This window comes from Leucopleurus acutus (genome assembly GCF_964270905.1).
Source record: "Leucopleurus acutus genome assembly, chromosome: 12".
NCBI classification, from domain to species: domain Eukaryota; kingdom Metazoa; phylum Chordata; class Mammalia; order Artiodactyla; family Delphinidae; genus Leucopleurus; species Leucopleurus acutus.
In genome coordinates this window covers 90,564,989-90,633,989 of record NC_139154.1, presented here as the reverse complement: position 1 = coordinate 90,633,989, position 69,001 = coordinate 90,564,989, and the positions used below count along the sequence as shown (strand labels likewise).

Genomic DNA, 69,001 nt, shown 5'->3' with positions numbered 1-69,001 from the left:
ATTCAAAGAGGATAAGCTCTGTGGAACTGCTTATCAAACCTCTGCCTGCATCAGGCTTTAATGTCCCATTGCCCAAAGTCACACAGCCAAGCTCTGAGTCTGTGGGAGAGGACCGCATAAGGGCAAGAATACTGGGAGGGATGGCTCATTGGGTGCCACCAAAGCGACAGTTTGTTAAGTCACTTACTGGCCTTGGACCAGTGATTTGGCCACTCTGAGCCTCAATTTCCTTATCCTAAAATGGAGGTGATACTACGTACTTGGCAGCACTGTCATGAGAACTAAGTGAAAAGCATGTTGTCTCACCAGAATAACTAGTAGGTCAATGTTTCCTGCTTTGATTATTAGACTGCAAGCACCTTGAGAGCATTACTGTCTTAGTCATCTTTGTGTCCTCAGTGCCTGGCATGGGCCTTTGTGTTTAACATCTTTTTGTTGGGTGGATAAAATAGAATGAAGCAGACAAGTCCTAAGCCTTGGAGCTCTGCTAGAGCGACAGTGTTGAAAAGACACAGCAAGTTCTGACATCCCAGTGGGTGACTTGCAGAGTTGCAGAAGCAAATGTTATTCAAGGTGATTCTCGGATTGATTTAATTGTAACCAAATTCACCCAGTTCCATGACAATGAGTGGTGGAAATCACCTTGGTTACATAAATCAATCAGTTCATCCTCCATTATTCATTGTGATTCCTCTAAGAATATACTGAGGTCTGCTGTGTGTGTGGAAGGTGTGAGGATGAGTCAGTTGCATTGCCCCTGCCCTCCAATGTATGTGAAGGGTAGGATCTGATGTGCAAACAGGTCCATGACCATCCAGTATGTGATACTTGTTACCATGTGTGAAGAGCTATGGTGAGGAGTGATTCATGTTGTGATGTGACTTGAGCTGGAGGAGCGGGTAGAAGGCTGCATGGAAAGGGTAGCATCTGAGCTGGGCCTGCAGAATTCACCTATTAGAGGAGGTAGTCCCAGGAAGAGGGACCAGCATGGGCCAAGACTCAAGGATATGACATCACATGGCACTTCTCAGTGAAGCTAAGCCCCATAGGGCTCACTAAGGATGCACGTGGGAAGCATAAGCTAGGGCTGACAAGGCTGAGTGGTGGTCAGATTCCAGCCAGCCTTGAGGGCAGGCAAGGCAGGGTGGCCTTTACTTCTTAGAAGATGGCCTGCCTTCAGAGATGTTTTATAAGAATTAGAGTGACATGACTGGATCTGTTTTTGAGGAAACCATGAGAATTCAAAGCTGGAGGAGTTAGAGACTCCAGTTAGAAACAGTATCGATATCCAGATAGAAGAGGATAATAGGAAAAGGGCTATAGGAAAAGCAACAAATAGAGTCAAATATTTAGAAGATAGTATTGACAAAAATCAGCAACTGATGAGATCTGAGGGGGACTTTGAGAATTCAGAGATGCGTTGGGGGTTGCACGCAGGGTGCCAAGGAGACAATGAGCATGTTAGTCAAGATGGAAAACAGGAGGAAGAAGCAGGTTTCAAGGGGAGCATTGTGGTATCATGAGTTCACTATTGGTCATATTAAGCTCTCAGCCGCCTACATTAAAATATCATCCATTTCGTCTTCCCTACTTGCTGCTTCTAAGAAACACTTTTAAAAAAAGAATTGCTATAAATTACAGGTCTGAGGCATTGAGTTATCCATGCCTCAGGCTAGCGGAAGTGATGGTATAGATTAAAATTAGGTTATCTCTAAGAAGCATTTGAATATGTTCAGGTGTCTTTCATTTTCAATACTGTCTCTGATTCTCCCATGCAACCCCCTTCCCTTCACGGCTGAGCTTCCTGCGTCTACTCACTGTCTACTCACATCCTCACCTCACTCTCTTCTTAACCTTCAGCAGCCGGGCTCATCAAAGTGGCCCTCTCTAAAGTCACTAGTGGACCTTTTCCACCTCTGCTCTGACCGAGTTGTCAACTCCTGTTGTTTACACTGTTTTCTCTACTCCTTCCCACTCCTTCCATCCATGACGTCCTCTCTTCCTGAAGGTTTCCTGCCAGAATTCCCATTTCTGCTGCTGGTTCTTAGGAACTTCTTGGTTCTTCTCCCTCCTCTGCCTCTCTGAGGGTCCACCTTTCCACCCCTGCTCTCCTCTCTCTGCACCCTCTCCGTGGTCCTGTTCATCCACTTTTGTTTTTAGGCTTAAATTGCCAAAATTGTATTTTCAGCTCCATATTGCATATTGCAAACTATGTACCAAATATCTCTATTTCCAAGGCCCACTGGAACCTCAAACTCATGGAATCTACAACCAAACTCACTCTCTCTCCCCCAAACCTGCCCTCATTCATTTTCCCTCCTTACTGAACCTCATCCCCATCTACATAGATGCTCAAAACTCCAAACCTGAGCCTGACCCTTGACTCCTCCCTTTCGTACCCACCGCAGTCATTCTGTCACCAAGCCTTCTCCCTTCTCCTTTCTTAATTGTTCCCAGATCCATCCTTCTCCCAATTTGCACCCCTGCTACCTTGGCTAACAATTTCCGTGTGTGTTCCTGTAGCCTTCTTCCTGACGTTGGCCCTCTGTAGTCCATTCTCTAAACTACATCTGATTAAGTCCTTGCCATCCCTTCATTCCACAAACATTTACTGAGCACTTAGCGGGCATTGTTGTTAAGTGCTGGAGAAATAGCAGTGATCGAGAAAGATAACGTCTCTACCCTCATGGAGTTTACGTTTTCCTTCCCTGTGAGAGGTATACTCTTTCTCAGTTCCTTGCCTTTGTACGTGCTCTTTCTGCTGCTCAGGATTGTTTCTTCCCCTCCCCAACCTTATAATTGCCCTTCCTCACCTGACAACTCTATTTTGCTCTTCAAGAGTCAGCCTGCAGTGGAGGCTAACACAACATTGTAAAGCAACCATACTCCAATAAAAATTAATAATAAAGAAAGAGTCGGCCTAGATGCTACTACATCTGGGGGTTCCCCAGCCACCCCCCCCAGTTCCTCAAGCTAAGTGTAGAATTCTGTGCCAGTCTCTTGCATAACATTTATCTCATGACTACACCATCCAATCCCTTAGTCTGTCCCAGATCACAGGCTGCTTGAAGGCAAGGATTGGATCTTGTAGGTCTGTGTGTCCTCAACATCCCTAGCACAGCACCTGGTATAGTTCATGGCACAGAGCAGGTACTCAGTAAATGTACGTTGAATGAATTCATGTTGGAATAGTGTTTAGGAGAGAATTCTAGGTTTGAAATACAGATTTATAAGGCTTTAGACTTTTGATGGCAAATGACAGAAATCCAACCCAACCCAAATTATTTTAAACAAAAAAGGATATGTACCAATTCATATAACTGGAAAAAAGAGGGATGAGTGGATCTTGGGCATAACTGTACACAGGTTCTCAAAGGTGGGTGAAGGACTTCCCTGGTGGTGCAGTGGTTAAGAGTCTACCTGCCAATGCAGGGGACATGGGTTCAAGCTCTGGTCCGGGAAGATCCCACATGCCACGGAGCAGCTAAGCCCGTGCGCCACAACTACTGAGCCTGTGCTCTAGAGCCTGAGGGCCACAATTACTGAGCCCGCGTGCCACAACTACTGAAAACCTGCATGCCTAGAGCCCGTGCTCCGCAACAAGAGAAGCCACCTCAGTGAGAAGCCCACGCATTACAACAAAGAGTAGCCCCTGCTCACTGCAACTAGAGAAAGCCCATGTGCCGCAACGAAGACCCAACGTAGCCAAATAAATAAATAAGAAAAATATTTTTTAAAAAAGTGGGTGAAGACTCTCTAACTCTTGACTAGGCTTCACTCTGAGTGTTGCCACATTTTCTCCCCACCAGTCATGCGTTTTCTCCATGTCATGGGTGGAGGTTGCAAAAGGCCATAGACAGCTTTATCATCCCTAGCATGTGATCCCAGAGAGTCAAGAGGACTCCTCAGTCTTTCATATAAATTCTCAGTGAAGGATTCAGTTGGCTCAGCCTGAGGAATCATTATGGCCAAGAAGATGGGGGTACAGTGATTGGTCAGGTCTGGGTCCACCCTACTAGGATTGGCAGCCCTGTCAGAACCACATGGAGTGAGGAGGGGCAGCTCACCAAAGAGAAGATGAGATGTTTCTATTACCAGAAGGTGAAGAAGACTTGCTGAGCAGATAAAAATAATAATGTTCACTGCAGGAACTCTTAGTGACTACGTGGTAGTGGAGGCCATGAAAATGCAAGACTATCTGTGTTTCTGGCAGAGTCAACATGTGAAAATGTGACAGTAGACAGGAGCCAGAGAAGGCACACATCTGGACATGGTTGGTCTTATTTGAGAGGAGATGAAACTCACACACTGGAAAGCCTTAAAAAAAAAAAAAAAAAGCTAATGCTTCTGATTGAGTCTTCTACCCAAAGAAAACAACCTTGGGCTGGACTTAAAAAAAAGTAGACTTGGACTTCGCTGGTGGCTCAGTGGTTAAGAATCCCCCTGCCAATGCAGGGGACACAGGTTCGAGCCCTGGTCTGGGAAGATCCCACATGCTGCGGAGCAGCTAAGCCCGTGTGCCACAACTACTGAGGCCGCGTGCCACAACAACTGAAGCCTGTGTGCCTAGAGCCCGTGCTCCACAACAAGAGAAGCCACCACAATGAGAAGCCCGCACACCCCAACGAAGAATGGCTCCCACTCGCTGCAACTAGAGAAAGCCCGCGCATAGCGACAAAGACCCAACACAGCCAAAAACAAATAAATTAATAAATTAAAAAAAATGAGGTATTAATAGTATTGACTGGGGACTGGAGTCCCTGGAATCCCCCTAGATTTAAAAAAAAAAAAAGTAGACTTGAGATAGACATCTGAGATGGGGGAAGGAGATAACAGGTCCTGAGGATGGCAGGGAGGCAGGGCCAGGCTGAAAAAGAGGCAGGTCTTCGGTCTGCAGAGGTTGCTGATTTGGGGAGACTAGAATGCAAAGGAAAATCTCTGACTGTTCTGTCAAGGTGATCACAGTACAGGATTGTGATGGAATTTGAATAGACAACACTTCTATTTTGCCCTTTCCTTCTCTCCCTTCCTCCCTCCATCACCTTCTTGCTTGCGTTCAGGCAAAGCTTCATGCTCATGCTGAGAAGGTGGGTAGATCTAGGCAGAAATATTCCTAAGAATGATTCGTAGTCATTCCTCAGCTCCAGCAGATGGAGGGAAACTGTGGGGTGGGCTGGCCTCAGGTGAAGAGCCACCTGGATCCCAGAAGCCCCTTCCTTCCTCTAGCTCGCACATCCACACTTAGGCCTATACCCCCAGGCCTCCTCCTTCCCCTGCTCTTCTAGAAGCCTGGCTAGCAAGGTGTAGGCAAGATTCCCCCACAGGAAGGACCAGCGTTTAGCTGAGATGGACAGGCATACACAGGTGCTCAGAAACCCGGCTGAACGTGCATGAAGAATAACCCTGTTCCTGAACAGTTGTGTGTGTGTGAACCAAGTTCTCCTTACAATATATACCTGATCACTTTGCCAACTTCCTCAGTTTTATCTATAGCCATTAGTCTATTCAGGTTTTTTATTTCTTCTTGAGTCAATTTTGATAATTTATATTTTCCTAGAAAAGCATTCAGTTCATCCAGATTTTCAAAAATTTGGGCCAGGAGTTGTAACTGGTAGCATTTCAGTAATTAAAAAAAAATCTCTGTGTCAGTGGTTATATCCGTCTTTTCATTATAGTGTTATGTATTTGTTTTCTTTCTTTTTCTCTTTGAATAGATTTGCCAGAGGGCTATTTATTTTGTTGGTCTTTTCAGAGAACCATCTTTTGGATTTACCCCTCAAGGCTACTGTTTGAGGGGGTTTTTTTCCTCTCTCTTTTTTTTAATTTTTATTGGAGTATAGTTGCTTTACAATATTGTGTTTCTACCGTACAGCAAAGTAAATCGACTATACGTATACATGTATCCCCTCTTTTTTTTGGATTTCCTTCCCATTTAGGTCACCACAGAGCATTGAGTAGAGTTCCCTGAGCTATACAGTAGGTTCTCATTAGTTATCTATTTTATACATAGTATCAATAGTGTATATATGTCAATTCCAATCTCCCAATTCATCCCACCCTCCCTTTCCCCCTTGGTATCCATACGTTTGTTGTGTATGTCTTGTCTCTATTTCTGCTTTGTAAATAAGATCGTCTATACCAATTTTTTCAGATTCTTGAGTGTTAATATACCTAAAAGATGGTGATGTTAGAACAGTGACTAATATTTAGTTTTTTAAAAGAAATTTAAGTCCCTATCTCACACATACTAATGTACTTTTAGATGAAATGATACAATAACTTGGATTTGCTCAAAATTATCCAGTGACGGAGGAGGTGTGAGCCGGAGAACAGTGTACAGATGAAAAAAACTGACCACGAGTTGATAATTTCTGAAGCTAGATGATGGGTACATAGGAGTTCATCATCATTTTCTCTCTATTTTGGAATATGTGTAAAAATCTCCATAACAAAAAGTTGGTTTTTTTAAAATCCTTGTTTCACCATGCATACCAAAAATTTCTAGATGGATGAAAACTCCAGTGTATAAAGGAAACCACACAGCCTGAAATATTTGCCTGCTACCAGTCATTGCCAGTTATAATATTATGGTTATTTGTTTAAAGCCCTTAATTTAAAAAGCGTTCTGGACTTTTTAAAAAAGGAGATCACAAAGTACTAAAAGTTTATATAATCCTTGGATAGGGATGGACTTCCTAAGCATGACAACAAAATGAGAAATCCTAAAGATTTTACTGAAGGAAACTTTAAAGCTTTAGTATAGCAATAAAGACTGTAAACAAAAGTAAAAGCTAATCAACACACTCGAGAAAAATATTTGTAGTATATAAATGACAAAATATCAATATTATAAAAAGTCTTCAAAAATCAACAAGAGGGCTTCCCTGGTGGCGCAGTGGTTGAGAGTCCGCCTGCCGATGCAGGGGACACGGGTTCTTGCCCCGGTCCGGGAAGATCCCACATGCCGCGGAGCGGCTGGGCCCGTGGGCCATGGCCGCTGAGCCTGCGCATCCGGAGCCTGTGCTCCGCAACGGGAGAGGCCGCAACAGTGAGAGGCCCGCGTACCGCAAAAAAAAAAAAAAAAAAAAAAAATCAACAAGAAAAGATGAATGTTCAGTATAAAAATGGGCAAAGTAGTACATAGTCAAGGCACCAAAAAGATATAAATGACTGATAAGTTGTGAAAAAATGTCCAGCCATTAGTAATCAAAAAAATGCAAGTGACACAGCCAGGCCATTTTTCAAATTGGCAAGAGTACATCAAGGCCAAAGCATGAAGCTGTGGAGTTTGGCTGCAGCCGACAGATGATCGGCATCATGGAAGGATCGTAAGCAGGAGCTGTGTCTAGTCAGAGGCATCTGGTGCCTGATACAGGGTGGTAGAGAGCTGTGAGACCAAAGGCTGGACTAGCAGTCCAGGGGTCGGGGGAGCACAAAGCATGAGAAGAGAACAGTTGTGTTGAGAGAATTCAAAGGAGAAATCAGCTGGTCTTGATGGCCAGCAGACAGCCAGGTCAAGATGGCCAGGGCTGTGGGGTGCCTGGGAGGACAGTGGCACTGCTGAGGGGAACAGGGATGCTGGGGACTGGGTCAGGGAAGTCCAAGGTTTGTTTTTTGGTGCTGTGGGTCTTTGTGGTCGTTTAGAGCCTCATTACTGGCTACCAATTCAAATGATTTCATCTACAAAAAAATTTGCTGCCTCACACAATTGGCAAGTCCTGGGTTAAAGTGGTGGGCACATCTGGATCTGGGTGCTCAAGGGATGTCATGAGGAGTCTTTTTCTTCTTCTCACCCAGAGAGAGGACAGAAAGGGCCACCAGCAGCTCCAGCCTCACACTCTGCCGGCTGAGCACAGGTCTAGAGTGGCTGTATTGGCCTGGCCTAGGAAACTCACCCAGTACAGAGGGATAACTGTGACTGATGAACAGGCCAGGGTCACATGAGCTCCCCTGGAGCCTGGGGGTGGGGTCAGCCCTACCCAAACAACATCGACTCAGAGTGGGGGGGGAAACGGTTCTCCAAGGGAAAACTGGGGTGTCTACCTACAAAGGGGGACTGGAGTTGAACAGCAAAACCAATAAATGTCCACTACCTTCCACCTCTGTCCAAGATCTAGACAGATCCCCCTTCTCGTATAATTTAAAAACTTTCTCTGTTTCTCATAATGCAATTGTCCCTCACAAAACTTAAAACACACTTGTCCCACCTCCGGAAGGAGACGTTCCAAGTTCTCACCACTTACCATGCCCAGCCCCAATTCAAGATCTTATCTGTCGTGGTACTGAGCTAGCCCCTCATGGTCTTTCAGTTTATGGCCAAACTACAATGATGGAAGAAAAATTGGATAACTGAAAGAACAAAACCCTCCCAGTTGAAGAGGGGAGGTGAGGGAGAACACTCAGGGGTCATAAGTCCATAGCCCAGTCCACATGCTTGACCAGTCGGCGTGGATGAGGTTCCCTGGCCCACCTATCGGCTGCTCTGGTTCTGCTGTCTCGGAGAGCATCCCTTATCCTTCATGCTCTGTGGCCATGTGCAAAAGGGGCTTTGAGGGGTCACCTCCCATTGGTGCAGGTTTGGGGGTGGGAAACTTTAGGGGCTGAGTAATCCCTGGCCTTTGTTTTCCAGGTTTGTGGGTTTTTCCTGGCAATACGATCCCTTTAATGATTAGAAAGCTCTCAGTCAGTTCGTATTCAGCCATCCCCAGAGCTATTAACCAAACTAGAGACCTATTGAAAGTTATAATTCTTTATTTTTATTTATTTTTATTTTTATTTTTTTTTGCGGTACGCAGGCCTCTCACTGTTGTGGCCTCTCCCGTTGCGGAGCACAGGCTCTGGACACGCAGGCTCAGCGGCCATGGCTCACGGGCCTAGTCGCTCCGCGGCATGTGGAATCTTCCCGGACCGGGGCATGAACCCGTGTCCCCTGCATCGGCAGGCGGACTCTCAACCACTGCGCCACCAGGGAAACCCGAAAGTTATAATTCTTGAATCAAGTCCCTGGTGATGCTGTTGGGGGAGGAGGAGGAGTTGTCTCTTAGCAACAGGGCTTGATGCTCTGCCTGTCCCAGGAGCCCATGATTCTGTGGCTCTAGCTAGGCCTCTGCCGCAGGGCAATTCAAACTCCTAGTCTGTGATGAGAGGCAGAGTTTCGTTTGCCCCTTCTCCCTCAAGCTGCATCCCACTGGAAGGCTACTTGTATTGGAAGCAACGGTTGCCTCTGTTGAGCTGGGAGGGCACAGCAGGAGGGGTTCAAGAAGGCATGAGGAGTGAAGAACCTCTCAGGCCCCAGATTTGTCTCCCTCTGCGTTTCCAGCCTGCCTGTCTTTGCTTGAGCTGACTTTAGCTAGAAGCAGAGAACTGGCTCTTAATTATCTGACTCTCAGCCATATTGAATTACTGGCCTCAGGCAGAAAGGGCCTCTCTGGGCAAAGGAGCATTTTCTTCCTCTCTGCTTTCAGATGGGCCCCTTTTAGCCAGAGCGTGTCTCTTTCTTGTTGGACATTTTTCTACAAGTCCCCTAAAGTTCCAGCCTTGGTAGGAACATCTGAGCTCTAGAGGCCGTGGGAGAGTTTCATCAGCTGCTTTGCTGCTGTGTAGCAGGCTTCACCGACTTCTGAGCAGGGGAAGCATTACGGTCCCTCTTCAGCTAATTCCTTCTAAAATTTTTTCCCAAAAAATTTGACTTATGATTCTAATTGCTGAGTTTGGAATTTTTTCTGGTGCAGATAACACAGACCCAACTCCAACTGGCTAAAGCAAAAGGAATTGATTGGCTCACACAATTGAACAGACCAGGATCTCAAACAGTGTGAGGAATCTCTCTCCATCTCACTTCTACCTGTCTGTGTTGGCTTCATTCCCAGGCTTCATTCCCAAAGGAGGCAAAGATGGCCCTCACAGCTCTGGCCCTCCCCATCAGCTTTGAAACCTGAGCCCAAAGAGGATGCTTTCCCCAGTAATGCCAGAGAAGTCCCGGAGAAATGACTCACTTACTCAAGTTGGGTGATCTGTGCCCATCTCAGGACTCTGATTGGCCAGGCCTATATCACATTCTTACCCCTGGAGCAAGGGTGAACCATCAACCCCCACCCAGACCACATGGACTGAGAAAGTGGGGAAGGAAGGATGGTTCCCCAAGGTCAAAGCAGGGTGCTGTTGCCAGGGGGATGACTGGGTGCTGGGCTGGCAAAGGGAACAGGCATCCACCCATACATCCATGTGGAAAGCCAGAAGGCAAATGGAACTCAAGAGTAGGTCAGGATGGAGAGGTAGAGCTGAGAGTCAAGGCTTAAAGGTGTGAGTAAACCAGACTGTGGGAGTGAACCAGAGAGAGGCAAAGTGGGCTTGAAGGCAGACCTCCCATCAGGAGATAGGAAGATTAGGAAGACAGCAAGAAGAAAAGGTCAGAGAACCCAAACGGGGCAGCTTCATGGCAGCCTATGAACATGGAGCGGTCAGTAGTATTATCCAAGGGACGAAGTAGGTGAAGACCCTTGATGACAACAACTACATTGTCTGATTAGCAGGTGGTCTGTGACTTGAAGAGCACAGTGATAGCAGAGGTGGTTGAAGCCTGGTAGCAGGCAGTTAGGAAGAGGAGGGCAGTGAAGAATAGGGTAGGGATCCCACAAGGCAGGGGAAGGGTGACCGGAAGCCAGAGATGAGGGGGGATGGGCAGCAGGCATTCAGGGTGACCAGGAGTGGGATGCCAGGAAGGGTGGTGACTTGTGCCGGAAGGAACCTGGAGAAGACAAGTATCATGGCCCTTGAGGCAAAGGGCAGAGCAGGGATGGGAGGGAGTGGGACAGAAGCAGGAACGGGAACAGTGACATACATAGGTATCATCAGGTGAGGTGACATCTTGGTCACTGCAACATGGTACCAGTAGTCCAGCTGGTCTAATGAGTGTGGTTTGCAAGACACGAAATAAGCATTTTTTTTGAGATGTAATAAGCTAGTACATATAGTACACTAATCGTAAGTGTACATATGTGTAAACTGTATAACCTTACATATACACCTGTATAACCACCACTCATATCAAGATAGAGAGCATTTTCAGCATTCCATAAAGTTCCCTCCTGCCCCTGCCCAGTCTGTGTAGGCCCCAGGGGTAAACTCTATTCTGACTTCGGTCATCATCAATTTAGTCTGTTCTTGAACTCCATATGTGTGGAATCCAGCAGTATGCAACCTAGTCTGGCTTCTTTCATGCCCCATAATATTAAATGGATTCACCCACGTTGTTGCATGTACCAGCAGTTCCTTTTCTTATTGCTGGGTAACATCCCATTATGAATATAACACGATTTATCCATTCTACTAGTGATGGGCACTTCGGTTGTGTCCAGGTTGTAACTATTATAAATAAAACTAATGCTTTTTTTTTTCTTTCTTTCTTAGAGAATTCTCATTCTTTCTCACTCTCATACATGCACAGCCCTCACACAGGTACTGGAGCAGGCCAGTCCCTTCTGGGAGGTCTGGCCATTGGTCTCCCCTCGCCTCTCTCTTCTGGGCACGTGTTTTCTGGGGACGTCAATTTTGTCATGGGTGGAGGATACGGGTTGGAGGTGGGGAGGGATACCAACCTCCTAAGGCTTGCTCCCTCTCTTCTAGCCTCCTTGCCCCTGGCCGCCAGCGCCCTGAGTCTGCCTGACCCCTCAGGGGGGCTCGCCCGCAGCCCCCCATGAGCGCGCCCGGCTGACCCTCAGGGCGGCCGCGGTGGAGCCCGGGAGCCGCGGGTACGGCGGGACCATGGCCTCGCTGGACCTGCCCTACCGCTGCCCCCGCTGCGGGGAGCACAAGCGCTTCCGGAGCCTGTCGTCGCTGCGCGCGCACCTGGAGTACAGCCACACGTACGAGACGCTCTACATCCTCTCCAAGACCAACAGCATTTGCGACGGCGCCGCGGCGACCGCGGCTGCCGCCGCCGCCGCCGCCGCCTCCGGCTTCCCTCTGGCGCCTGAGCCTGCCGCCCTGCTGGCCGTGCCAGGCGCCCGGCGCGAGGTCTTCGAGAGCACGTCCTTCCAGGGCAAGGAGCAGGCGGCCGGGCCGTCCCCCGCGACGCCACACCTGCTGCACCACCATCACCACCACGCACCCCTCGCCCACTTCCCTGGCGACCTGGTGCCCGCCAGCCTGCCCTGCGAGGAGCTGGCTGAGCCGGGCCTCGTGCCCGCCGCCGCTGCCGCCGCGCGCTACGCGCTCCGCGAGATCGAGATCCCTCTAGGGGAGCTATTCGCCCGCAAGTCCGTGGCCTCCTCGGCGTGCTCGACGCCGCCGCCCGGGCCTGGCCCCGGGCCCGCCTCTGCCTCGCCCGCGTCTCCCTCGCCCGCCGATGTGGCTTACGAAGAGGGCCTGGCTCGCCTTAAGATCCGCGCGCTGGAGAAGCTGGAGGTGGACCGACGGCTGGAGCGGCTGAGCGAGGAGGTGGAGCAGAAAATCGCGGGCCAGGTGGGCCGGCTTCAGGCCGAGCTGGAGCGCAAGGCGGCGGAGCTGGAGACTGCGCGGCAGGAGAGCGCGCGGCTGGGGCGCGAGAAGGAGGAGCTGGAGGAACGCGCTTCCGAGCTCTCGCGCCAGGTGGACGTGAGTGTGGAGCTGCTGGCCTCGCTCAAGCAGGACCTGGTGCACAAGGAACAGGAGCTGAGCCGCAAGCAGCAGTGAGTGGCCCGAAGGGCCTTGTGGGTGGGTGTGTCCGCGAATGTTCCTGAGTAGGTGACCACGCGTGTCACTGTGCCGCCGCCACCACCGTGAGTGTGGCTATGTATGTGCCCAAATTATATGGGATCTGTGGCCACTAGCATGTAATGGTGGTGCGCGTGTGGCCAAGAGTGTCATGAAGGTGTGTGTTTAGGACTCTGAGTCCATGGCAGTGTGACCGCGTGTGTAAAGACGGTTTCTCTTCCTTATCTGACCTCCTACCAAGGCCAGTTCCTGATTGTGACACCAGATCGTTTTCCCTTTTGCCTACTCAAAGACATGGCTCAATTCTCCCTTCTCCCTTTGCCCCCCATCAGGTTTTCCCTATCTACTGTATCATTACTGAAAACATACAGACATACGGTCCTTTCTCCACTCTGCCTAACCCTATCTCCCCCTTAAGCTACCACCCCTTCTCTCCTCCTTACAGAAAAACTCCTTGAAAATATTGTTTCTACTCCTCATCTTCAATTTCTTTCCCCATTTTCTCTCTTGAACCCACTCTGATCAGTTGTCCACCTCCATCACTATCCTCCATGTCATAAATGACCTTCATGTTACGGAGGCCAAGTCATCATCTTACTTGCCCCATTGGCAGCATTTGACACAGCTGATCCTCGAAACGCCTCTTTAACTTGTGTCTTAACTTCTAAGACACTCTCTTTGGAATTACCGTCTCCCTTACTATTGGCTTCTTTTCAGTCTTCTTTGCTGGCTTCTCCTCATTCCTCTGGTCTTTCAGTGTAGAATTATGAAGTACACAGATGTTATTTATTTGTCCCCATTGTGATATAAGCTCCATGGGGGGCAGAATTTTTCTCTGCTTTGTTCACTGATGGGACACCCCAACACCTAGAATGGTGCCTGGCACCTAGAAGGTGCCTGTAAATGGTGAATGGATGCATGAACAACTGTGAATGCACTCGAGAGTAAATACTCACATGACTGTTAAGTGTACTGTGTGTCCGTGCAACTCCTGGAGGTTGGTGCAACTATAAGTGTGCTTTTCTGAATCTGAGAATGTTTCTGAAAATGTGTGTGTTTGAACGTGTTGGTAGGACTGTGCCTCAGACTGTGTGCCTGTGAATGAATGGGATACGAGTACATGTACATGGGCGTGGGGGGCTGTCTGCTGGGCTATGTGGACTGTAAGCGTGTGCCCGTGAGCGTTTCTGGAGAGGGGAGGTGGCTGTGTGTGACCGAGCACGCCTGTGAGTATTTCTGTGGGGAGCAGCGGTGTCTGGTTGTGTGTTTGGGCCTGGGTTGGTGGGGTGTGCGTGTATGACGCGGAGCATGCGCTTGCATTTTTGTGTGTGCCGTGGTGTTGTGTGGGGCAGTGTTCCTGGTGTGTTCTGTGTGTACCCACGTGACCGCGAGCGGACCCTGCGGCCAGCTGTGCCCCTGTCTCTCCCTACCGCTCAGGGTCTCCTCCGGAGGGTGGGTGGGCAGCCAGGCCAAGGCACTGGGGTAAAGAGACTGCTCCGGGCCCAGGGAGGTGGTGCAGATTGACCAGTTCCTGAAGGAGACAGCGGCGCGGGAGGCCAGCGCCAAGCTGCGGCTGCAGCAGTTCATCGAGGAGCTCCTCGAGCGGGCCGACCGCGCTGAGCGGCAGCTGCAGGTCATCAGCAGCAGCTGTGGCAGTACTCCCAGTGCCAGCCTGGGCCGCGGAGGTGGGGGAAGTGGTGCTGGGCCCAGTACCCGGGGTCCAGGCAGGACGGTGAGTGCCCACCTGCCTTCCCTCCTCCACCTGCACACCTGACCCCCTACAACCATGCCTCACACATGGCCTGACAACCCCCCGCCCCATGATGCTCCGTGCTTCCTTCTTTGGCTCTTCCCCATAAGCAGATTCCAGGCCTGAAGTTGGGGTCCAGGAATAGGGGAGACCCTCTGACAGCAGACGTGCCAGCCCTGAGGCTGTAGTGAGATACCATCCAGCAACCCCAGTCCTCAGGCAGGGGTTTGCCTCTGCCCATCCCTGCAAATGAGAGCCCAGGAGCCACAAGCCGGGGTCTGGGGTGCTTGGTGGGTGTGGGGAGGGGGCTGGGGAGCCTGCCTCTCTGGGCTGTCTATCTGTCTACTTGTCCATCTTTCCCAACTGTTCTCCTTCTCTCTTCTCCACCCCCCCTTCTCTCCATCTTGTACCCTGTTTCTCCTGTTCCTTCTCATCCTCTGGCCTCCTCTGCCCCCTGCCCTTCCCTCCCACTCTGGGGGCCCACAGCGAGAACACCACGCGGGCCTGGCCATGCCTAGCACGTATGCAGTGTCACGGCATGGCTCCTCTCCCAGCACAGGGTAAGCCGCGGGCCTGGCCCGCCCCACACAGCCCACCCTCCCCCTGGAAAGATCCACTGGCTCGCTGGCTGGCTGGCCCATCTGGGCCGTGGCTTCCCCTTCTCCCCCCGTCCTCCTCGGGTCACCTCTGTCTGGCTTTCCACACTCAGAGGGGACTCTTGGAAAGTAAGGTGGGTGGGTTGCCCTTGGCCAGTGGTGGGGTGGCATGGGGAGTTCAGGCAGGCCTAGGACCCCTTGCTCCTCACCACCTGGTCCACCCTACCCCAGGGCCTGCAGTCGCATCCCAGCTGCATCCCAGAGCTCAGGCTGCTATGACAGTGACAGTCTGGAGCTGCCCCGGCCAGAAGAGGGGGCCCCTGAGGACAGTGGCCCCGGGGGCTTGGGCACACGGGTCCAGGCTGCCAACGGCGGCTTGGAACGGGCCCAGCCCCCTCGCAGCTCAGGCCTGCGGCGCCAGGCCATCCAGAACTGGCAGCGCAGACCTCGCCAACACAGCACGGAGGGGGAGGAAGGTGACGTCTCGGATGTGGGCTCCCGAACCACCGAGTCGGAGGCTGAGGGCCCCTCGGATGCCCCCCGCCCTGGGCCTGCTATGGCTGGGCCGTTGAGCAGCTGCCGGCTCTCTGGTGAGTCTCAGGAGGGGGACTGAGAGGCCAGTCTTTCCATGGTGCTGGGCGCTCTCGGGACACGGGGCTGAGGCAGTAAATCTCCTGGGCCTCTGCACCGCCTTTCGCCTTGCCCCAGACTTCCCACAATGAGAATGACAAACTCGCTCCCGCACAGGGCCCAGCAAGTTTGGAGCAGGAGCTGCTGGGACAGGGCGGTGCTGTAGCACAGGGGCACTCAGGTTGGGTATTGCACAAGGATGCCACAGCTAAGGGGGCCCCTTCACATGACATTCACAGGAGAGGAGTTGAGTGTTCAAACTGAAGCCTGGGGACAGCAGGGCGAACCCTCTCCTGTATCCACACAAAGCCATGTGCATATGTGAGTGGGTCAGGACCAAGAGGCTGGAGAGTTCAGGTCAGGGTGCATGGCTGTGCCTTGGTGACTGCTCTGGGCAACCTCTCGCCGGCATTCTGTTCACAGATGCAGGGTTTCTGTCCAAGCCCCTTCCTTCTCCAACCTTGACTCAGTCACCTCATCTGGGGGATGACTTTGGACTATGTGATGATATACGACCTTAAAAAGAAAGTTCCCTTGAGGAAGGGCCACCTTTTTCTCATTTGCAAAATTAGGAATGAGGGTGATGCAGAGGAGGGGGAAGCAGAGGCCCTTTGTCCCTCCTCCCAAGTTGCTGGTCCCCTGGGATGGTTCTGTCATGCCCATTCCTCCTGCAGCTCCTACCCTACCCCAGCTCCCCACCCATACCCCACACTGACCTTTGACCACGTGATATTGTGCAGCCCGCCCAGAGGGAGGCAGTGGGCGGGGTCGGCGAGCTGAGAGGGGCAGCCCCTCACGCTCCAATGAGGTCATCAGCCCGGAGATCCTCAAGATGCGAGCCGCCCTGTTCTGCATCTTCACCTACCTGGACACGCGCACACTGCTACATGCCGCCGAGGTCTGCCGGGACTGGCGCTTCGTGGCCCGCCACCCTGCCGTCTGGACACGGGTGCTGCTTGAGAATGCCCGCGTCTGTTCCAAGGTGCCTGTCCCTGCCTGCCGCCCTGCCCTCCCAATCACCCTTGCCGTGAACCCACCTTTTTCCTGGCAGAGTCTGGCCCCGCAAGGTCTGGTCCTTGCAACCTTTTCAGCACCCCGGCTCCAACCTGACTCCCCGAAATGCTCTTGTGAGGCCTCCTATCCTGAGGCTGGTCCACTTCCAGCCAACCAAACTCAAATCCCCTCATCCCCAGGTAACCCCTCTCTCCCTGCAGTTCTTGGCAATGCTGGCTCAGTGGTGCACCCAGGCGCACTCGCTGACACTGCAGAACCTGAAGCCCCGGCAGCGGGGCAAGAAGGAGAGCAAAGAGGAGTATGCCCGGAGTACCCGGTGAGGCCACGGTGGGTGGGTGGGGGCTGCTTCTGGGCTGCAGACCCGGAGTGATGTTGGGATGCTTCCCAGAGGAGGAGCTGGCCACAAACAGTGCCCTGACCTCTTGGCTATCCCCAGGGGCTGTCTGGAAGCAGGGCTAGAGTCTCTGCTGAAGGCAGCTGGGGGGAATCTGCTGATCTTGCGCATCTCCCACTGTCCCAACGTCCTCACCGACCGTTCGCTCTGGCTGGCCAGCTGCTACTGCCGCGCCCTGCAGGCTGTCACCTACAGGTGGGTCCGCACTGCAAGAAGCAAGGCCTCGGGCCCCAGGGATCCCTGGACTCTGCATACCCTTCCCCCAGGGCTCTTGGGCAAAGGGACCCAAGAGCTCTGTGGCCCAAGGGAAGGGAGCAGAGGCCCTCAGAGTTGGTGGCCCCAGCTTTGTCTTTTCAACAGAAGCGCCACGGACCCGGTGGGCCATGAGGTCATTTGGGCCCTGGGCGCAGGCTGCAGAGAGATTGTCTCCCTCCAGGTGGCGCCACTTCACCCCTGGTGAGCCCAGGCACGGGCGGGGAAGGGCAGGGTTGGGGCTGGGTGTGGGGCTGAGGACTGAGCAGATCTGGGCCCATTCCATATGCAGTTTGGGGTGACAGATTCACATTCATCAGTCTGTGTCTTTAGGCGACAGGAGCAGGGCTTCAGAATCAGACTTGGGATCATGTCCTGGCCGGCTAGCAGTGTGACTTTGGGCTACCCAGTCGTGCCTTAGTTTCTCAACTGTAAAAAGAAGGTGGTATTAGATCTGTCGATCTTATTAGGACTATAGCTGGCTCAAATGAGATGTGTGCATAAAGGCTGCAGAGCCCACAGTGGGCTATTTCCCACACTAGCCGGCAGTAGCCAGGTTTGTTTGGCACATGAAAGGCAGTTCAGGGAGGTCATTGTATAATGTACAAAAGAGCTGGTTTTCTGAGAATCCGGGGTGTGAGATCATTCATCGCTTTACTTGGAATTCCTCAAACATGCCAGGCTTTTTCACTCCCTGTGCCTGCCCTTCAAGCCTCTCTCCACGTGACACCTCCTTCCGGGTTCCCCCAGTGTCCTGTTACTAACACCCTGGTAGAATTTGTCACTGCTCCCCTGTATCCATTCCTCTGAGAGGAATGGCCCCTGCTGTAGTCCATTTTACAATAATTTCTCTATATTTCAGTCTACACCAGACTCATGTTTCTAAGGGCAGAGGCTGTGAATGTCCATTTCTGTACTGAGCACGTGGCAGATGGTGGGCGATTGTTAAGTGATGAAGTGTTCAGGGAAGGAGCAAGTGTGGTGTGAGTGGTGGGCAGGGCCCAGCGAGCAATGAGTGTGGAAAGGAAGGTTTGGGCCAAGGTCAGAAGGCCTTGCCTAAGGGGTTTTAGATGTTTGCATTTTGTCTAGAAAGCACTGGGAAGCCACTGGGGGATTCTAGATCTTAAAAAACGGGATGACGTCAGACTAGGAATGTTCTGTGTCATCCCCCCCACTGCCCACCTCTTGGAGGCAGGGGCCATGTCTCTGTGTCACCACTGTGTCCCCAGGGCCCAGCTCAATTGTTCTTGGTCATGACAGGCACTTGCGAAGCTTCTGTTGAATGACTGAGTGAAAGGATATGGGAGTGGGTGGCTGGCTGTCAGCAGCCTCTGGATGAAATGACAGGGAGACTAGTTGTAAACTCAGATGAATATGGATGGTGGTCTGAACTGTGGGTTGAAGAGTTATTCAGGAATCCGAATCTGCAGGTCTTGCCAGGAGGTGAGGGGGAGGAGTCAGGGAAGATCCCAGGTTTCTGACTTGAACAGCCGGGTGGTTGGTGGGGCCTCGCCTTTGAGGGGCAGGTCCTGACAGAGGAGCAGGCTCAGGGTATCATGCAGCCAGGGCTTCCCTGACAGCCCTCCCTCCACCCTATTCTCCAGCCAGCAGCCCACGCGCTTCAGTAACCGCTGCCTACAGATGATCGGTCGCTGTTGGCCCCACCTCCGGGCCCTGGGGGTCGGGGGTGCTGGCTGTGGGGTGCAGGGCCTGGCATCACTCGGTGAGTCTTTCCTTGGGACTGGGGTAGGGGGTGATGGGAAGCAGGCGTGGATGCAACACTGAAATCCCAGAGGGACTCGGGGCTGCAGCCTGGGTGGTAGCAGGAGGTGACCTGGGGTTGTTTGTCAGCAGGACCTTGCCTCTTCTTCCCTCTTCCTAGTGAGAAACTGCATGCGACTGCAGGTCCTGGAGCTGGACCACGTGTCGGAGATCACCCAAGAGGTGGCGGCTGAGGTCTGCCGGGAAGGCCTGAAGGGACTGGAGATGTTGGTGCTCACGGCCACCCCTGTCACCCCCAAGGCCCTGCTGCATTTCAACAGTGAGTGATGGGTAGCGTGGGGTGGGGTCCCAGTGTTGCCTCTTACCATGTCTTGTCAGCAAGTAGCATAACCGACTCCCTCTCGCTCCTAGTCAGCAAACACCAGCACTGGGGTCAGATTGACCAGGGTTCTAGTCCTGGCTTTGCCACCAGTGCCTTCTGAGGCCAGTGTGGCATTTAAGGCCTGCCAGCATCTGACCCAAATGGTTCAGTTCAGTGGATATGTATTGCCCTGTGCTCTGTCCACGTTGGAGGCATGAGCTGTTCAGCACCATCTACCATCTACCCCCACACGAGCCTCCAGCCAAGGGCAAAGGCAGAACAGATGGGTTCTCTGGAACTGGCTGACCTAGGTCTCAGTTCTGGCTCTACTGATTATTAGCTGTGTGACTTTGGACAAATTACTGTACTTCTCTTGGGTTCTGTATCCGCATCTTTTTTTTTTTTTTTTTTTTTTGCGGTACGCGGGCCTCTCACTGTTGTGGCCTCTCTCGTTGCGGAGCACAGGCTCCAGACGCGCAGGCTCTGCGGCCATGGCTCACGGGCCCAGCCGCTCCGCAGCATGTGGGATCCTCCTGGACCAGGGCACGAACCCGTGTCCCCTGCTTCGGCAGGCGGCCTCTCAACCACTGCCCCACCAGGGAAGCCCTGTATCCCCATCTTTTAAGCTGACTTCTAAACCGAATGAGTGGGAGAATTAATGAGATAATGTGTGTGAGCCCCCTAGAACCGTTCTCAGGGGACTCACACACACACCTCCGCTGGCCCCTGCCTCCCTCCAGCCCCCACTCCCCTCCCAGTCATTCCTCCACCTTCATTAAGGACACAGGTACCCAGCTGGGGCTGCACACGCCCAAGGGTAGACCATCATCTGGGACCATTTGGCCCCTGGCAGGACCTCACGTCCTGAGCACTGAAGGTTCCTCGACCTTCTTATCATCTCCAGGATCCTCTTCTTCCCCCAATTCAGCCTCAGGGCCCCGCCCTGGACTAACCACCAGAACTAACTGCTTGGCCTCCAAAATCATGACCTTTAGAATCCTCTCAGCCTCTTGACCTTCTTGCTTCTCCTCCCCTGACTTCATGGCAACATCCAGTCTCTTAAGCCCTCTCATCCCCGCTTATTTGTTCCCTGCCTCCCCCCTTCCAGTGCTCCAGCTGAGATCCATCAGCCTAACCTCAGCCACTCCGTCCGTGTAATTCATTTCCACATGCCCAGACCAGAGCACAGCGGTCTCCTCTGCCAGGGAAGTTGCTAGAGCCCCTGCACAACTGGCTGTTGTCCACTCGTCCTCCCAGAGTCCACCACAGCCTCTGCTCTTTGACCTCACCCTCCACCTTCTCCCCTTGCCCAGTTGAGTCCGGGGCAGCATGGATCTGCTCCCAGTGCCTGGCACACGATTGTCTCTCAGAGGGTTCTGATTCTGTTAATTAGTAAACAGATCAGGCATGGGCCCCCATCTTACCTTTTCCCAGGCATCTGCCGGAACCTCAAGTCCATTGTGGTCCAGATTGGGATTGCCGATTATTTCAAAGAGCCCAGCAGCCCTGAGGCCCAGAAGCTGTTTGAGGACATGGTGACAAAACTCCAGGTGAGCAGCTGTCTCTGAGGCTGCCCAAGACCCCCAGTGGCATCCCTAGGTTGGGGTTGGTGACCTGGGTGTTTGAAGGGAGGGCTCCACCTGTCTGCCCTGAGGGGAACTAACGCAGGTTTGGTCCGCAGGCCCTACGGCGGAGGCCCGGCTTCTCTAAGATCCTGCACATCAAGGTGGAAGGCGGCTGCTAACCCGGGCGGGGGGCGGCAGGGCCCCTGCCAGCCCCACACCAGGGCACTCTCTTTGGACCTCCAGAGGGACCCTGATTTGTACTAGACCTTTGGAGGCCTAGTGTTATCCCTGGCTTCCGGGGAGGGGTTGTCAGTCTCCTGTCCTGCTGGGACAGTGGAGCAAGAGGCCTGACCCTGAGCACTGCCTCTCCAGGGCAGGGGCTTGGACAGCTGTCCCCCGACTCCCACCCCAACCCCAGCTGAAGCAGCTTTCTGGGCCCAGTCAGCGAAGAGCTGAGTCCCACCAGCACTTGGTGTCGTCGCCCTGAAGATCTGCAATAACCACCAGTGGCGCCTCGGCCGCTCGGGCTGCTGGGGCAGGCCTCCCCTTTGTGAGGCCCAGCCTCCTGGTCGGGAGCCTCTGTTAAGCTCCAGGCCAGAGGGTTGCTCCACAAGGCAGCTCGGACTTGGCAAGGAGGGCTCTTCTCTTCCCCCTGCCGTGTCCCAGCCTTCTGTGGGGCACCCCCTCCAGGCAGCCCGCTGGGGCTCTGGGTCCGTATTTTCCAGGGATAACCCTAGGGGTCTGGGGATGCGGCCAGCCGAAGGTGAGAGGTAGGGGTGCAGCGAGGTAGTGGGGTGGGCGTGGAAGGGCAAGACGTTCGTCCAGAACTTCTCCCCGGGACATCGAGACCACCCCTACCAAGGTAGAGAAAACTTCGAGTTTTTATTGCTGTAGAAAAGACAAGATCCCTCCCAGCCACCACATACCCACGACACACCAGAACTGAATTCAGAGCTAAAAGGTGCATGTTTCTGTAACTTCCACCAATCCCGAGTCTCTGGGAAACGGTGTCAGCAGTTCCTGTCCTCCAGGAATGTACTTCTAATCCGGGTGCTTGGGCAGGAATCTGATGGTCTTTGGGTCCCCAAGGCTGTGTGAGAGGGAATCACTAGGCTGCCCTCTGTGCTAGGGCCTGGAGGAGTCCAGAAGGAGGGTGGTTTAGTTTGCTTCCTCGTCTGGCTAGCTTGCTTAAAGATGTGGCTTTGGTAGGGAGCCAGACCCATGGGGCCAAGAATGAGGGAGAGCCCCCGCCTCACTGGACTTGCCTCCCTCCTCAATCTCCACTGGCCTCACAGGCTGAGGGCTGTGTTGGGGGTCTTCTGCCAGGGGCAGTGCTGGGACCTGAGCCAGAACCACTGACTTAAAATGCAAATGGGGGCTTTCACCGACCCTTGCATGGTTCCCAGAGGGCTAGGTCCTGGCACTATGGCTCTAAAGACTCAGGTCTCCCCAGTTCCGCCTCTCAGGACTCCCACAGTGGCGCAAAGGCCGTGGGTCCTGCCAACCTTCATTTGGAAAGTTCTTCAAACATTGATCTAGGTCCATCTTAGAGTTTCCTTCTCTCCTGTTACAGGGTGGGCTCTCAGCCCTAATCATTAGGCCACTGGTCCTGGCTGGGGCTGGGCTCCTCTAGTTTCTCAGTCCTTTCCAGAAACCCAAGTTTCTGCCGCAACCTGGCATGGACATCAGCCCTGCTCTGGGTTACCCTGCAACGAGGCGTCCAGAGCTGGGACCCCACAGGATCAGAAGTGTACCCGGCTCTCCTGGCTCCCCACTCAGCTGTGTCCTGGCTGTTTTCATTGTTGATGATTTTCCTCCCGTGGCTTGTTCGGGCCCTGCCCTTTGAAGACGCCAAATACGAAGGGTGGCATGTTGGCAGCTCCTTGTCCAGTCCTGCACGAAGCCTTGTCTGTGTGGCATCCCCACCCCAGAGCAGCTAGTTCCATTGGCTCTTACCTCCCCAGCCCTGTCCCCAGGAGTCACGAAGGAGAAGCACAACTTTCCTCTGTTCTGGGGCCTGGAACGGAGGTGGAGGTCCACTCGGCCTGGTTGCCCTGGGTGTGTCTGTTCTGCTTTGCCAACTGCATCCTCCCTCCATAGCCCCTGCCCCCTGTGACCCCAGGATGTCTCCCGGACAAAGCACAAAGGGATGCCCTGCTTGGCCTGAGCCTGTCCTACTGAGGGGCTTTTTCTGCCCTAGGTAGCCTCCATCCCTGAATACAAGGCTTTGGGCAATTTCTCCCTGGGAAGATGCCTGCTGGAATGCCTGGCATCAGTTCTGGGAGAGGTCAGGGTGCACAGGCAGCAGGCTTGAGTGGGAGAAAGGTGGTGCTGAAAGGCCTGACGGTTGTCGTAGGTTCCTTCTGTGCAGTAGCGCCGAGCACCACCGGCACTGAGGCGGCAGAGTGAACGAGACTCCCCTCTCCTGCTGGTGGGGAGTTTGCCTCTCAACAAGTATGGCTGTTTCCAGGAAACCCACCAAGCCCCCCGCCCTGTATTTTCTAGCTGAGTGTGTGAGGGCTGTGTGGGGAGCATATTGCACAGGTCCATGGGAACGATGGGTCACAGCCTGTACCGCTGCACACCTGGGGCTGACAGACTTGCGTGCCCTGGCCTTCATATGTGCCCTGAGAACTGGCGGGTTTGCGGGCTCCCCACCAGCTTGATGCTATTTTTGCCTCTCCTCAGGGGGATGAGCCCTGCTGGTGAGTGGAGAGCTTTTGTTCACTTGGTCACTTCTCTGGCAAGCACACAGCTAGGGCTGAGGGTGGCGAACAGGGATGGGGAGGGCCTGGCCACCCCCTAGGAGCACCTTATCCCTCACTCACCCACAGGAGAGCCCTCTTCCACATCTCACACCTTGATGAGATGCAAAAGAGGAGTATCTGTGAGAGCAAACCAACACAGGCCCTGCTCCAGGGGTCCCAGCATGTGTAGAGGCCCCATGGGTGATGGCCACTTGGTGTCCTTACCACCTCTCCTTGCCAGCCCAGCGCCTGGGAGGCTTGGGGTATTTGGCTTGAGTATATCGTGCTTTATTCAGGCTGCCTCCCCACAGCACTGGCAGAGAACAAAGGAGATGCTGTATCTGCATCCCTGAGGGCGAGAAAGTGGGCTACCCAGAACCATGGCTTTTCACTGGCCAGGAGACCACCTAAGGACCAAGGCAGCTCATGTTTTCCTAGTCCCATGAGAGTGGAGTTTGAGCCAGTCCCTCAGCAATTGCTGGGGGAAAAAAAAAAAAAAAAAAAAAAGCGCCACCTCCTTCCCAAGGCCTGCTGCTCCAAGGTTTGACTCTGTCCTTTGCCTTTGGGTCCCGCCTGTCCCCCTGGTCCTGGTCTCTAGTCCTCTGGGCTGCCGGTGGGGAGCTGCCCATGCCCCAGTCCCTCTTGGGCGCTAAGTTGAAGATCTTTCCAGAGGGACTATTGGTGCCAAAGACCCAGTTCCTGGTGGACTTGGGGTGAAAACAGGAGAGATGGTGACTGGGTGCAGGGCCCAAGTGCCCAGAGGAGTTAACTCATACCAATGGGATCTGTCCCAGCCCATCAGCCCCTGATGAGTGCAACTTCCCTCCCCCAGGGGCCTGGCACTTCTCTTTTTACCCCTGGTGGCTGTGCTTTCTCACCCAGCCTTGTCCCAGGCCCCATTTCTGTATATATTGCTGTGTATTGTGTGTGTATTTATTCCCGGACAAGTGTGTGCATCTACAGCCTTGCCTGAGGATAAGGTTTAGGATTGGGTGAAGATCAGAATACCAGGGCCAACTGAGGCAACCAGCTCCTAGTCTGACCCCAACCCCTTGGGACCCTGGCCAGTCCCAAGACTGCCCCGACAATCAGGCAGGCTTCCCCGCCACAAGTCCGAGCCTTGTCTGCCACTGCTGGCAGGGCCCCAGGCCTCAGCTTTGCCCTGGCAGGGGTCTTGCATGCAGGGGCAGACTCGCCTCATGGCTAGTGCCAGTAGGCCTGGCTCTAGTGAGCCCTGCTGGCGGGGACCTCCACAACTGGCCCCAGACCCTGCCTTCCCTGCACAGCCAGGCTGCAGTGGGCCGGAGCTGGGAGAAGGGAGCTTCCCTCACCCCGAGCACATCAGGCAGAAGGGTGGAGAGCGTTTTTTGGTTTTGTTTCCGAAGTGGCGCCAGTACCTCCAGCCCCCAGGGGGCCTTCCGTGGCCCCACTTTTCTGCCCCACCCACCCAGGCATCACCATCCCAGCACTTTGCCCCACATCATCCGTAGATGCCCTTTGCTGAGTGTACCCGAGCATATGTATTTAAAAGGACTCAGATGGGCATCAGAATTTGTGGCTCTGTAACCAATAAAAGATGGTGAAACTGGAATCGTATCTGCCTCAGGGAAGTAAATGGTAGGTGGCCACATTTCCCAGTCTGTCACCAAACATTCCTTCAGCTGAAATGCACTGAGGTAGGAAGGAGGTGGATGATCTGAATGGCATCAGTGAGGTGAACTGAAGCATTAGGAAGACCTGTATCAGGACAGTAGACATCATTGCTGGAGGAAGGCCATGCAGGTTACTGACCGTGCCATAGCTTTCAGTGTGTGCAGGCAGATAAAGAGCCTCAGGGTGTCCCTTCTGGCTCTCAGCCAGGAGAAGCCATTTTTAAGGGCAACCCCAGCACAAATATAGCAGGAACAGCACACACTTGCCCATCCCCTCACTGGCTTGGTAACCTTAGGATGCTCTGGCCAGCCAATCCGACTTTGGCCTGATGGAGACCAGTTCCCCATCATGGTCTGGCTCAACTTTCCCATTTTACAAAATGGGGCTGCCCCACTGATTTAATTACTCAGGTCTTGAAACATTTAAAATCAGAAAAAAGAACAGGTGTTTAGGCTTAAACTGTGTGTGGCTCTAGCATCAAACAAGTAGAGGAGAACTTATCCCCACAACTCTGAGTCAGCTATTACCGTTATACAGGTAGAAGAGCTGAAAAAAATTTACTTACAGACCATCAAGTTAGGAGGGATGCCAAACTCCGAAGTCTGGACCTGCCACCACCCCCATTCTGCTTTTGAGTTCATCTGGCTTGGCTGGAACTCAAGAGATTTTTTAAAAAATCACTTCCCAGATTTAGGGAGCAGAAGCTTCCTATTAATTACAGGTAGCTGCAGGCCAACTCTCAGAACTAGCAATAAACAAGGAGGCAGTCAGACTGCTGATTTTATCTGTGCTGGCTGTTGTAAACCTCCTCTGGTCAGAAGAAAGCAGAAAGGACCACTGGTGGCTGAACTGAGAAGACCGGGTGGCTCCTTCAGCCTCCTCCTCAATGGACTTACTTCTAAGAAGTCACAAGAGTTTAGAAAGGATCTGTCCTCTCTGAAACATTCCTCCGAAAGCCCTCAACCTCAAGATCTTGAAAAAGAGGGATGAAAAGACTGAGCCAAAAGAATACGGAAGTAGAAGGGGGTAGACAAGGTAATGTAATGCATTTAACTCAAACCCAGAGAAACCCTGGCAGCAGAGCCAGGCGAGGCCAGGGCTAAGTAAGGTGATGTCAGAAGAAGAGGAAGCAACTCCACACCTCCCAGCCACTGCTAAGACTGAGAAAACAACCAAAGCTAAACTTCCAGACAGGGGCTACTCAGGTGGAGCTCCTCCCCTGGCAGAGTGGACCTACACTCTGCTCAACAATGACTAGAGGCTGTGAAGGACTCAGCCCAAGAGGGAAGATGATTTTCTCTTTTCTACCTGTTGGGTGAGTACATATAAAGCTACAATTGTGAGCTGCAGTCCAGACATGTATGAGTATAACTCCTGCGCCCGAATAATCTGCAAAATGAATTCTAAGTCTCTTAAGTTTTATTTAAATAACCTCCAGTGAGAACAGAGTGGGCCAAATACTACCCCTTCCTTGTGATACCATTTCACCAAGACAGAGTGAGCACAGCCTGCAGGCAGCCTGCAGTGAGAGCTGGGGTGCCTCTCAATGGGGGTGGCCACGACCTCGGCCCCGGCCAGCAGCTGGAGGAACATCCACTGTGGAGCGAGGGTTCTTGATGGTTTCATCTATGGACACAATAAGGCACGCAGCCTCAGAGGCTGCAGTCAGGGCATTGATCCGCACCATAGCTGGCTCCCACACGAAGGCCTCAAAGTTGTCAGCAATGTCCTCATTGTTGATGTCCACGCCATACCACATGCCCCCCTGAAAGAGCAGAAAAAGAGGGAAAGTGATATGGAACTGCTCTCAAATTTCTTCTTGCGCACCCTCTGAACGACTCGGATTGTTAGGAATCTTCAGGTTCTCTGAACCCGCTGGCATCTCCCTGAGGAAGGTGGCATTACAACAGGAGCCTGGAAGCCTCTTCCCACCCCTCCCCCACCCCCAACCTGAGAAGTGCTGACCACAGAAGACCTCCGGGCCCTCTCCCAGGCAAGCTGCTGGCTTTTAGGGAGGCCCCATCCTCAGGTCACCTGAGGACTGTGTATGTCAAACCAGGCTTTTCAAGAGGAACACTTTCCAATCCCTTATCTCATTTCATCATCTCACTGCTTCCATTAGTCCCGATTTTACAGACAAGGAAACAGACGCAGAGAGTGACTTACTTAAAGTTCTAACACAAGTCAGAAACTAAGTCACTCACTTAATGCTGCTGTCACCGCACTGAGCATTTAACAGACAGCATTTAAGAAACATCTCTAAATGAGTATTTGCTAAACAGCAGATGAACAAATTAAATTCTCAGAGAGATCACAACTTGGAAGTGGTAGAGCCATGGCTGGACTGCTGTCAGCAGGGCCCTGGAGTGCTTCACCACCAAGGAACCCAGTACACATGGTATGTGCTTCCAGGCAGAAGGCCACAGGGTTCCTTTGGTTCCTCTCACGGCACCGTAAGGAGTGATCAGACTCTTGGAAGAAGCACTGAACAAACCCTGGAACCACCAGTCCCAGCACTGGTCTTTCCTTCTGACCTCAGAGGAGGCAGGCAGTTGGTACTGGGTTTGGTTCCAGCACTATCACCTGGGCTGACCACACAGAGCTTGAGTAAGCACAACACACACTCAGAATCTAGCCCCGTCCACCCAGTCCCTGGACCCGGAGGAGAGGAATAACCCACCTGGGCGTGCCGAGCCCGCAGCTTGTTGAGGATGTTTGTGGCATCAAAGCCAGCGTTGTCACACAGCTGGCGTGGGATAATTTCCAATGCCTTGGCATAGGCCCCAATCAATAGCTGCTGTTTTCCTGGAATGGTCCTTGAGTAATCTCGCAGGTACTTGGAGAGCTCCATCTCAATGGCGCCGCCACCAGCCACCACTGAATCATTCTGCAGAGACCAGACCCACCACTAAATGCAAGGGGTCCCCAGGTCTAACCTCCAGCCCTGGCCAAATTAGGCCGTTCAGTCAATAGGCCCTCTGGCCCAGAAAGAGGGCTGGTTCCACATTCCCTCCCTCAGCCCAAGCCCCAGGAAGCCCAGACATGGACCTTGTCTAGCACATCCCAACTTCAATCTGGTGAACCTTATGGTTTCTGACCATCTTCAAGGTCACCTGTAGCTTGAGGGCACTGGCACAATCCCTGGGATGGCTGACTCTATCAGCTCCACAGCTGCTCACAAGAACAAGTCTTAGCTTTTAAGGCAGCATGACTTATTTTGAGAGACTGAGGCTGTTTCTTTATCATCTGTGAGACGAATCAGGGCCCACATGCCCCACATGGAAGGACACAAGTTATACAGGGAAGGAATCACCACACAAATCCAGGGTCTCATCAGCTCAAGAGGCAGAGTGAGCTGTGCAGGCTGGAAGCTCCCAGCCTAGTACCTTGATGGCCCTTCTGACAATCATGATGGCGTCGTGCAGGGACCGCTCTGTCTCCTCCATAAACTGCTCAGCGCCACCACGGAGAATGATAGTACAAGTCTTGGCCTTGGGGCAGCCTTTGAAGAAATTGTACCTACACCCAGGGTCAAATCATACTTGTGAACTCCTTTCTGCTGCCAACCTGCTGTGTTCTAACCTTACCAAGTCCTCCCAACACTCAGCAGCTGCTCTTCTGTTCCTCACTAAGGTTCTCCAAGCCCACTCTTAAAGACATGTTCTTGGGAAGGTACCACAGGGGCTTGGTTGTACCACAGGGGCATAAAAGATGTGGAATCAGACTTTAGACCCAACTTGATCTTCTTCCCTCCCCAAACACTCTATATATCTGAGCTCTTTATGCCCCATGAGATAGAAGACCTCAGAAGAGAATAGCATGTGCTACATATACACCACACCCCAAAGATGGCAGAAGGCCATCAGGCAAGTCTCGTGCGCTAAGCAAACAGGGAGCCCAGGACTACTGCTCACCTCTCGCCTCCAATCTGGGTCTCTTCAAAGACCTGGCAGCGGCCCAGAACATCTGATGACAGAGCGTTCACACTGGTCTGGATGGAGCCTCCGCAAGCCTGAGGAACACAAGACAACATCATCTAGCAGTGAAGGCTCACACGAGGCCAGAAGTGAGCTTCCTGCCACTTAGTCTTAAAGCCAATTCCCATGTTAGACTGCCATGGTGCCCCGGAGCTCTCCTCACTGGATGACCCACTCTCACCCTTGACCTCCAGGCTCCCTCTGGAAGAGGAGAAAACAAAACAGAACTAAGACACACGAGGGGCAAACAAGCCTGGTTAAAAGGAGATGGTGACCCTTTGTTTCACCCAATACCCCCTCCCCTAAACTAGGGTGCTTTGGGCCCAGCGACTGAAGTCAGGGTCAGTGCTTTAGACCTGAAGTATCTTTGGTGAGATGCTCAAGAAGAAAGGGGGGAAACCTGGCCGGAAGCATCCAGCCTGGAGTTTAGCCAGCTAATCATAGCCCTACTGCTAGGTTTCCTTACAAATCAGCTTCCCTGACTTGTTTGGTTAGATTAACTCTTGTATACCGAGTATATACACACTGGAACTGGAGTGTTTCATGGCAAAAAGAGTTAAGAAGACAGGTCTAGATTCACATACCAACCACTCCAGTACACCAGGGGTAAGTGAAAACCCCCCTGGGGCCACAAAGACCAAGAAGCAGCCTGTGAAAGTTTGGTTACCATCATTGTCCTCTTCAGGTCCTCCTCCGGCACTCGGCCAGCACAGAACATGTCCCTGTCAGCAAAGTATTGGGTGGCCACGTCCCCAATGGGGAGTTTGGACAAGACGACTTTGGCTCCGGAGTGATGGATCCTCTCTAACTTGTCATAAAGAATGTTCCATTCAGCATCAACAATTGCCTGATAATCCTGAAGAGACCCAGAAAAGGATGAGGATGCTTTGGAGTGGAGGTTAGCCTATGTGGTATGTTAAAATATAACATACCCCTGCCAACTAAAATATACTGATTTGTTTGGGAATTAACAGGGATAAACAGAAGAGCCTCCTCTCAGTCCAAATATACAAGGACCCTATAAGGTAACTTAAGAGTCACCTAAAACTTTCAAACACAAAGGCAGAAAGTAACCCCAGGACTAGGAGCTACTCCAGAGGTAGCACTTGCTACGGTGCGAGACCTACTTTAGCCCGGCTAAGTTCTAGCTCCTCTGAGGCACTGCACCCATGGAGTTACCAATGACAAGACCCTTTCCCCCAAAGGCCATTCTGTGTTGGGGATACATTTTCCAAGAATACTTGCTTACAGCTGGGTGACACTGCTACCTCCAGAGACAGCCTTGGTGATATCAATGTTGGGAGCACACCTGTCCCTGCAACACGGGACCCAGTATAGAAAGGGCAGAGTTCACATCTGCCCAAATAAGAGGAATCAAAATACTGGGCTCACTATATAGCTGAGAGGCCCCTGCAAGCCCCTTCCCTGGGGCCAGAGGATAATATTTCAGCATGTTTGCCCTATCCAAACCCCCTCAGGTCCAGGTCACTGAGAGAGAGCATAGAGTGAGAAAAGAAGTGGACCCAGTATTTAGACATTAATATTTAGGGGGATAGGAGGAGAAAGGAGCCCATAAGGTACCTGAGAAACAAAGCTAAGCCCAAGATGGCCACAAAGGCCCAAGGCTATGGCCCAGAATGTTGCCCATTTCCATGCCACTGCCAGCTGGTAGGGCCTACCTCAACTGTGTGGACTCTGATTTCCGCATTATCCTTCTCAGCTTTCAGCTCGAGCTCAACATTTAAAAGGGCAATCATTGGATTATGGTACTTTTTGGGTTGCATTTCAAACCCAGCATAAGAGAAAGTCTTCTTGAATGCAACACCAGCTACAAGCTGGGACTCCTGTTTAAAAAAACAAACAGTTCAACAGTTCAGTACTGGCACGAAATGAAATCAAGTTAGTGGTGTGCTGGGCTAATAATGCATGTCCATTTCTGTGAACCTGAAAGAGTTAACCATGTTTTTATTTCACTGTTGTAACAAAGTTTTTCCATCATCCTAAAAGCTAGGAAAAATACAGAGCATATTTTGGTGTGTCTTCAGTATAAGGAAAACCAGTTTGCTTGCAGAGACTAAGCATGGTAAAGGCCTGTTTGGGCTGTTCTCTAAGACTGACTTCCAAAGCGGGTGCCAAGGGATGCACTTTGATCCCAACTCCCCACCTCCCAGTCTTCTACACATACGTACACATACCCCTCCCTACCTGTACTGCACACGAGCACACACATACCTGTGTGCTGTAGCCTAGGTGCTTCCTCCTTCCAGGAGATGAAAACAAAAGGTCCTAAGGGTCAGAAATTTCCTGCAGTTCCCAAGCTATCATTGTGGCTATTCCCATCTTGATCCCTCAAAATATGAACTACTACCACTTGTTCCATAACAGAGCTTGCTGTGGGGTGGATTTAATAGCAGGGCATAATAGAAAGCATGTTGCACTTGGGAGTGGCTTCAGCAGTATCAGAAGACAGGTTCAAATCTCAGATCTCTTTCTTACTAAAAAACCTAGTCATTTCCCACTCCGTAAAGAAGGGTGTATTCAGTAAGTGAAGTAAGTCAGAAAGAGAAAGACAAATACCATATGATATCACTTACATGTGGAATCTAAAATATGACACAAATGAACTCATCTATGAAACAGAAACACTCACAAACATGGAAAACAGACTTGTGGCTGCCAAGGGGGAGATGGATTGGGAATTTGGGATTAGCAGATGCAAACTATTATATATAGAATGGATAAACAACAAGGCCCTACTATATAGCACAGGAAACTATATCCAGTATCCTGTGGTAAACCATAACAGAAAAGAGTATGAAAAGGAATATATACATATATATGTATAACTGAATCACTTTGTTGTACAGCAGAAATTAACACAACACTGTAAATCAACTATACGTCAAAAAAATAAATTTTTTTAAATAGTGTATTCAGTTCAACGACCTATATGTTCTCTGCTAGTGCTAATCTACAATCCTAGTCTATAATACTGTAGCCTATCGGTGAAACAGATTGCTACATCATTCAAATCCACAGCCTCCTAAAGGGGGTGATGCCTGAGCTGAATCAAGATGGATAAGCAGAAATTAGTCAAACAGAAAAAAGAAAGAGATGTTCCCAAAAGACAGAGGCAGTGTGGTGCAATCAGGGGATGAAAAGCGACCTGCAGTTGCTGGAATACAAAATAAGAGGACAGGGACCAGTTTAGGAGAATCTTAAAGGCTCTGCTAAGGCCTGACTCTTATCCTGTACACACTGTGGAACCCCAAAATGCTTTACACACAGAGTGTAAACTGGGGAACTTCACGCTGCAACAAAAAAATAGAATGGACTTAGGGGATGCAAGACTGGAGGAAGAGTGACCACTACCAGGACAATGGTCTAGTAAAAGAGACAGACTTAGGAAACAACAGATTGGTAGGTAAAATGAAACAACAGTGATCAACAGGTTGGGGGGAATTGGAAATATTTCTAAGGATGACCCTAGACTTCTGGGTTGAGTGACTGAATAATGGTGGTGATAGCAGCTATGTCAAGGAATACAGAAAATATTACAGGTTTGGAGGATGAGATAATGAGTTCAGTAGCAGTGAGATCCAGGAGTGTGAAGCTCAAGAGAGAGGTAAAGGCTGAAGATATATATCAGGAAGTTTTCAGTTAATCCTGAGAACAATAATTACTACCACCATTTACTGAATTGTGTGTCAAGTATTGTGTTAAGGGTTTTACACGCATTTAAGAGATGTGGGACAGTCTGAAGAACATACGTGTGGCTTGGAGCCCCTGGCTTTCTCACCAGATAAGATTATTAGTTCTGATCCCTAGTTTAGTGAATGCCAATCTAATCTCAAGGGTTTACGGGAGTAGGAAGGCCCAGGAGAAAATGGAATATTGCTATCAAAGCAGTGTGTAAAGACAAAGTCGGCAAGCCATGATGCAAAGAATGGGTGGAAACATGAGTGGTAGTGGGGGCTGAAGATGGGGAATGGCTCAGATGACCTCCAGATTCCTCACAGCTTTATTATATAAAGAGAACCTCATCCCACTGACATGTGCCATGACAGGAGGAAGAGGGAGGTGGACAGAATGAAATGCAATTTGGAGGGGTAGAAGTCCCTCCAAAGACTTCAAAGAACATAAAGTAAAGGGCCAGGATATAATATTTCAAGCAGGTCTTGTCCTGTCCAAATCACCTCAGGCTGAGGTCACCAAGGAAGAGTAAAGTAAGAAGTAGAGCAGGCCAAAGACTAGAAAGGTCCAACATGGAGACACCAACATCAAAGAAGGTTTCCAGAAAGATACTTCTGTGTTAAAAAAGAACAAAGTTATAGTTATGCTGTGCAATATAGTGGCCACTAGCCAACATGTCTCTATTTAAATTTAAATAAGTGAAAAAATATGTTGTTAAGTAGACAAAAACAAGTTGCAGAGCACTATGTATTACAAGTGAGCATTTGTTTAAGAAAACAATATTTACATTTGTACTTATAGATGCAGAGTACTTCTGGAAGAAGAGGGACATGGACAGGGACACGGACACACACACACACAGAGAGTTAACTGGTGGCTGTATCTGGGGCAGGAGTGGTGTAGGGGACATTTGTTTTTTCCTTTAGGAATTCTAAACAGTTTGAATTACGTATTATCTAGTCAAAATTAATGAATAAAAGAAGGGAGAGGTTGGCCACATCACTTGGAGAAGAATGGACTGAAATGTACTTCTCATATATTTATTGAGGGTTTTAGATAATTTATCAGAGCTAGCCCTATCCCCCTCCCACATTAACAGTGAGATTCTTAAAATCAGCCAGTTCAATCTTCCATTCTGCTGACAAGTAAATATAGGTCTGCAGAGGTTACAAAATGCACCTACAGGAGAAGCCTGTAGCAGCAGTATGGGGAACAGCTCCAGTCTGCCTTCCAGCCCAACATGCATTCTCTCTGTTCCTGTACCGTGTGCTCTCCTACACCAAGCTGTCTGAAGGGTCAATGTGAAAGCAAGAGCCTCCTAGGGAGGCCACAGCAGGCTCACCTCTAGGGCTCCACCCTGAACCTTCTTGATTCCAATCATTTTAAGCTGCAGCAAGTCATCGAGCATCATCACCGCATCCACCACCATCTTAGCGAAGAAGGCTTTCTGCTGGGAGATCAGCTTGGAGCTCAGAGCAGTCACGGCACATTTCTCGAGCAGCTTCCTCTGCTCCCTGGGACACAAGGGTGGGACCTGCATCAGGCCTTGAAAGTCCCTCTTACCTGACTCTACTGCAATGTGGAGATAGTTTCTGTTCTAGTCTCTAAACTCAGCCCTCAACAATTTCATCTTCTGTATCTTTAGGGCAGATTATCAGTGACAGCGGGTGACTGCAGTCAAAGACCTTATGAGTGATAGCTTTTAAACTACAACCTACAGCCTCTTTTGTAATGCATGGGCTGGGGCACAGCCAGAGGTCTAGCAAGAGCCAAACAGCCCCAGGCCATGCAGGGATTCCACTTGCTTCTGCATTCAATTTGGCCACGGGAAGTCAACGGTCTGACAAAGTTCACTGCAAACTTACACTTTATCTTCCTTCTTCACAGTGACGGCAATCTCTTTGATCTTGTTAACCGCCTGCCAAGAACACAAGCTGGGTGAGTCTCTCACACTCAAGACAAACTGGAGAAGTGCGTCCCAATCGCTCCTGCTAGCCCCTAATCTGTCTGCTCCCAAATCTCAAGCATTTCTACTCCACAGCTGAAACAACATTTCTAAGTCTTGTAGCTGCCCAGAAAAATATAAATCTCTATAGTTTAGAAAATGCCCAAAGTTAGAAATGTAGGGTAGGTATAGTTCTGAAGAATCATCAGGGTACATCAGGATTCAGCTCTGGATCTGCAGGTAACACACTAAAACAAATGAATGGAAACACACTACGACACTAAATTAGGCCAAATTTTCTGGCTTACAAACAGCACCTGTGACAACTTTTAGCACTTTATATATTAATTAGGTATGTTATATATGATACACATATTTGTATGTTAAACATGGTATCTTTTCAAAGCCATCTTTTTCAAAAGATATCCGTTCATACTTACTTCTCATGTATGATTTCGTTTTAATGCCACCACCCCAAAACAGAGATAGTAAAGAGAAAAAGTAACGCATAGAGGAACTGACTTACCCCAGGTTACAGAATGAAAGTCAAAGGTCAATAAAAGCAAGGTCTCAAGATGTGCCATGAAGTACTTGATAAAAACAAAAACAGCTCTCACCAAGAGCTTATTATCATAGTCTATCAGGAAACCTGAGGCTTAAAGAGATTAAGTAATATACCTAGTCAAAAGCTACTGAATGGTAGAACTGAGATTCCTAGGCAGCAGAATTCAGAAAATGTCCAAGGAACCTTGTTCCCAGTCCCTCCACACCCCAATAAAGATAGTATCCTAAGAGAAATACAAAGGTGCCCAAAGCGCCCAAGTTCACCAGCACTCCCATACCAACTGAGTGGCAGTGCGGAAAGCTCGGATGATGATCTGTGGGTGCAAACCTTCCTCCACATAGGGTTTCACCTGCTTCAGAAACTCTGCAGCCAGCAGGGTCACTGAGGTGGTGCCATCACCGACCTGGAAGAGGATGACAGTAAATTCACGTTTTCTCACGTTCAGGGATAAAGCTCCAAAACTCCACTTTTTAAGCAATCTACCCATTTAAACTGGGGACTGTTTAAATGGATATTAAGCCTTTTCTGGGAAGCACAGCTTTTTGCAACAAGTAGAAGAAAGGTGTTGGTGGATAGGTATTCATCCCATCAAATGGTCCTGGGCCACAAAATTAATTCCCCAGCCAGGCCATTCTCCAAAGAGAGCTGATTTGGACAAATTTCCCCAGAATATGAAATCATATATGTATATTAGCCAAGAACTTATTTATTACGGACAAGATACTATGATGAGTAAGACAGTTCCAGAGATGCTTATAATACAATGCTCACATGTCACAAATAACCATAGTAGCAAGAGGTATGAGATAAATATTCTTTAAGGAGCACAAAATACTACAGGAGTTTACAAAACAAACCTCTAAGGACCAGCTAAGGTCCTTTTTATTTTAAACACTATTTGGAATTAGCAGATCACTAGTCTGCTAATCTTTCTTACATAGCTATTTTCTATGATAGGATCTAAACCTTATTTTTAATGAAGGAGGAAAAGAATAAGAGCTTTCTCTCACTCTCTCTCTTTTAAGAATAAGAGCTTTTGAAAAAAACTAGATAACCTCTGATTTAGAGGATACTTATTTTTTATTCACTTATGTCCATTGTATAATATAAGGGACTTCAGGGAGAAAAAATGGTTACTGCGGCGAAGGGTTTAAGCTGCCAAATTCCTGAACAGAAAGGTATTCCTTTGTTGAAAATATTAACCAATCAAATCTGTACTCTTCTCACTTTAATTTTATACAAGCCATACTGTTTTACAGGCTACTGGGTCGTAACAGACCTTTTGATATAACTTCAGGACATATCTGTAATACTCTGAAATGCAAACTTGTCTCTCTCAACATTTATTATCAAGACTACAGTGTCAGAAATGGTTTTTAAAAAGGCAGACGAGTTAATGTCACTGATTTGCACACATTAAGATGGTAAGTTCTAGGCTACGTATATTTTACCACCATAAAAATATTTTCTTTTAAAAAGAAAGGTAAACTGGAAACAGTCTCCAGCCCCATCTTATAAGGCAACCAACAGATTAGAGGTTAAATTATTTACCGAGCAATTCAAATGAATGACAGCACACAGGCCTGATCTTAAGATCTCAGCCACACACAGTGGATCAGCAGGAATTTTAAAAGACTATTAATTCCACCTAAATATTTTCGCAAGCAATTACTTGTGAAATTATAATTTTAGACATAAAATCAAAATTTTTAAAGAAAGGAGAGCAAAGGAGCAAGCAGGCATGTGTTTCACTGAAACACACAGGCTTGATTTTCCTACCTCAGCATCTTGGGATTTGGCAATGTCCACTAAAGTCTTTGCTGCAGGATGGACAACATCAAGGAGTTTCAGAATTGTGGCCCCATCATTAGAAATTGTTGCTTTGCCTTAAAAGGAACAAACACAAAAATGTAAAGACCTCTTCTTAAATTCTGTCTTCTAGTTGGACTTGGAGCCCATATACACATTATTGGGATGGGACAGAGGGGCTCATGGTGGGAATGAACTGATCTTTTTACAGAGTTAGCTCTGTGCAAAAAGGGCCACCTAAAATCACACATTCCAAAGACCATGAACTCCTGATTTTCCTTGAAGAGCAAAGAGCACACCTCTACAGGATGTAGAAAACATTTTAAAAAATAAGAATGAATAATCATTTAGATATTCTTAACAGTTGATACCCTAGTATTTCACTTGTAAATTAATACACTAAAACATAAGGGGGAATTTGTCTTGGCAACATGATCCAATGGGAGTGACCACAGGCAACTCCGGAAGATTCCATAGTGTTTCTAGGCTAAATCTCTCTACAAGGCAACAGGCTCCTGAGCCAGGCTTCTCCCATATATTCCCAGGGGGCTCAGGATTCAGGACAACGTCTGAAAAGAAACTGCTTCACAGTGAGCAATCCTTCAGAGATCTTAAAAGCAGTGAGATTTCTGGGCTTCCCTGGTGGGGCAGTGGTTGGGAGTCCTCCTGCCGATGCAGGGGACACGGGTTCGTGCCCCGGTCTGGGAAGATCCCACATGCCGTGGAGCAGCTGGGCCCATGGGCCATGGCCGCTGAGCCTGTGCGTCCGGAGCCTGTGCTCCGCAATGGTAGAGGCCACAGCAGTGAGAGGCCTGCGTACCGCAAAAAAAAAGGCAGTGAGATTTCTAATGCCAACCTCTGCTAGCCCCAAACACTCTGGGGGAGCCTCCTCTTCTGCAACTGGCCTGAGGAACTCTGCAGACTTACCTCGGCCATCCACAATGAGCTTGTCCATACCACGGGGGCCCAGGGTAGTTCTTACAGCCTCAGCAATCACCTGGCAGGCACTGATGTTACTTACAAGCTGGGGGATGCCTTGGGAGCTATCAGTCCCCTCTTTCAACAGGATAACTGGTGTGGGCTAGAGAAGAAAGAGCAATTGAATGTTTTTTTTAAAAAAATAATCATTCATTACATAAGACTTAAGGAGGGAGAGGAAAAATGCTCTCATCTCCCCAATAACAGAAATATATCTGGAGGCCCTTTTAAACCACATTCCTCCACTGTCCATCCACTATATCAATTCCTTAAACTGCCTCTACCTCCAGAGATGGCATACTTGCAGGTGTGCCAGAAAATGGTTTGAGAAGCACTGATTTAGTCAAAAAGAACAAATCAAATAATGTGTTCTCCAGTGCCCAACTGCATAAGCATAGCCCTTTCAACTTCTGACCTTATTCCCTGTTTTAAGGAATTAGGCCACATCACAGGAGGAAGCAGGCCACGCTCAGTGTTCACCCTCCAGCAAGCATTCATTTATCTGCATTAGAGCTTAATCGTAGAGAAGTAGATGGGGCACTGATGCAAAACATGAGGTGCTAACAGCTTCAGATGTTGTCCTGGAGATGCCCAGGCAGACAGCTTTACCAATGATGTTTAGCTGGAGTGTAGGGAAATGGCTAGGCAGAGAAACAAATGGCACCTTTGTCCGCCTCACAAAATTACAACAAATCTAATTTGTACAGCAATGTTTCCCTCTCTCATGCTGGGTCCATAAAGCCTCCTTGTGACTAATCTCCAACCAGATACCCTAAACAAGTTTTTCTCTATTTTGCATTGGTCTCCAGAACAGTCACTGTTCTCGTAGAGGCTTTATGTGTGGAACTGCTTTAGAAACTCTGGGAAGACAGGGATATCTGCTTATTTTAAAGCGCCTGCTTAGGTACCTTTGCTCCAGTGACCATTAGCAGACAGTAATTCCTTAGCTTAGCACACAAGACTGCTTTCTCTCTGCATCCAAGCCTGTGCCTTCAGAGATGAGCTCATGAACCAGGCCCAGTCTTCCCTGCATTTGTGACTGATTTTATGTGTATAAAACAAATTAAGGATAAATACTGTTGCAACATTTTTGTTATGTTAGTTATGCAAGTGCTATTACGCTATGCTTTGAAATTTATTTTTTCCTGTGGGTTACAATATAAAGTTTGAAAATCACTGCCCATGTCCACCCCTAGGGGGTACTTCAGGTGTCTGAGCAGGGAAGGCATAGGAAAGCACAGGGCTGTTTCAGCCCAACAAAAAGGAGCCAGGAATTCACACACTACAAAGTCGAGCAACCCATGAGGCTGACTCCACATTAACTGAGCAGTTTCTTTAAAAATTCGACTCCTTTGGCCAGTGTAGCTGGAGGGTAGTGAGTAAGTGGAAGACTGGAATGAGGCTGAAGAAGCAGGCAGGAACCAGGTCACTACTCACTTACAGACTATCGTAAGGAGTTTAGATTTTAGTCCTACAAAGAAGGGAAGCCCTGGAAAGGCTTTTAGCAGAGGAATGGCATAGTCTAATTTACACTGGGAAAAAAACAAAAAACAACTATAGAAAATGGGTAAGAAGAGGCAAGATATAATGTGCAAATGCATAAAAACAGGCTGGAAAAATGTACAACAAACTCTAATGAGTAAGAGTGGTAAGTAAAGAAAGTTTTCACACTTGGATATTTTGTTTTGTTTCAACTTTTTCTAACAAACATATCACACATTACTTTTTTTTTTTTTTTAAAGAATCCTGGAAGGAAAATTCCTTCCTTTTCATGGTAGAATCCCAGGTTTGGTGGCAAGAAATGGCTTCTCTATACTCTCAGCTTTCCTTCAGGTTCCTCACAAGGAAAGCTGTGTCCCCCAAAGGCCCCACCTTCTCCCAGTCCTGCTAAATCATTCCTCAGGGCAACCTCAAGTCACCTCTGGTCCAACCCTGCCCCGGATGAAGCCCTACGTTTTAAATCAAAAACCAACTTGAGTCTTAATCCCTTCCTATTTCCTTTGACAGATTCTTTCACCTCTCCAAGGCTAACTTATCCAATGTTTTTATAAACTTTTTCTCCCTCTACCTCCAAATTGTACCCCCACCAACAAGAGCCACACTGCCCCGTTTTACCAAAACCACTTTCTTACCACTAGGCCAGCAATTCCTCAGTCTCCATTCTTCCAAATTTTCTCAACAGCCGTTAACATGAGCATTGGAAACAGGGGATCCCAACACTCTCTGCTCCTTCTTGAGCACAATGTTTATATTGCCATCCATCTTAAAGTACAAGCTTCCCAAAGGTAAGGAGTACACTAATCTCAATGTGTAGAATGCCTAGATTTGGTCACATACGAAACAATATACAGAAGCTTTTGGTGCTGAAAATTCAACTGTTACATATCAACTGACCCTTGAAGAGCATGGGTTTGAACTGTGTGGATCCATTATACCTGGATTATTTTCAATAGTAAATACTACCGTATTACACTATCTGAGGTTGGTTGAATCCTCAGATACAGAGGAACCCCGGATATGGAGGGCTGACTAAATCATATGCAAATTTTCAACTGAGTGGAGTCAGGCCTCCTAACCCCCGAGTTCTTCAAGGGTCAACTACACTTGAAAATGCTTTATACAAGCCATGAAATAAGGTGGCAGTCAGTTATTTTTGGAAAAGCATCGGCATCACGGTGATACTAAATTCACTGAAAATTCTTAAGTACAAAGCAAGGAGGGCTTGGAAGCAGCTCACCACGTTGTCCCCAAGTTCCCTATGCTTTAAAGGCCCTACATAAATGGCAGGCTGGGTACAGAGATCATTTAAGGAGGGAAAGGTAGCAGGGCTGGATTGAGCCAAGCCAGGTCAATCAGGATGGGTCCTCTTCTGTCAGTTTCCCGGGGGCAAGCACTGCTATGGAAAGCCCAGCTTCTGTCCCTAAGTTACTTTCCAACCGCATTTTTACTCAAGTAAAGAAACAACAGCAGAATCCAGTAATCTGCCAAGGGTATCATGGAAGGCTTGGTAATTTCAGCTTAATAGTCTTCTTCTTCATCCTCCTTAAAAACTTTTATTAAGCATTATTAAGCTTGACGCTCTATAAAACAACAGGTGTTCATATGCTAAGTCATGTAGTGCTCAATACCACAAAGGCAAGCATACATTCTGGCTGTACCAAAGACTGAGCTTTCTGGGGAACCCTTTTACCTCTCAATCCCAGAAGGCTTCCAGAATATCAAGTACCAATTCAATAACAGCAAGGAGAATTCTTGGTGACCGAAGTTTCACACACCAAAAGGACAGCTATAATTGGTCAATACAGCAAAGAAACAGAAAAGATGTCAGTTCAGGAAAAACCCAAGGTGGTGGTCTGGAGCCTCTTGGTGAAGGGTTTTATCACCAGTCAGAAGAATCTTGGTTCTGATCCCCAGTTCTTTAAAGGCCAACCAAAACTCTTATGGTAGCCTTGGCAGGAAGGTGGATTACAGGGACGAAAAGGCAAGCAACCACCTAGCAGACTAGCTAACATGCTGAGTGTTACTACCTGATGGGCACTTCATATGTATTCATTCATTTAATCCCCTTTAACAGACTGAGGGCCAGAAATGTAATACCATGCTCAAAGTCACACACCTAGTAAGTGGCAGAGCTAGTTACGAACCTAGGCATTCAGTGTAGCTCCAAAGCCCTTACTCTCCACTGCTCTACTAAGCTGCCTCTGCACACAAGATGAAGATGACTTCAGGAACAGTAACGTTGAAGATGGACTGAAAAAGGCAGTACTAGTGGTATGAAAGGGAGAAGGAATACAGATTAATGCCAGGTTCCTTCTATCTTGGGTACAGGCGGGATTCACAGGGCATTTGGCCACAATGAACACCTCATAAGGGTCAGTTTGACATCTACTAGGTCAGGGATAAACTGAGGAAGCAGGAAAAGAACAGAGAACTGAGTTGGATTGAGAGGCTAAAATGAACGAGTGAACTGCCAAGTGCACAGGGAGCAGTATCTTAGGGGTTCGCTTCAAACACTTAAAAGCTGACCCTGTTCAACAGCAACTCAGGAGACACCACGGAGGTGCTTTGGGACCCACGTAAGGTATCTGCAGCTGAGATGGAAAAACGGACAACGTGGAAGCGGGGAGGGGAGGAGGGCTACAGAGACACTCCAGGATTCACCAACCTCCCTAACTTAAGAAAACGAGAACCAGAGTTAGGTGGCCAACTAGAAAAGCCGCCTAATGTCACATCTGGAGGCGCAGACAGGATCGGAGTCAGAGGCCGGGTCTTCCCACCTCTGATGCAGTGTCCTCATCTGCCCTACCTATTCTCCTGGCTGAGGAGGTGGACCTCCGACAACCAGCAGAGCCCGGTACATTCAGTAGGTAATAAATATGCGTTTGCTTAATGAACGAGTGAGTTAATTAAAGTACGAGCGGAGAGGTCTGTTTCCATTTACGCAGCAGCAGGCGGGGAGCAGTGGGAGACCACAGTTGAGACCTTGGGCTCGGCCCAACATAAGGTCCCCATGCAGGTTCTAGGAAGCACCCGCTTCACATCCGCATTTTCCAAGGCAGCCAGAGCTTCCTAGTCTGGCCCTCGACCGCGTATGCACGCTCAACCCGCAGTCATTTAACCCAGGTCATGATTATGGGGGCTCAGAAAACTGGGTGGCCGATGCGGGTTCGCGGCCCCGAAGCACCCTGGGATTTGCAGTCCCCAGCCGGGCCGACCAGAGCCTCCTCTTGAGCCCCACACAACCCTCATCGAGGGCCCCTGCTCCGTGCCCGGGCCCACCAGACGGCGGCGGGCCGGGATCACCCACAGACAGGGCTCGGGGGAAGGACCGAGGCAGTAGGCTGGCGGGGGCGGGGGAGGGGAGGTCCTACTGGACCGGCCCCGGCCAGGCGACGCCTGCTACTGACCAGATGGCAGCGGATGGAGCCAGATGCGCAAGACACCACTCACCATCATTTTGGAAGCCTATTCAGTGGCCCGCTGCTCCTCTTCTCTGCGCCCGGGCCGCCCAGCAACCCCACAATCCTCCGCGCCAGAGAAACCCCCAGAAGCTTCGCCAAGCCGTTGGAACGGGAGAGGAAGGGGATGGGCCGCTTCCGCCACTCTATGGTTCGCTATCACAGAGTCGGCGTAGCTAGAAGGGCCAGAGGCTGGGCTTCCGCCAGCCGTCTTACGAGAAGCGGTGCTAAAGGAACAGTCAGTCGCTGGTTTTCGGTGGTGCCATTCTTTTTGAGCATGTAGGATCCTTGCTCGGCCCGCGTCGCCTACTAACTCTAATTCCATTTCCCTTCTCCCCTCAAACGCCAGCCCAAGGAATGCAATAAACGCAAATATTTATTGAGCGCTGACTGCGGAACAGGCTTTTGCTAAGTAAGCATTTGACGTAAGTGAGCTCATTTAACCCTCACAACGCTATCGCGATGGCACTGAAATCATGCCCAATTTACAGATGAGAGAACTGAGGTTGAGAGGTTAGGTGTCCAAAATCACAGTTGTACAGTAAATGGTAGATAAACAGGCGCGGGCACCTGGCCCCAATGCTCGTCTTCTGGCTCGGCACTGGCCAGCGCTTCCTCGAGGGTCGTGTACATCAGTCTATGTCCCCAGAGCCTACTGACTATGAGAGCGCAAGCGCCGGTAGAACTAGGCAGGGGCCGCCGGAGACCACCTGGGCGCTAGACGAATGCCTTCCCAAAGAGGGGATGGGAAGGAGGAAAACACAACTAGGGGAAGGTAAATCGTCGTCTTGCGAAGCGGCCACAGGGAGGATCCGGCCGAGACCGCACGAGCTGATTGGCCAGGACTTTCGGCGGCTGAGGCGAGTCCTGCGGGTCTCCCACCTGCTGTTCTCCCCCCTCACCCCCCAGCCAGTGAGGTCCTGCGGAGTCGAATCCAATCAGAGAAATGCTGGGGCGGGGACGGCAGTTGCAGTTAAGAGTTAAAACAAATTAGCCCTCGGCCCCACTTCTCTCCACCAATAGGAAGTGGGCTAGGGCACAGGGGCGACAAATGTGGCTACACGAGCAGGCGTCAAAACCAATCAGCCCTGGGCCTCGTTCCGGTGCGCCAACCGGCGGCGTAAGCGGGTCTGGGGGCGGGAGTCCAGAGCAGCTGTCAGGCCGAAGTCCGGCGAGCTACGCGCAGCAGGGCGGCTGGAGGAAGCGCGGCGCCGGGCCGGGCCCTGGAGATGGTCCCCGGCGCCGCGGGCTGGTGTTGTCTCATGCTCTGGCTCCCCGCGTGCGTCGCGGCCCACGGTGAGCGGCAACGGGCGGGGCTGCGCTTCAGGGCGGGGCTGGCGGTCCAGCTTAAGCCCGGCTCGGGCCGGGGGCCACGGGTCACCTTGGGGACCCCGCGAATTCGGAGCAGGGCAGGTTCAGAGACGGGCGCCTGGAGTGGGTGGGTAGTGGTTCCCGAGGGACATGAACTGTGTGCGGCCTGAGGCTGGGCTGTGAGTCCTCAGCCCCCCCACGTCGAAGTAAGACTCCCTCTAACCCCACTAGCGCTGACTTAGGTGGCGAAGGGGGCGAGGAACAAGGAGCAACTAGCGATACTACAAGCTGGAGATACGTGAGCACTCACATACATAAACGGGGCCACACATTGCTACACGTGGGTTCACAGGCACTAGCACATACGTACACACCCAACTTGTTTGCACCTACACGAGAACATAAACATACACCCATATACGTACGTGAGCACATGTGTATACCTACACTTGATTTACACAGATCAGCAGATGCAAAGGCCAGGCAAAGATGTATGTGGGGAGGAGGGGAAGCTTAGTGCTAATCCAGGAAAGCTTCCTTGGGAGTGTATCTGTACCCGATGGGAAGTCTTCACTCCCAGGATAAAAGGCCATATATGTAGCCCAGTGCCAAGCCAGTGGAGCTCTACCGGGTGGCTAATTTTGGACAGTAGAAAAGGACAGCAAAAGCCACAGTCCATCCCAACGCTGGCACACAGTAGCGACTTGATAGTTTGTTGATTGACTAACAGACCTGTGGCAGCAGCTTCCACCTTTTCACATTCCTCAGTCTCTCTGGGCTAAGGAAACCAGGGACTCAAGTTCAGGTAAATCATTAGACTTTGGTGCTAAAGAGATCCACACCCCAGAAATATCTGGTTATTCTGGCAATTCCCTTCCTCAACACAGTAGAGCTGGAAATAGCCGTTCATTCATTCAACAACCTTTTTGAGCACCAACTGTATCCTAGCCACTATGTTAGATAATGTGGATACAGTATTGAATGAAGTTACAAACTTAGGCCCTTGTCCTAGTGCAGGAGATAGACAATAAACAAAAAATTACAAATACTGTATAATTACAAATGATGTTAGAAGTGTCATTGGAGAAAAAGTACATTTTGAATGGGCATAAGGGGAGGGCAGTCACAGGGCAGGTTTCCCTAAGTGACATTTAAGTTATGACCTAGTAGATGAATAGAAGTGAGCCATATAAAGGGGTAGAGGTGGGGGTAGCGTGAGGGAACTTGCAAGAAGCCTTGGAGATGTGAAGAAACTGAAAGGAGGGCAGTGCAGCTTGAACATAGGAACAGATGAAGTTGGAGGGCCAGATCAAGCAGGGCCTTGCAGACCACAGTTTAGATTTTAAGTGCAAAGGGAAGTTGTTGAAGGGTATTGAAGTGGTAACATGATCATATTTGCTTTAAGATGTTTTAAGAAAATCCCTGGCAGTTATTGGGGGAATGGACCGTAGGGAGCAAACATGGAGGCTAAGATAGACCAGTTAGGGCTTCCCTGGTGGCGCAGTGGTTGAGGGTCTGCCTGCCGATGCAGGGGACACGGGTTCGTGCCCCGGTCCGTGAAGATCCCACATGCCGCAAGGCGCCTTGGCCCGTGAGCCATGGCCGCTGAGCCTGCGCATCCGGAGCCTGTGCTCCGCAACGGGAGAGGCCACAACAGTGAGAGGCCCGCGTACCGCAAAAAAAAAAAAAAAAAAAAAAAAACCAGTTAAAAAGCTGCAACAGCCAGGACAAGAAATGATAGTGGCTGGACTAGGAGGATGGCAGTGGAACCAGAGTCAACTTTTAAGTTTTGGTGAGAGTTGCTTTATACACAGGCTACCACATCTCCATCTTGAAATTCCCAAGTCTGCTTCAGGGCAAAGATGAATGAATTAGCCCTCAGAGAGGTTAACACTGGAGCTATGTCTTCCTGGCTCACCTGTGTAAGCAGCAACAGCAGCAGCTGTAAATCTCTGGGGTTACTAACTCTGTCTGCATCAACTCTATCCTCTCCAGGGCAGAGACCTCTATCTTACCCACCTGCAGGACCCAACTGGCTGAAGCTGGGTCTCTGGGCCCAGACCTTAACCAGCCCCATTGAAGGCATGGGGGTCCATGATCTGAACCTGAACCAGCTTTTTTCCCTTGAGCCTTCTCACCTGTACATTTTACCTTTCAGGCTTACGCATCCATGATTATTTGTACTTTCAAGTGCTGAGTCCTGGGGACATTCGATACATCTTTACTGCCACTCCTGCCAAGGACTTTGGTGGTATCTTTGTAAGTTCAGGGAGGCCCCCTCATCTCTGATCCTGTCTCCACATTCCCCGCACTAAGCCGAGGTGACCCTCATCGCTTCAACCCATACCTGAGTGCTGGGACAGAGAAGGGGGCAGATTCCAGCTGTCTTCCAGGGGCTACAGAGCCAGGAATGGCTTCCAGCTATTCCTCTGGGTATAATACAGACCTGGGCACCACAGAGGGAAAAGCTATCTTCTTAGGGACACGAAGTAGTGAAAAACCAAGGGCTCTGCTAGCTCCACCTCTGAACTACATGACTCAAGGCAAGTTACTTCCCCTCTCTGAGTCCATACCAACTTCCCTTCCTATGTCTGGGAAAGGCAGGGTGGGATAGGAGTAGACAGACCTTTGTGAGAATTAAGTAAAAATGCTCAAGTGTCCAGTACACAGAAATCGTTCCTCATTTCCCTCACACTTTGTGAGAAGCTGATAAGATGGGATGGTCAGCCCAGTCCTAAAGCAGGTGTGTCTCCCCACACTCTCACCTCTCTAAATGTCTTTCAGCACACAAGGTATGAGCAGATTCACCTTGTCCCTGCTGAACCTTCAGAGGCCTGCGGGGAACTCAGCAACGGTTTCTTCATCCAGGACCAGATCGCTCTGGTGGAGAGGGGGTAAGGAGCGGACAGGCATGGGCACAAGGGGAAGGCAGGCATAGGGTAGATTCTGAGATCAATGTTGGTGGTGATGCTTTGAAATAGCTGCTTTTAAATAATTCGTCTTTTTAAGGGTCTTTAAGAAACATCTTAAGATTATCCAAGCCTTTGGCCATTTACTTGTGAGCCTTTATCAAAAAGCCTCCAAGGTCCTCCTTTCATCTTCCCAGGGTGGTGGTCTGGGGAACGGATAGCTAGGACCCTGCCTTTCCTTTGGTCTCATCACCACCTCTTCCAGGGGCTGCTCCTTCCTCTCCAAGACCCGGGTGGTGCAGGAGCACGGTGGGCGGGCAGTGATCATCTCTGACAACGCAGTTGACAATGACAGCTTCTACGTGGAGATGATCCAAGACAGTACCCAGCGCACAGCTGACATCCCCGCCCTCTTCCTGCTTGGCCGAGATGGGTGAGGGCTCTTTGTCTCTGGCTGTATCAGCACCAAGCTGGGTGCCATGACTCGGGGAGGTCAAGGGCAATCACCAGTCCCTACCCACAAGCCTCATCTTGGGATGCCCTGGTTGGAGGGCCAAAAAAGTCCTCAGGCTCTGGAACTCCCAGAGTGATGGGGACAGTGGGGCAGAATGGGGTGTCAGGAAAGTGACCATCACCACCTCTCTTCATGCTCTCCCAGCTACATGATCCGCCGCTCCCTGGAACAGCATGGGCTGCCATGGGCCATCATTTCCATCCCAGTCAATGTCACCAGCATCCCCACCTTTGAGCTGCTGCAACCGCCCTGGACCTTCTGGTAGAAGAGTTGGTCCCACATTCCAGCCATAAGCAACTCTGGGCTGGGAAGGGGAAAATCCAGGAATTCTGCTGTTTGGGACTTGGGGATAGCATTTGGGGACTGGGGGAGCCAGGCAGAGGAAAAGGGCTTGGGCCTTGGCTAAGTTAAAGGAAGACACACCACTGGCCTTCCCTCCCCTGGGCTCCTAAGGTGTCTCATGCTATGGGAAGAGGCAAGACCCAGGCCCCAGGTCTTATGGGCTAGGGTCTGGAACTAAAGGGGCCAACAGCAGGTGGTCTGAGAGCCATCTGAGACCTGTCACATCCCACCTGGCTTCAGCCTCCCCACCCAGGGTCTTTCACAGCAGTTGCTGGAATGGTATAAGGAGCTGGTGTTTGAGGACTACATAATAAACCCTCACTGACTTTTTAGCAATAAAGCCTCTCATCAGGGTTGTAACTGTGTCCTAGAGTGAAAGTACACAGGGGTGGGAGGGGCCTTCAAACACTTATCTGGTCCCATGCTCTTGTTTTGAAGGGAGGAAACTGAGGCCCAGAGAGGATACATGACTTGCCCAAGGTCCTGTAGGACCAGTGCTCAGATTGCTAATCTTGGATCACAACAGCCTCCTGCTCAAAAACTTGGGAAGCTGTAGTTCAGTCCCTGAGCAAAAGCCTCATCTTGTAGCCTGGTACTGAGGATCCACACTGGACCTCAGAAGAGCCCTGCTCTTGGACTTTAGAAACATCTGCACAGCAGAGTATAGGCAAGACCAGGGATGAACCCAAACTGGGGAGCTGCAGCTCCCATCTCCTGCAGTCACCTGCTCTATCCTATGCACTTTTGCGCCACCCATGTGACTGCTGCCTTCCTGGAGCAGCTTGTTAAGCCATTCTCCACAAAGCATTCCTGCAAAGGCCTGTCACCACTCATATTTTATTGAGAACAGTGGGCGGGTGGGGAGGGGGTGCTGGCTACTGCGAAGGATTAAGAACCCAATAGGCCAGACAGGCAGATTCCACCTGGCTCACGATGCAGGAAAGGGCCTGTGGGGCGGCACCTGCCCTCCCTGGGATCCCTCAGCAGGGGCATGTGGCAGCCCCTCAGGAAAGGTAGGCAGAAAGGAATTGCAGGTGATAGGTTATAATTTCCACAGCTTCCAACCCAAGAGTAAGGGGTAGTGCTAATTTGGGGAGGAGAGGGAGAGAGTCAGGGCTAATCTGAGTATCTAGCCTAGCTCTCCTAGGTTTCTGGAAGACTTCAGTGTTCCTAAATGATCCTAAAGATGGAGACTGACACTAGGAGAGCCCCTCACTGACCCATGCTCTAGAAGATTCTAGGACATCCTAAATTACGGAGCACAGGCCTTTCATCCCCCAGAACTCAGCCATGCTGCTAGAGTCCTCAGTGGGAGGAGGGTGGGAGGAAGGGGTCATGATGTCCCTCCCAAGGGAGGCAGAGACCTCTTCCACACCCTGTGAGGCCAGGCACTGTGCCAGGGCCTGAGAGGCAAGGCATAAGGACAGATTCTGGGGTCTGGGGAGATTCTCTACTCCCCGGATGTCTAAATGGTGGGTGTGGGGAGGTGAGCAGAGGGAGGTAATGCCCCCGGTTCAGTGTCCCCCACAGAAAGCCTTAGGAAGGTGCTCTGGAGGCCCAGTTCCTCCCTCTTGCCTCTCCCAGCTGTGCTAGTGGGGAAGAGGGTAAGGGTGTCTAACCCCCTCTCTTCTTCAATGGAGTCAGGCTGTTCGCAGGTTGCCACTTTGTGACCCAACCACCACCCCCCCAACAGTGAGTTGAGAAGGGTGAAGGCTTAGGTGGATGAGTAAGTGGGGCCATGGAGCCAAGGGGAAGAAACACTGTTAGGCCCTGACCTTGGTTCCAGCCACTTACACCCATACCTCAGGGGGAGGCCAGTTCTGAGAGGCTCAGTGACAGCGCAGAGCCTGAGCCGCTCAACAGCAGTGTCCTGGGCATGAGGTCTGGCGGGAGGTGGAGGGCCTAGGGTCCAGCCTGTCTTACCCTCTGGAAGAAACAGAGCTGGCATGGGGGGAAAGCAGGCAACAGGAGTGGGAGTTCCTTCCAAGCCTCTGCTCTGGGGGAAGGCCCCCTCTTCTGGCAGGGTCTAGGGTAGGACCACTTCCAGGCAGGATGGCATCACACATCAGTCATCTCATCCCCCAGCTCAGCATCTTCCGGCTCTCCTTCCTCATCCTCTTCATCGTCCTCCTCCTCAGAGGTCATGTTGGGTTCATCAGCCTCTGCCAGACATTTGGGGCAGGAACAGACAAACAGATAGTTCTCCCTGCAGAGGGTTGGGGGGGGATGATGGTGAGGGTACAAAGTCAGGCAGCCACCAGCACGGAGAAGCCCAGAGCCTGGCTTCCCACCACACCCCCAGCTGGCACCTGAGGATCTTGTGGCGGCTATGGCGGCTGCGCTCCCGCTGACAGCAGTCTAAGTAGCTGATGCAGATTTCCTAACGGGCAGAAGAGAGGTGGGCTCTGACAGTCTGTGCTTCTAACAGATGGGATTAGGGCCTCCCCAACCTCTGCCCTATGTCCATCCATTGCCCCATCCCCAGGAGCCGGAGCTGCCCTTCAGCGAAGGCGCAGGTCACCCTGATCCATTCCCCTGTGCTCACAGCAGAGGCCATATGAGGCTTTCACAATCTGTGTCTGAGACAGGGGGCTATGCTTGGCCTTGGGCCATGGCCAAGGTCTGTGGCTGGGGCAGAGGTTATCTTGGTGTGAAGCTACTTGCCCTGAAAGAAGTTTCAGCCAGGCTCCGTGCACAGCTCTAAGAGCCAGGACCCCACACCCACACTAGTACCCCACAGTCCAAGCCACAAAGGGCCATGTCCTGCTTCCTTAGATGCTGCAGATTCCTTGATCAAAAGATAGCTGGGGACAAGAACTTAGGCACACAGTTGTCTCTGAAACACTGCTCTGACGCTTTCTGGAGTTATTTTTTGAAGTGGGGTGGGGTTAGAGTATACTCATGGGGAAGACTCATGTCCTGGAGCATGTGGGGATTCAACCCAACAGCCTGAACTTGGGACTGTAGCCACTGCTGCTCCCAATTCCTGGAGAGAACCTGCAAGGCCCACTGCCCACCCACCCCGACAGCTACTGGCCCCCTCACCTCTCCTGGCTTAATATCCTCCAGGGCGGTGACATGCAAAAGGAAGTTGTTTTCTGGGAAGGAGGTCTCTGCATTGGGGACACAGCTGTGGTTGCCTGGGTCATGAGAGGCAGGTAATGAGGATTGTTGACTAATAAAAATAACAGCCTTAACTGTGCAGAGCACTGGGTCCCATCTTTCCTTGTTCTCTGATCCCTGCTAGGGCTAGGCAGGTCCTGGGACCCGTTTCCTATATCCCTGTCCAGTGCTCTTTCCTGAAGAGCACAGGCACTAATGCAATCCCGCATCGCTCCCCTCCCCTCCTGCCATGACTGCCCCTTCTCTCCTCACTGGTCAACTTGATCCTCAGATGTGTTCCCAGTGTCTCACAAACGGAGGGACAGGGCTCTGAAAGGGATGCCCGTGCCAGGCCACTTAACTCAGTCCTGTCTGTTATTGGATGTCTGGTAACAGCTGAGCCAGGCCCTCTGAGAGCCCAGTTTGGGAGGAGTAGTGTCCCCAGAGCCTGGGAGGAAGGTTTTGCAGTGAGGAGAGCAGAGGGTAGGAGGCTGGGATCTGGAAAAGACAACAGTCTGAGCTGGCTCTGCCCGCTCCATCAGGTGCTGATGAGACTGCCTTCCAGCCTGAGCTCCTCCCGGGCTATCACAACACTCTCCTACCAAAGCTCACAGGGCAGTGGTGGGGCAAAACCCAGGCTTCCCTTTGCAAGAATCAGAGCTCTGTGCCCTGCCTCAGCACTGGGCCTAGCCCACTGGAAGCTTTTATATCAAGGCACAAGAGTCCAATAAATGAATGAAAAATAATAGAAGGAGAAGGCTGAGGGGAAATCCCCAGGAAGCTCAGCCCTAACCCCACTCCTAGACTCAACTCTACCAGCCCAGAAGGGGCCAAGAGAGATGAACTGCATCTGTGGGGCTACCCCTTCTCAATGCCGGGACTCACAGCAGCTCTGCAGCACAAAGAGGCCAGATCCTTCACAGTTAAGAAACTCACCAGTTGCTGTAAGACAGTAATATGCAGATGTTATTGCATCCACTTCATAGGTGGGAAAAAGAAACTAGGCTAATAAGGACAGGCACTGGCTCCACTGTCTTGCCACCCAATCACTACTATTTTACCTGAAATTGCTTCTCTGAGGCACAAGCCTTGCTTTCCTATAAATGGTACCACCTTACTGTCCAGCCCTCCCCCACCCCCAGCATCAAGCCTCCGCACGGATGGCGGAGCCATTTCTTGTGTATGTCCTGCAAACAGATCTGAAGCTTCCCATAGGCACACAGGAATTACCTTCCCCAACCACGAACTCAGAGCTCCCTGGGGGAAGACTGTGTCCACTGTCTAACTGACGGATGTCTCCAAAGTTGGGTGAGGCCAAGACTCCATCTCACCAACCTGTCTCGATGTCCTTGTACAGCTGGTCAATGAAGGCGTCCAGCTGCTCACGGTCCTGAGGCTTCAGCTCCAGAGCGTCACAGGCATGCACCCACTGGCTCAGGGAGCTGGGGGTCCCAGGCAGCCATGGTTGGAGAGGAGGAGGCCTAGCTCACAGGGCTCCCCCACTCCAAGCAAGTTAAGTCCATTTCTTTCTCCAGGGGGAGGGTGGGGGTGGGTGGGTGTGTCCTTCCCCAACAGACTAAGTGCTCCCAAGACTCAATCTTTCTGACCCCCACCACTGAGTTTAGTCCAGCATTCTGGCCAGAGTCACACCCTGCCCCACCCTAGTCTTGAAAACAGATGTGGCTACCTTCCTCAGTCAATCTCCCACCCCAGCCCTGAGGGACAAGCCCAACAGCTCTGGAACATTCTCTCCTAACCTGGTCCCAATTCCTTGGCCATTGGTCCCAACAAGAGCAAAGAGAGACCGGAATCCATCCGGAGTGAACCACTGTGGGGAAAAAGGGAGAAGAGCATTCAGGTTACAGCCACTAGCTTTTCTTCCTGTTGAGGAAGTTTGCTGTGAGTCAGTCCCATCCCAACTCCAGAAGACCAGGTCTGCTCTGGCTTAGCTGTCCCAGTAGGAGACGCTGACCTGGTTGCTCCTGGAGTGCTGGAGTGACTGGGAGGCCATTGGTCCCACCTTCCCCACACTCACCTGGCTGAGTGCTTCCTCATAAAGGGCCTCTGTGAAGAGTCTCCGCAGAAGCTCCAGCTGGCCCTGGTTTAGGGGAAGCAGGGAGAGACTTGCATCCCTGGGGATTTCCCATTAGCACCCAGGCAGGGCCCATAAGACCACATAAGGGAAGGAAAAGGGTGAGCTCTGCAGACCGAGCTTTCTCTGGGGGCAAAGGAAAGCCACAAAATCCTTATCTCCAAGAGACTTGGCAGTCTACTGGCCTGTTCCAACCCAGGGTAGCAAACCCCAAATTCCTCCCTATTTTCTAGCCCTTGTACCAGCAGGGCGGAGGCAGCCTGGCTTAAAATGTCTGTCCTCACCACCACCCTCCAGGCTCCCTGCCCCAGCCTCCAGACCAGCTTGACCCTCCCCCTCCTTTCCTCAGATTCAGTGCAGGAAGGCCCACCCCAGCGCCCTTTCACACACCTACCTCCACCTTCAGGCAGCTCCTGCATGGAAGTCTGCTATTCTCAGGGAGAATGCATAGCTCTTTGATTTGAAGCAAGTACTCAGTACATTGGCAACTAAAATTGTTTCACACCGCTCCCTGACCCTGTGGAACCCCCAGCCCTTCACTTTCCATTACACTTGATTCGCCCACTGCTATCCTATCATGGGGTCCTGCCTTCCCACATCAGGGCACCCAGCCCTTCTGTCCTCTGTCATCACCCCACTTCCCAATTTTAAGTCCACATTAGGTCATGAAGTTAAATAGCGGCAGAAATACAAGTCTCTGAACAGATTTTTGGACCCAGGCTCTAACTTCTTCCTGTGGCTGGGAAGGCAGCAAATGTGGAGCTTCCCTTAGGTAGCCATGGACATCCCCAGGCTACTGGGGGGGTGGGAGGGTCATGTGGAGAGACCAACCTTGAATTTGTCCCCCAGGAGTTTGTGGACAATTTCCTCCTCCTCATTGGCGGTTTTATTACAGAACTGGGAGAAGAGCCTGATCCAACGATCCTTATCCTTAGCCTGCAGTGAACAAATATACTTCAGGGTCAGGTTCACACATGCTCACGCATGCATGTGCACACATGGACTCACGGACACACTCCTCTTTACTGTCACTCCTGCCCACGTGAGAGGAGTAAGCTGTCATTCTAAAACCCCTGCCCTGAGAAACACCATCACACATGAGCTTCTAAGTAGACCCTTCCTGCCCACCCTGCCCACACCCAACCATCTTCCCAGCTGGTGCCAAGCTAGCCAGTTCACGACACTTGGGAAAATAGGAGGATGAGGCTGACGAGCAACAACACTAAAGGGGTCAGAGTGGCTTCTCTCGCTTTATCTAAGAGACACAATCCTGAAAAGGTGGTGCTTATATATGAATTGCTGCTGCACAGGAAGTCATCCATAGATCACAGACCACAGGCAAGATGAGCCCCCATGTCCCCTGCTAGATTTATGGTTAGCTACTCCTAAGGTTTACACAGCAAGCAGCTCTCCTTTGGGAAGCCCAGAAGGAACTCTGTATCCAAGCCAGAGTGTTAAGGTGAGAAGAAAACTGAGGCCAAGGGTTGAATGAGGCCGGAGTCAGCTTCCCTGAGAAGATCAGGTGGGCTCACCTGTTTCACTGTGGCCACCATCCGGGCCATCAACATGATGCTTGCAGTCTCAGGGGGGTAGTGAACACTCCTGGGGAGAAAGAAAAAGGTTTGGCCTAGAACTTCCCTCCCCAGTAGCTGAATTCAGGGAAGCCCAGTCTGATTACTACAGAGAATCTTTCCTACCAATCTCATTTATAACCAAAGAGAGAAAGTCATTGGCAAGGACTTGGGCAGGATTTTATATCCCTATGGGCTTCATGGGGCTCTTCCTGGGAGTGTGTAAAATACTGAGAATGGTAGGACTGGCGGCTCAGATTTAAGGCAGGGGGAATGGGTGATAGTTTAGCCCTAAGAATGGAGGAAAAATCTAGGGGGTGGTAACTTAACAAAGATGGCTGCATCCACTAAGCGTGGGGAAGGCAGGCAGGGAGGGAAGGATAAAGGAAAGAAGAGAGGAAATGCTACCTACCTCCATGCCTCCTGTAGCTTATTGAGAGGATGCAGGGGGTCATCCTGGGAGGGGCCTGGGCACAGGACCCGATGGTATTGCTCAGCTGCGGCTAGCAGACATTCTGTACTGCAGTACGTCACCTGTTGGGGGAGGTGGAGGTCAGCACCCTAGGATCTGGCAGTGGGGTGAGGCACAGACACCCATGTGGTCTCACCTCCTCTAACTGTACTCCTTCCACAAACAGCCCCTAAGCAGTAGTCAGTGGTATTGTGAGATGAAAAAGCATACAGTGCTCTGGAGACATGTGAGAGGGGCACCTGACCCAGGCTTGTAAAAACGTGGGAAGGAGAGACTGCTTCTCAGGTACAGGGAAGGGCCCCTGCCAGGCTCCTAGGAAGAGGGCAAGCTCCCACCAAGCCTATTTTCTAGACAATGGGACTGGAACAGAGGACGAAACTGGCACAGTAATGTCTTTTTCATGTCTTTCCCTACATTCGGGCTCTCAAGGGCCATGACCAAGTCTGTCCTCACTCCTGTCTCCCCAGAGAGGACTTCAGCTTAGCCCCCAGGGATATTCACCTGGCAGTGGGGACAATTCTGGTGCAGGTCCTTGCGCACAGTGCACAGCTCAGGGTGAGGCAAAACCTGGCCTGGTTTCCCAGTCAGTCTCTGGGCGTTCTCCTCTGCCTTCTCCAGTGCCCGAAGGCAGTGGTCACAGGCTGGGGGAGAGAGCCAGATGTTGACAATTAAGTGTCTTGAGAGCAGGGGCCACATTTGTCCTTTTCACAGCAATATGCCCAGGGTTAATATAGCACCTAGCTCAGAGAAGGTGTTCAATAAAAGTATGAGGAGTGAATGAATATGTTAAATGAATGTATTTCACACACATTATAGATGATGCCTTCTTCCCTCTCCGGAGTCCCCACTCCTCCCGGCAGACTCTCTCTGCTTCTTTTTTTTTTTTTTTGCGGTACGCGGGCCTCTCACTGTTGTGGCCTCTCCCGTTGCGGAGCACAGGCTCCGGACGCGCAGGCTCAGCGGCCATGGCTCACGGGACCAGCCGCTCCGCGGCATGTGGGATCCTCCTGGACCAGGGCACGAACCCACGTCCCCTGCATCAGCAGGCGGACTCTCAACCACTGCACCACCAGGGAAGCCCTCTCTCTGCTTCTTGATGGGACTTAGTCTATGGGGTTCCCCACCCAGCCCCCAAACTGGGCTTTCCCCACACTCTGGAGCCGAGTGACCCTCCTTTCACAGATTTTTCTCTAGCCCAAGAAAAGTGTGAAAAAAGCATGTGACTGGCAAAGCTAAGAGCATCCTATTTGTTTCTGACCCCTAACACAGCCTTTATTGACCAAGGGGCATGGGGTCTCCTCTTGGTAGAGGGCTTCACTTTGGCACAGAGCCCTTCAGCACGACATCTAGTACCTTACAGTATAGGCCACACTGAGTTCCAGCAGTCCTCCCCCAAGGAGCACTTTGGAAGAACCTCTCTGCAGCAGGCTCACAGCCCCAAATGGCCTGAGATTAGACAGAGGCATGGTTCTCAGGTGCAGCTCTCAAAGGGAAGACGCACTTTCCTCCCAACACCTGGAGTCCTAGAGACGGCAGCCGGTAGGGATGTACGTACTCTCTTCCATGCGCAAAGGCTGCTGGGCCCAACAGCCCTCAGGAGTAGGTGAGATGTGCTCACCTCGGTAGCGATAAAGTGCATTCCAGAGAAACTGTGCAGCCACCAGGGGCCGTTCGATGAATATGGTCTCCCCCTTCTGGATCGGCTGTGTGGCAAACAACCCCTTTCCCTAAGAGGGCAGAGAAGAATAGGATGGCCATAAGAAGAGACAGAGGACATAGCTTCAAGGGTCCCTCACCCCCACGTGCTTCCCTCTCATCAGAGGCCTCTGCCTCAGGAGGGTTCACGGAGCATGTTTGGCACCCTCCACAACTGCCTCCTCTGGAAACGCAGCTCTGCCCAGTTTCAGTCGCACTTCTACCAGCCTGTCTAGAGCAGCGGGCCTGGGATGGGAAGAGAGCCACCACATCAGCCATGTCAGACTAATCAGAGAATTTTTAGGATGGCCAGAGCAGGGCCAAGGTTCACAGCAGGCTGGAGCCTCCAGTACCAGGAACTGGTACAGGGCGGCCTTCTCTGAGTCACCCACATGCCCCTCCAGGATCCTGGTCGTGATGCTGCTCCTCAGGGTTGCATAGAAATCCTACACCACGGGAGGGAGAGGCCTATGCAGGAGAATATGCCCTTCTTCCCTGGTCAGCTGGGTACTCACAGCACCTAGCATACATAGTACCTGGTACCCAACAAGTTCTCAGGTGTTACACTGAAAGGAATGACTAATCCTAGCACCAGTCCTAATGCTAACTTGCTGTGAAAATTTGAGCCAGTTGCTTCACTTTTTTGCATCTGTTTACCATGTGAAAAGTGGGTATTATAATAATACCTACCAGGTAGTTTCCAGGATGCAGTGATATAACACAGGTGAAGGAATTTCATGAACTCTAGCTCCTTACTACTCAAAGTGAAGTGATGGACTGGGCAGCATGGGTATTGCCTGGGAGATGTTAGAAATGCAGAATCTCAGGCCCCACTCCACACCTGCTGAATCAGAATCTGCATTGTTAAAATCAGCTGCAGATGCCCAGGCAATTCATATGCACATTAAATGAGAAATACTGGTCTAAAGCACTGTGGATATGTACAGGATGAAGGATGAGAAAACTGCTGAATTGCCATCTCTCAAATGTGCAAAGGGACGCAGGAGACAGCTTCAGAACCTAGGCAGTTACTGGCCCAGCTGGGCACTTTCTCCCACTCTACAGAGGAGTGGTGCCCCTGCCAACAGTGAACTGTCATGAAAAGAGATAGAAAGGAAATGATTGACACAGCAGTGAAATGTCCTGTCACGTTGCCTCCTGGGTAGCTCCCGGTTTCCTTCTAGCACTGGCACTCTGGATAGACAGGGGCACCTCCCAAAATCAGCAGCAGGATGTAAAGACCTGGACAGGCCCTGAGCACCCCGTGAGCCACACATCTCAATCCTGTGAATAACTCTGGGAGCTCTAATATGGTACAGTGGGGCAGCTGGAACAAAACCACTGGCAAAGCCGTGGATGCAGCCTGGTTGTCTTTCTAGAAGCCCACCTCCATGCCTAGTAGCCCCTGGGACCCACCCAGCAAAATGAAAACCTGGCCTTCCTCTGTGGGACAACAAGATATGGACAGCTATCCACATTACTTCTGACAATCTCAAATCTCAATATTGAATAAATACTGATCTCTTTCTCCCTCCTTCTGGAGGACCAAATGTAGGAAATATTTAGTAAAGCAAAGGGAAGAATCAGAGCTGTTCCTCTGTGAAACCACTTATCCCCCAAACATATAAAGTATTTCAAGAAAAACAACTCTAATTCATATTACCAGGAAGACTGGAGAGAACGGAACCTGAATGGAAAGGGTACAAACTATGCAAAGTTTATCTCCAATTTGAAAAGTTCAAGTTTAAAAAAAAAAAAGATTGTACCAAAATATCTAAGACTATGTAGTAAATTAATTCTTTATTATATTATTTTCTAGAAAAATATCAAGTGCCAAAAGTGAATTCAAAAGGAAGAAAGCCAAGACAGACTTGCAATGCCAGTACCTGCCTGATGTGCGTTAGTACAGCATCCTGGTTGACATCTACCATATTTGGTCAGGTTTCTGTTCTGACTGGTCATGTCCCTTGGCATAGCAATTGGTAAAATTTTGGAAATCATTCCTGCCAATGTCCATAGAGGCAATAGAGAAAGTGGTCAAAAACTACCCCCATGTGAGACCCCTAGTCTATATGGTTTCATGAGCGAGCTCTCTCAAACCAAATAAGTAATTCTTGTGCTATTTAAACTATCCAATAACAGAGAAAAAATGGAAAGCCTCTCTATTAAAAAACAAACAAGCATAATTTTGATGTGGTAACCTAAGGAAGATACCATAAAGGAAAAAAAAAATCACAAACTAATCTCACTTTATGAATGTAGAGGCAAAAAGCCCAGGATAAGCCATCTTGTCACCAGGTCTGGGTATGTGATTCTTCTGCAGCAGCAGATGATGTAGGCATGAAGAGGGAAGCCAACTCATTCTTCCAGAGCTGGGGTTTTGATAGAAGGCTAGGACTGGACAATTGGGCAAGGAGAGTGGCTGAAGTGATGAAGTAAGAGGGAAGAAGTAAAACAAGGAGGGGCCTGAGAGATAGGGGTGAAGTGAAAGTAAAGGTGAGTATCTCTGCAGGCTAGGAGCGACGGAACTGAGACACCATCAAACTGTGAACCAATGAAGAGCACTGGAGGCCTTGGGGTAGAGATGGAGTTGTGGGCAGCTGAGGAGGCCAAGGATATGGGAGCTGATTTACCACGGGAAGAGAGGAACACTCCAGATGCCTCTGGAGTTAAAAGAGGACAATGGAAGGTTGGGTTCGGGAACTGGATGAGTAGGATGATGTTGAGAGCAGGAGACAGATGACTAGAAGGCTGACATCTAGGGCAAGGACCAAGGATACACACAGCCACTACACATGACAAACTGTTCAACCTCATTAGTAAACAAATATAAATGAGAACAAAGCGATATCATTTTGCACAAATCAACCAGCAAAGATATCCAAGAAAGAAAATACTCAGTGCTGGTGAGAACAAAAGGATGTGTGCACAGACACTGAGCTCCAATATCTTTGACCTCAGAGATAAAAAACAAGATACAACATAAGGGTCCATAAATGAGCAGTTGTTGAGTGAACAGTGGTCCTCCCATGAAACAGACTATTACTCAACTCTTAAAAATTAATATGTAGCATTATTGACATTGAAATATTTACTGCTGCATCAAAAAGCAGTTTCTAAAAATACAGTTTTAATATGCATATATTTGCACAAATATAGATTCTGAGTGTTTTACCTTCTCTTTCCTTACATGCGCTTTTTTTTCTACAACGAACTTCTAAAACACGATAATAAAACAACAAAATGTCACCCTCTTGATTTAAACCCTTCAATGCTACTACGGGCTTCGGTCCAAACTCCTTAACACTCCAAGCCCCTTCGTGAAGTGTCCTGGCCTTTTCCCTCAACCCCCACCCAAATCTCACTCATAAAGTTCCCTGAGGACCCAGGCCTTTTTGTACCGCAGCTCCCCCCTGCCCAGCACGTCCCGCCCAAAGCTCCCAGGACCCAGCAGTAATGTCCCCCGGCCTGGCGCTCCCCGGCCCCACTGGCGGAAAGGCTCGATTCCCCGGGGGCAGGTGACGCGCACGGAAACTCAGCGGGCTCGGGCCCACCGCATGACCGCCCCGGAACCCTGCGCGCGGGGACAGGTAGCCCCCGGGCCCCGAGCCGGGAACGGGCCGCAGCGCCCGAGCGGCAGAGGAGCCTCTAGATTCCAGGCATGGGGTCCGGTGGGGCTGTCTCCAAGGCCGGGCCGAGTGGGGGGACCCCGGCACGGTCCGCCGCGGCCTCACCTTGGCGCTGCTCACGAAGCGGACTTCCACGGCTACCCGGGCTCGGCCCGCCACGCCCACGCAGAAGGAGAACACGTCGCACATGGAGGCCGCCATCTTGGGCGTACCTCCGCCTGCTGACCCTTGACCCCGCCTCGACCCGGGAGGCCCCGCCCCTCACTGGCCCCGACCCCAGCGTGAGCGTCCCCGAGGCTGCGAGGGTTTGCGCGCTAGCCGGTCTTAATTTGGATCTTTTTGGTTTATGTATCTGTAGGTTAAGTAGTTCGTTTACTGGGTGTAGCTGGGCCTGCCTTTGCGCAGTTTTGCCTCTGTCTCTATCTTCGTGGCCAGTACCAGAGCTTGTGTGTGCGTGTAGTTTTGATCTGTGTACCTGTATCCGAGTTCACGTTTGTTTGTTGTTTCTGCCACCCAGTGGTCCGTCTTGAGTAAAGCGCTCTCTGGACCCAGTCATGGGGTGGGACAGCAACGGGCTGACTTACTGCTATCCTCTCTGGCCCTCAACCTGAAGGGAAGAACTAGCTTACCCCCACCTATCCATCCTACAAAGTCCGGCGCAAGATTTCCTATTTCCGTAGGCAGTCTGGCAGCGGGACAAACTGTCCTACGAAAGATCAAGCTGGACATGTGTCTTCCTCAGACTCTTCAGGGCGTAGGGACCTTGTAGCCTGGGGGTGCTGGAGGTCTAAGGACCCGTGAAATTGTATGCAGAAGTGAGTCTGCAGATTCTCATTGTCCTGACAACAGGAGAGGGATCTATTCTCTTGTTCAGGACTGACCTGAACATTTGTCCCCACAGCCAGGCCTGACCACCATGTCTCAGTTTGTTCTCTCGTCCTCCAATTGATTCCGTGCTACTTGAAAAGGGACCTGTGTCTGCATCTGCTGCGGTCTCATGGTGACATTTAGGGATTTGATAGAGCACAGTAACTGCTGAATAGGTCACTGCTGCTGATTTAAAAAAAAAAAAAGGAAAAAAAAGTGAGCCCATGGTTCCCGGAAGAGGCAAATGTAGCTGTGTTCCTTTAATAGAGCTGACTGGGTCCAGCATTAGGAAGGATTTCCCGGAAGACAGGAACAGGAGGGTTCTTGAAGCTGGACCCTGGCCTCCCTCCAGCTGCAGCTTGGTCCTGGAGGCGATGGTCAACTGACTTGGCGGCAGGTGGTTTCCCAAGGCCACCCCTGCTCCCTGCCTTTTCTCCCTCCCTCAGAAAACTCTGGAGAGCAGTGTGGACCATGCCCTCTCTCACCACCAGGTGGCAGGGCAGTCCTCCTTCCACCAGTTCATCTCAACACCCGGAAGTCATTCTGTATTCTAAATGAATACCCTCAACGGAAGCCCGCCAGGGAATGTGGAGTGCTAGAGAAATTAGCTCTGGAAATATTGGTGGCAGGCTTCACAAGAGTAGGCTATCAGCTACGCTTCTTGGAAAGAAACTGAGTAGATTCCTGGGAAGGAACGGGAGCCATAACTGGTTGTGAAGCAGGGGAATAATAATACAGCAGAGTTTATGACAAAATGCCAGTTTTGGCAAAGGCAGAGTTAAATCTCTCTGTATTAAGATGGATAGGGGGTCAAGTCAAGTAGCTAGATGGAAAAAGATGGTGTTCAGGGTAGCATGTCTGCTCCAAGGAGGCAGCTGGGCCTGAGCTCCTTCTGAGAGTGTTAACATTTCAGACAAAATAAGAAAACTTTGGTAAATTCTGGGAGAGGAAATGGGCTAAATGGTCTGCCCTTCCTTCTTTGCTCTCAACTCCACCATCTCCAATGGCGAAGTCTTCTAGGCCCATATACTGATTCAAGGAGGCCCTCTCTCGTCTACAGCCAGGCCAGGCAAAGATTAATCCCTGGAGAAGCCAGGGGTGAAGTATTACTCCCACAGATGAAGGGGGCCTATAAGCCTTAATAGTTACTGCACACTTAGTACTGAGCCTGGCACACTATAAGTGTTTTACAGACATCATCTCAGTCTTGGGAGGTCTACGTTATCAACATACCCATTATACAGGTGGGGAAAAAAACTTCAGAAGTTCGGTAACTTAGCCAAGGACACAGCTGAAGGCCAAAGTCTGTACCCATGACCATTTGCATTATTACAGCTCCCAGGGGTAGATATAGGAAAGGGGGACCCCTGCTTGACAGTTCAGATTCCCCTGATGCCCTTTGACCTGACAAGCTCTTCATTAAGAATTGGAACAGGGAGGTCCAGTTGGTGCCCCCAGGAAGAACTAGCCCAAACAGCTTGGGTTGAGCCTCTGTCCCAGTCCTCAGCTGTCCACTCCTGACTCTGCATCTTCTCTCTGGATGGTGGTGTTGGAGCTGCTGGAGGGCTCATCCGGGGAGGCAGCCATGGCAGATGCAGCTGGCAGTCTCAGCCTTTGCTGCTTCTGATACTTAACCCTGCGGTTTTGGAACCAGACCCTCACCTGTAATTGAGGCAGTGAGAAGAGATCAGAATGTGACCAGCAGTTCCCACTGCTTCCCCCATTCCCACAGTCCCCACCCCTCTCTGGTCAAAATTTACTCTTCATTCTAAGGGAAGCACACCCTTCCCTCTAATGCCAGTCACCACTCATTCACTCAGCAAATATTTATTGAGCTCCTGATATGAACAAGGCATCACCCTAGGTGACGGTGATAATAGTGAGCAGTAGAGGCATGATCTCTGCCCTCATGGAGCTCATAGTCCAGTGGAGGGAGACTAATAACAAACATGGAAACAAATGTATAAACACAAAAGGGGGTATGAACAGGGGTTTGAGCCTCCCTGAAGAACCAGCACTTAAGCTGAGGCTCAGAGGATGAGAGGCCAGCCCGATGGGAACAGAGAAAAAAGCAAGCCAGGGCAGGGGAACCAAGCTTGGAGCGTCTGAGGACCAAAAAGGAGGACAGCATGGCAGGCACATCTGAGAGAGGAAAGCAAAGGAAGGGAAACTGTGAAGGCCATGGGTTAGAAGTGTCAACTTTGAGCTTTTAAGTGGGATGAAACACAGTCCTATTTACATGTCAAGTAAATTGCACATCTGGCAGTTGTGTGAAGAATGGATATAAACAGATTTGGGGAGATAGCTGGGGAGACTATTGCAGGGATCTAGTGAGAGCTGGGGCTGCACACTCCCTTCCCTGTGTGATGAGAAAAACAGTCCCATTTGGAACTGGGGGCAATGGAGAGAAATGAAATGATTCCAGTTGTATTTTGGAGGTAGAAGTGAAAAGGCTAGCTGATGGATTGGAAGTGGGAGAGAAAGAGGAATCTAGGATGACTAAGTGTTTTGAGCAACTGGGTGGACGGTGGTGCCATGTGTGGGAAAAGGAAGAGATATGGGGAGAAAAAGAAATCAAGAATTGAGGTTCTGACTTAAGTTTAAAATGGCTACCCACAAGACATCCAAGTGGAGGCCGCAAGAAGGTAGTTAGATGTACAAGTCAGGAAGGAGAGGTGGGCTGAAGATAAAAATTAGGGAGTCATTGGCTTACAGATAGTATTTAAAACCCATGGGGATAGATTAAATCAGCTAGGGAGGAAAATTCGAGGTCACAAAGAGAAGAGTTGCCTACAAAGGCAACCAAGAAGAAAGGACCAAAAAGCCAGGAGAAAAACCAAGAGAGTGTGCTGTCTGGAAGCCAAGAGAAGAGTGTATTTCCTAAGAGAAGGAGTGGTTGCCTGTACTGAGTGGTGGGGTAAGATGAGGAAAGGAAAGCATCTGCTGACTTTGGCAACATGGAGGACATTAGAGACCTTGATGAGAAGGTTCAATGAAATGGTAGGTAAAGAATTCACAATGCAATGAGTTAAGGAGTAGATGGGAGGTGAGGACATACAGAGAACATAGCCAGTTCTTGATAGGTTTGCCTCTGAAAAGAGCAGAGAGATGATGCAGTAGCCAGAGGGGAATATGAGGTCAAGGGAATGTTTATTATTTTTAATATTTAGTCCCTTGAATACCTACTTAATTTCACTGTCAGCTCCTTATTTAGCATGGAGACATTACATTATAAAGTTCTAGATTAACACCATGTGTTGTTTCCATAATGTGATTTCAAATAGGACTATTTTTCTCAACATATAGGGAAGGGAGTGTGCCATTGGTTAGGGCCTGTCTCCCCCATCGGCATGGCACAGAGGATGAAGGCCTATAAATTCCTCCCAGCCCCAACTCAGGGTCTTTGAGAGAGTAGTATCTGTCCCTAGGTACAGCCCGGGCCCCACAGGAGTCCCTGCTCTCACCTGGTTCTCTGTAAGGTTGAGCTGGGCTGCCAGCTGGGCTCTCTTCTTCCCCACTAGATTGTGCTGTTTTGCAAACACTTTCTCCAACTCTTCCAACTGCTCCAAGTTAAACATGGTTCGGACCCTCTTTTGGGATCTCTCAGTGTCCTGAAGGTCCTGAGCTTGGGCCCAGTTGCGGAGACCCCAGAGGCCTAGGCAGTGAGCCAGCTCCAAGCCTGAAGAGCAATTAGCAGGAGGAGAGGTTAGCCAGTAACCCCCTAGCTTCTCATCTTAGAGGAGAGAGAACAAGCTCACAGCTCCACTGCCCTGTCTTACCCTTGGCCAGGTAACACAGCAAGAAGGCAGGGTGGGAAGAGACTGCGCAGAAGTAAAACAAATGAGAAAGAAGGGACAGTGTTGTGAGACCGCTTCGGGCTCCATTATTCTTCAAGTGAGTGGCATAATCTTTGGCCCTAAGAGGAGGTGCCAAACCTCCATCTCTCCTTTCCTTTCCTTGGCTACTTCAGGAAAACCCTATGGGATGAGCAGAGAAGAGACCTGCTTCTGAACAAAGAGTGACAGTTCATCCTTTTTGTTCATTCAACTTTTTGAATGTCTACTATGTTTCAGGCATGGTTCCAGGACAAAACAGAAAATCCCTAATAGTAAAAAAAAGGCAAATAAGTAAAATATTGAGTATGTCAGAAAAGGATTAGCACTAGTGAGAAGAATAAAGCAGGGAAGGACAGGGTTAAGTGTGTGGGAGGGGGAGGGGGGATAGTTTGTATCTTTAGAAAGGTAGGCACCTCACTAAGTTGACACTTGAACAGGGCCACTATGTATAGCTTGTGCCCTGCACACAGGTACCCAGCTGAGAGGGTAAGTGGAGTCTGAAATTCTGACCACTCTCCACAGGCCAATTCTTCCTGCCTGACAAGGTGTTGTGCCAGCTTGAAGTTAGGGGGTGACCTTTTCTAATGCACACAAGGGTGCTTTTCAGCTCATAGAGCTGTGGGCCAGCAGAGATGGAGATTGGTCTGCCAGAGGGCAGTACCTGAGTCATAACTCCAAAGGAGTGAGGAAGTAAGCCCTTGGGCTAGCTTGGAGGGAAGTGTTCCAGACAGAGGCCTGGCAAGTGCAGTGCTAAGACTGCTCAGCTCCCACTAGCCTTGGGGAGGCTCCAGGGCTGGCAAACGAAACTGCCCCAGTAAAGGGAGTGAGGCCTGGCTGCCCAAGACCCAAACCACTGGGCTCACCTGGCTTACCATAAACATAAGCATTAATAGAAAACTATGAAGAACAATCAATGGGGCCAGATTTAAAATATGGTACATCCTAACAATGGACCATTCTGTGGCAAAGAAGCTCTGCATGGACTTACAAGGAAAAATCTCTGATTCACGGTCAGGTGAAAACAGTAAGGTGCAGAGCAGTGTGTCTAGTATGGGGGTTAGAAGAATGTGTGTGTGTTTATGTATGTATATATATATTTATTCTCACACATATATACGTGTGTGCAGGTATAAAATACCACTGGAAGAATAAAGAAACTGGTGTCTGGCTGCCTGCGGGGTGGGGAGAACCAGGTGGCTGGGGGACAGGAGTGGTAAAGGACACTCTTTTCCATACTATATCTCAGTTAACATTTTGAAGTTTGAACTGTATGGATGTAATACCCATGCAAAAACTAACTTGAAAATGAGACAACCATATACAAAGTCGTAAACTGCAATTCAAACCTCAGGTGTGTGGGGATGTTAGAAAAAGGTGGCTTGGAGTGAGGGCTGTGGCTCTTATTCATGGCACGAATTTGGATGGGGTTGGGAGACCAGTGTTTCTCTCCCACATGGTTAGGAGAAATGCCAGCTGAAGGGAGTTGAGGAGATGCAGGATGGGGGGAACCCAGGAAGTAGGAACCAGGTAAGATTGTCTTACAAGGATCTTGGTATGGGTCAATAATGCTTGCACTAACTTTGCTTCTGTTTTCCTTCATGGGAACCACGCAGATGCATGAACCAGAGAGCCAAAGATGGCAGAAACTCGTGTAGATGGATGTTAATGCTAGAGGAGAAAGTTACCTCAATGGTTAAAGTCTCGCTGGGATTTAAGTGACTGCGCTCCAAGGACCCAGAGCCCCAAGGTACCACTCTAAGAGCTATAAGCAAGCAGGCGCAGAGCCGTAACCGCGTCGGCTAACTCCCAACAGCTCCTCGCTGGAGGGTACCAGCGGCAGCATCCGCTTCTCCCGTCTAAGACCGGGCCCTGGGTTCGCGACGAGAGCCGCTTTGGGAAAGAGCCTGCGCCACCAAGCATTATCCGAAGCGCGTGTGGGAGGGAGCAAGGGCCTCTACCAATCCCTCGTCCAGCGACGCGGGGCTGGGCCCCCTGCAGCCCTGCGCTGGTCCTAGTTGTCTTCCGAGCCCCCTCTGGCCCGCCCTCACCTCCCGCTCCGCACCCGCCTCACCACACACACCTTCTCCCACCTCAGCGGCGGGCCGGGCAGCCTCCCACCCGGTCTGGGTCCCTCTCTCCGCCCGGTATCAACGGCAGGCTCAAGGGTCATAGCGTTTCCACCCACTCTAACAGTGTGTGGCTCTCAAACTCGGGGACTTCTCCTCTACCCTGTGCCCACCGTCGCGGCCGTCCGCCACCTCGTACCTGTGACGCCGAGGCCCTGGAGGCCGCAAAAGTGGGCGGTGCGCAGCCGCAGCACCGGGAGCTGGGGGCACCGCTGGTCGAGCCCCGCGTTCAGGTAGGCGGGCAGCCACGTAGCCGGGTACGCGCTGGGCAGAGCCGGAGCGGGAGGCCGGGCGGGCGCGGTCCAGAGGCCCCCGGCAGCGCCGGCGGAGACAGACAGAGAGGAGATGGCGGGCGCACGGCGGTCGGGTCTGGCCAGGATGGCCTCGACAGAGAAGGAGGACTCGAGGCGTCCGGTTGCACGGGGTGGGCCTGGGCCTGCCGAGCGGCGCGGCAGCGCGGGGGACGCGGGCGCGGGAGACGCGGGCGCGGGAGAGCAGCTGGAGCGCGGGCGCTGGACCCGGGCGCCCGAGGTAGCGGGCGGCCGGCAGCCTCGCTGCCCGGGGCTGGGCATGGCGCGGCCCTTGCCCGGACGGGCGCAGGGAGGGGAGCCGGGGGCCTCTGGGCTGTGTGGGCAGCGCGAGAAGAGAGTGAGGACACCTGCTTTAAATAAGGGAGCGAGCCTTGCTGTCCAGGAACAGCCGCCGCTGCCGGCGAGGTCTCTTAAATTGGACAGGGCGGGGCCGGACTGGCCGGGCCTTTTCTTCCCGCAGCCCAGGCACCGCCTCCCGGGCGCAGCCAACCCCGCAAAGTCCCAAAGCTCCGTGTGCCCCAGCGCCCTCCCTCCTTACGCATTAAAAAAATCCCACCCCCAACCCCAGCCCGTGCTGTCGGGTAAAGGACCCTGAGCTCGCTGTGACTTGCTGGTGATCCTGGGCGAGCCACCCTGCCAGTGTAGATGGATGTTAAGCTTTGCCTTCAAGCTTTAGCTCATCCTCTCACTGTCTGTGAAGCAGAAGCCCCTGGCCACACTCACCTGTGGCTGCGCAAGCCCTTAAATTAAAAAAAAAATTAATTTAAATATCTTGTTTAACCACTGTGAAATGTAAATTTCCCACCTTTCCCTGACTGGAGACACTGCTGTAGTTACCAATTTCTTTTGAGTCTTTCCAGGAACTTTCTGCACCCACATTACTTAGGGCCCACTGGAAAAATCTTTCCTGTATTCAAAAAAG

The 69,001-nt window shown here is 50.8% G+C and overlaps 5 protein-coding genes across 9 annotated transcripts; 2 read left to right on the top strand and 3 right to left on the bottom strand.

Annotated features, from left to right (window-relative positions):
• Positions 1-11,763: 11,763 nt before the first annotated feature.
• On the top strand, positions 11,764-21,156 carry FBXO41 (F-box protein 41; the record flags this gene model as incomplete). Its single annotated transcript, XM_082852451.1, has 12 exons — positions 11,764-12,668; positions 14,200-14,425; positions 14,930-15,003; positions 15,271-15,629; positions 16,410-16,651; positions 16,884-16,999; positions 17,120-17,272; positions 17,438-17,533; positions 18,934-19,052; positions 19,212-19,370; positions 20,847-20,962; positions 21,094-21,156. The coding sequence occupies 12 exons, from the start codon at positions 11,764-11,766 to the stop codon at positions 21,154-21,156; spliced, it is 2,628 nt and encodes an 875-aa protein (XP_082708577.1).
• A 5,622-nt stretch (positions 21,157-26,778) lies between these two features.
• On the bottom strand, positions 26,779-43,414 carry CCT7 (chaperonin containing TCP1 subunit 7). The gene is made up of 12 exons (XM_082852395.1): positions 43,295-43,414; positions 38,294-38,447; positions 37,337-37,443; positions 35,835-35,960; positions 34,913-34,965; positions 34,390-34,561; positions 31,034-31,198; positions 30,022-30,210; positions 29,292-29,389; positions 28,764-28,896; positions 28,058-28,264; positions 26,779-27,142 (listed from the first exon to the last, which is right to left on the bottom strand). The coding sequence occupies exons 1-12, from the start codon at positions 43,298-43,300 to the stop codon at positions 26,921-26,923; spliced, it is 1,632 nt and encodes a 543-aa protein (XP_082708521.1). The 5' UTR covers positions 43,301-43,414; the 3' UTR covers positions 26,779-26,920.
• Positions 43,415-44,467: 1,053 nt separating this feature from the next.
• Positions 44,468-48,726, top strand: PRADC1 (protease associated domain containing 1). The gene is made up of 5 exons (XM_082852396.1): positions 44,468-44,598; positions 46,772-46,872; positions 47,398-47,507; positions 47,788-47,955; positions 48,181-48,726. The coding sequence occupies exons 1-5, from the start codon at positions 44,532-44,534 to the stop codon at positions 48,299-48,301; spliced, it is 567 nt and encodes a 188-aa protein (XP_082708522.1). The 5' UTR covers positions 44,468-44,531; the 3' UTR covers positions 48,302-48,726.
• A 1,122-nt stretch (positions 48,727-49,848) lies between these two features.
• On the bottom strand, positions 49,849-61,140 carry SMYD5 (SMYD family member 5; the record flags this gene model as incomplete). 5 transcript variants are annotated; one of them, XM_082852402.1, is made up of 13 exons in its annotated part: positions 49,849-50,584; positions 50,688-50,758; positions 51,424-51,518; positions 52,366-52,422; positions 52,816-52,922; positions 53,238-53,308; positions 53,516-53,578; positions 54,404-54,508; positions 55,105-55,174; positions 55,556-55,677; positions 56,117-56,256; positions 57,234-57,342; positions 61,045-61,140. In XM_082852402.1, 13 exons carry the CDS (start codon positions 61,138-61,140, stop codon positions 50,437-50,439), a joined length of 1,254 nt encoding a protein of 417 aa, XP_082708528.1. In that variant the 3' UTR covers positions 49,849-50,436. The 5 variants fall into 5 exon arrangements, with proteins under 5 accessions (XP_082708528.1, XP_082708527.1, XP_082708531.1 ...); XM_082852403.1 differs by having other exon boundaries at positions 50,466-50,540; XM_082852401.1 differs by having other exon boundaries at positions 49,849-50,758.
• Positions 61,141-63,309: 2,169 nt separating this feature from the next.
• Positions 63,310-68,340, bottom strand: NOTO (notochord homeobox; the record flags this gene model as incomplete). The annotated part of the gene is made up of 3 exons (XM_082851575.1): positions 63,310-63,468; positions 65,271-65,485; positions 67,908-68,340. The coding sequence occupies 3 exons, from the start codon at positions 68,338-68,340 to the stop codon at positions 63,310-63,312; spliced, it is 807 nt and encodes a 268-aa protein (XP_082707701.1).
• Between the last annotated feature and the right edge of the window lie 661 nt (positions 68,341-69,001).

Coding starts and splice junctions, on each gene's coding strand:
- PRADC1 (XM_082852396.1), top strand. CDS start 44,532: ATGGTCCCCGGCGCCGCGGGCTGGTGTTGTCTCATGCTCTGGCTCCCC. Junction 44,599..46,771: donor CGCGTGCGTCGCGGCCCACG/GTGAGCGGCAAC, acceptor TTTACCTTTCAG/GCTTACGCATCCATGATTAT. Junction 47,956..48,180: donor TTCCTGCTTGGCCGAGATGG/GTGAGGGCTCTT, acceptor ATGCTCTCCCAG/CTACATGATCCGCCGCTCCC.
- CCT7 (XM_082852395.1), bottom strand. Junction 37,444..38,293: donor GCTCATTGTGGATGGCCGAG/GTAAGTCTGCAG, acceptor GTTCCTTTTAAG/GCAAAGCAACAATTTCTAAT. Junction 29,390..30,021: donor ACCTGAAGAGGACAATGATG/GTAACCAAACTT, acceptor TGTGTTCCTCAG/GCTTGCGGAGGCTCCATCCA.